At 35.8% G+C, this 72,089-nt stretch overlaps 1 protein-coding gene across 1 annotated transcript; it reads right to left on the bottom strand.

Moving 5' to 3' along the window:
* Window positions 1-27,127: 27,127 nt before the first annotated feature.
* On the bottom strand, window positions 27,128-56,510 carry slim (scruin like at the midline). The gene is made up of 7 exons (XM_081761648.1): window positions 55,884-56,510; window positions 48,715-48,857; window positions 47,312-47,554; window positions 41,542-41,684; window positions 36,638-36,849; window positions 31,806-31,945; window positions 27,128-30,151 (listed from the first exon to the last, which is right to left on the bottom strand). The coding sequence occupies exons 1-7, from the start codon at window positions 55,942-55,944 to the stop codon at window positions 29,930-29,932; spliced, it is 1,164 nt and encodes a 387-aa protein (XP_081617774.1). The 5' UTR covers window positions 55,945-56,510; the 3' UTR covers window positions 27,128-29,929.
* Between the last annotated feature and the right edge of the window lie 15,579 nt (window positions 56,511-72,089).

Genomic DNA, 72,089 nt, shown 5'->3' with positions numbered 1-72,089 from the left:
ATTCTCTTTAAATTCCCTTGTAACAGTGTTCACAGTTGAAGAAATTTAGGCCATATTTAAGTTTACCTTTAGTTTATGCTATTATTGAGCAAAAATATTCAAAATAAATGGTAAGTATTGCTTCCTCTTATTGAAACCTTCACACATTTAGAATATATAAAGAAAACAGAGGTATATTTGGTAAAACATTATTTAAGGATACGCGACTTTTTTTTAACACATGACTAGCTGAACCTGCGCTCTCTAAACCGTGCATCATTCACATATGAGTATCAATCTCCTTGTCATTCCTCACAACATCTGTACATGTTCCTTTACAGACACAAGTGAAAGTCATCTTGATAAAAGTCGGTAAGGGGTACCATAAAGGGGAGATTTTTTTTCAATTATTTTTTCAATATCTCGCACCGTTTGCAAGATTTGAGCCTATCCGGTTGGAGTTTCTAATTCATGTATGACCAGTTTTCTTTCTTCTTGCATTCAGTATGTAATAAACAAATACACTATATACACAATGAATTATGTCAGTGCTATATGGCGTTCATTGGGCAAAACACTCCATATAATAAAGATTCATCTTAACCTGGAGAAATGGTTATCCTTAGTTTTTCATTATCATTCGGACAAGACAAAAACGCCTGAAAGATATACAACCACTATATACAACTAAGTGGTATTGGAATGTGTAACTCACAGGATATGATGCTGTACTTTTTTAAAATTTCAACAATTCCAGTGTACCACTAAAAAAGTAATCAAGAAATGACGGCCACGTTTTTTAAATGTTCAATTAGAGCTGGAGAATCTACACAAAATTTGGAATCGACCAGCAGAAACGGCACGTTTCTAGTACTTGTGGTTTTCGAGATCTCATTGTCGAAAAGATTGGAGACAAACATATAAACTTAGCATTATAATATATAGATTAATTGTACCTATACGTAAAACAAAGGGGAAGTACAACCATGTACCACTAGGCGAAGCAAAATCTTTAACAGAGACGTTTTGGGCCGGGAGACGAGGGTGAATACAAAACATGTACCCTGGGCGAAGAGACGTATACCTAAAATTTTAACAGACGCATGTTGGTTTGACGTTGTCAAGGACCATGTACTCTTGGGCTGAGAGGTGACGTACATGCATCTACTTTTGGGCCATCCAAATGTTTTCTTGTCCTAGGGAATGAATCCCTAACACTTTAGACAGGGATTCCTTGGCCAGCGTGTGCGCCAATTACCGGATTTGTGGTTAATTAACGTCATTTTAGGCAGGCTTGGTCCAGCACTACTTCACCTTAATTTACCTGAAAATTTACGTTATTTCTTTCTCAGCGTACCTAAGTAATCAAAACAGAAACCAGCTGAAGTATTTTGGGTGCCAAATAATAAATAACACTGGTCGACATTTTTCCAAAAGTTGAGCGATGTTTTGAAATAGAAACTTCGAATGGATTTTTAATGCTGATTTCAAAAATAAAATCAGTTTCTCTCTATCACGTCACATTTTAGCATCAGCAGGTGTATTGTTTTATTACTAAGCCTATAAGGGACTTAACGAAATGTATTACATATTAAGATCAGGCATTTCTCACAATTTTTGTACAGTTCTTAAATGTATGCGACATGCCACAAGAATGTAAAATTAATGTTAATGATAATGTAAATGTACATTTTCATTTACACCTACATACAAAATCACAAATACATTACGTCACTTAGCATCAAACTTCATTCGCTTCGATTTCCTGACATCGCTGACGCTCGACACGGGAACATCCTTTTTCAACATCCAGCAATAATCTGCCATTATGTTAACGTTCCATCTCCCATAGTATCTCCTTTCCATCTCTGCTATGTCTTTATGAAATCTCTCCTCATGCTCCTCACTGTAGTCTCCGAGATTACGTGGAAAGAAATCAAGATGGGAGTTGAGGAAATGTAACTTTAGGCTCATTTTGCTTCAAAGTTTACATAAATTTTTCAAAAGGTTTTTCACGTAATGTTCAAAGATCTTATGTTTTTCATTTCCCAGAAAATAGGCAACTACCAGTTTGAAACCAACCCAGGCCTCCCTTTCAGTTTCTGTCATTATTTGCTCAAATTCACGGTCAAGCATCAACTTTCTTATTTGAGGGCCAACAGAAATGCCTTCTTTCAATTTCCCATCACTGATTGCTGGAAATTTACTTGCAATGTATTTAAAACATTCCCCATCCGTGTTTAATGCTTTAACGAACTGCTTCATGATTCCTAACTTAACATGCAATGGAGAGAGTAGTATTTTAGACGATGGCACCAATTGCTGCTGTATCACATTCTTCCTTCCTGGAGAGAGAGACTTTCTACGTGGCCACATTTTCACTTTCCAATGATTCTCCCTGTCCCGACTGTCCCATTCACACAAAAACCAGGAAAACTTTGTGTTTCCGGATGGGAGACCTAACAACAATGCTATCACTTTAAAATCGCCACATACTGACCAACCATGTTCTTCATATTTCACTTTTACGAGCATAAGTCTCAACGTTTCATATGTTTCCTTCAAGAACACAGAATATGCTATGGGAGTCGATGGTAATACATTACCGTTCCCCAACAAAACAGCTTTCAAGCTGGCCTTCGATGCTTCAATAAAGAATCTCTATTCTGTTGCATTGTATGCAATACCATAGAATTCTATCACTTTTCTTATGTTGTTGCAATACACTAAATTTTCTTCTTTAGTGAAGTATGGTAGAAGTTCTTTCTCTCGGTGCCTGTACCATGAAAAATGTGTTTCAGGAGACAGGAGACAAGTTTTATTCAACCGGGAACCAAGAAGTTGGGCTCTCTCTTTTAGTAAATTTAAATCTCTCACAAGATCATTAAGTTCATGTTGTGTAAGTGGCTTTGGAGTGCTAGTACTCGTACTAGGATACAATGCATCATCATCACGCTGTTCTAATTCTACCTCAACTTCACTGTCACTAGAACAACTTTCGACAATAGTAGGTACACATGGTACAGGTATATCTGGCCCATGAGCTACAGGTCTGATAGCTGATTGTATGTTGTTTGGATAGTTCACCTTACTTTTGTTCTTAGCAGTAAAACCACTAACGTTAACAGCACAGAAATAGCAGTCTTCAACATGATTTTTTTGGTTCACGCCAGACCATTGGGATTCCAAACGACAGGGCTTTCTTCTTGCCACATGTCCACAATCGCAAAGCCTCCACACAAGTCTTGCAAACTGTATGTGGGGCCCACTTTTTGTCCTGGTCACCTAATTTCATTTCAAAATATGCATTGTATGCATCCTTCACAAATTTTGTTACACGTTGTCTTTGTCTCTTCACTACATAACATCCGCAAATTTAACAAAAAATGTCTGGAGAGTTCACACACTTTCTAGATGACATTGTTTCACTGTTTCAAAGCAACAAACCGCAGAGAAACTTGATCAAAACAACGCATCCTAGAGCTGTGTATACATAAATTGTTTGCGTGACACTTACCGTGATTTCTTACATCAAGTAATATGATACATGAAAAAATTGCACTTTATTATATTGCACGTATTTCATTCGGCTACTTTTAAGAATTTACAACAAAACTTTGAATGTCTAAATTATCCATTATTGTAATATTATGCGCCCTGCCATCTACCGGGTAAAAATAGAAAATTGTGGGTGATGGGAACAAAAGAAACATAGTTTTGGGATCAGTATCAAAATAGTTGTTCAAAATAGCAATCAGTTTCCAGACATCAAAACCCATGTCGACCAGTGTAATCCAATCAAACTATACTTCTCAGAAAAATAAACACTTCTCAGCTCTGTAGGTCATATTAACCAGAAACACAAGTACATAAATTACATTTTATTCCGCACCATACAACGTACAGAAACATTCTTTTAAAAATGCTTGCTTAACACAAAATATCACAACACTTCAATTGAAAAATGAAATGAAATGAAATCTTTGAGTTTTACGTCCCATGGTTATGCCGGTTAGACTAAAGGAGAACAATTGAGCGTTTACCTCCGGATATTAAAACAGTATGAACGACATCACACTCGTTCATACAACTTATATCAAAACCTCAAGATATCTGAAACACAAAAATTTGCGAAAGAATAATGTTGACTTTTGTTCAGATCACTAGCACCACGTTATGCCAGTGAAAATACAATTAAGTCAAATTGTGAAGTGTTAAGACCTAATAAGACTTAACCTTGCATTCTTAACTTAAGAAGTATCTTAAGTACGAAAATAATTATTTAGATTTTGGATTAATGTAAACAGTTGTCTATTAGACTAAATTGTGTGTTTTATTATTTTATGTATTAAATATATGCATACCATTTATGTACGCTTATGTTCTGACTTGGGATATCGTCAAAAAAAATCGTGGTAAACTAAACGCACTGCGAACCGCAAAAAGGGAGCTCTACCGTATAATGTTTATGTACTCCCATGCGCAAAAAAAAAGAAAGAAAAAATGCGCGTATACTGTAACTCACGATTTTTCTCAATTATTTCATTGGGGGGCGCGGTGGCTCAGTGGTAGAGCGTTCACCTCCGGTGCTTGGGGTCCCTGGTTCGATCCCAGCTCGCGCCGTGTGGACTTCGTGGTGGACAAACACCGTGCTCGTGGGTTTTCTCAGGGTTCTCCTGTTTCCTCCCACTTTCTTCATTCCACCATTTCATTCATTTCTCATCATCACCGTCTCCTTTAGCCTAACCGGCATAACCGTTTGACGTAAAACTAAAGATTTCATTTCATTTCAATTATTTCATTTTCCATATGTTTATGGGTAAAATTCAGTTATTAGTAAGTGGAGATAATAGAAAGCAATCCATCTGAGGGGATATTTCCAAAAACTATAATAAAATAATAAAAATATAAGCAAATAACAAAAATTATGTTCGGTTTCGTGTATTCTGGTAATAATGTTTTCGAGGGAATCTTTGGAGTAGCACAGCACGATTATAGAGGGAATAACAAGATTGGTAGGGGGAAAGTTGAATCAAGGAACTGGAAAGTGGAGTACAATATTGCATTTATTGGCTTAAATCTAGGGTGTAAATTGTCTGCCAAATATAAATTAGCTTCTGTAACCAAGATGTTGTACGGAAATATATAAACAAAGAGAAAAACTGTTGTCTTAAGTTTGGAAGTGACATGCTCTATAGCCATGAGCATTTATTTCTTAAGAAAAAGATTGGCAACGGAAGAAAGTCTGTGTGGTCAAGTGGGTAGAGTGACGGACTAGCGATTCTTATACTGTTTTGACCCCAGATCGAATCTCATCCAATCCCGTTCTTTTTTTACAAAACATTGTAGAAAGTGTTTAATTTTTATGTTAATGCTTTCAGTTTATGCTGTTGTGTAGCTTCCTTTATCATTCTCTTTTCTTGAAAAAAAAAACAAATTTGTCTCGAATAAAGTATGAAACATATATATATAGTCAGAAACAGACATCTTAGTATCAAACGTGATTTATCGTGATGAAATAAACAAGTTTCCCGTTATTAAAAAAGAAAACTATAGAAAATCATTGAATTTGGTCTTTAGCTTTTTAGCATACTATATATATTCTTTATAAGACTATACTTTATAAGGCAAGATGTGCGATCATACCCACAAATTTAGCTACTGAGTTGAAAGATGTTTTCGGCACAAATATTTTACAGGTTTAGGTGCATGAAACACCAATACGCCATGGTCTTGACCTTCGTTTATTTCACATTATTATCCTACATATCATAGCAGGTAAAAAGCAGCATCAATCGGCAAGAAGAACTGCAAGTTGTGGTCTTAGTCTGTTTCTGATGCTCCGGACTCGATCGCCTAGCACGCCCGTCTATACCTTGACTCATACGTCCATCATTCAGTGCAGGCACATATTCAGCTTTTCTTTTCGGAGGAGGCCCGACACGAATCCTCGTAAGCACGTACTTCTAATGTTTCAAAAATATCAATAATAATAATAATAATAATAATAATAATAATAATAATAATAATAATGATAATAATGCAACAGTTCTGTATTTCTCTTAAACGTTTCTTACTTGTCATTTATGAACCGGTCAAACTAAATTCTAACACACACGAAATCAAAAAATATTTTCTAGAGACATGTAAGGAAAACTGTCTGCTACGTATATCACATAACAAAAATAGCAAATGGCAATGAGTGTATCGTTCTAATACAGTAATGTTATAAACAGAACGGAAACGAAATTGTAATCCCATTTAAAAGTGTTCTTTAATTCCACCTGGTATCAATGGCATTACGGTATATTCTTACAAGTAACACTTCCCAAGTGTAACTTTGATTTTGATAAAATTTGACAGGCAGATACTACACATAAAATAAACGAATTCATGTTTTTTTTTATTTTCTGCGGAAAAACGGTTTTAGGAGGCGAAAGCACTCACCCAAAATTTTGAAAGTTGACGCCCGAAAGACAAAAACAAGTGGACCAAAGTGAACGAAATTGTGCACAGATATGGCAGACGTAAAATGAAGGAATACGTGTTTTGTATTTTCCTGGAAAAAGCGGTTAGGTGGGGCACAGACCCCTCCAAACCTTTGATCATGAAATATCAAAAGTGCTAGTAACAATATGTCTGATGTGTGTAAACTACGAAGAATTCCAACGACATTTTGTGTATGGACAAAACGCAAAAACTAAACGAATACCTGTTTTTTTTTATTTTCTGCGGAAAAATGGTTTTAGGAGACAAAAGCCCCATCCAAAATTTTGAAAGTTGACGCCCGAAAGGCAAGAAGATGTGAACCGAAATGAATGAAATTGTGCACAGATATTGTAAACGAAAAATGAGGGAATACGGGTTCCGTATTTTCCTGAAAAAAAAGAAAAACGTTTCGGTGGGACACAGACCCCTCCAAAACTTTGATCGTGAAATATCAAAAGTGCTAATAACAGTATGTCAGAAGTGCTTAAAGGACATGAAGAATTGGAACGACACATTGTGTAGGGACAATACGCAAAAAAAGAAACGAATACGGGTTTATTTTCTGCGAAAAATGGTTTTAGGGGTCAGAATTCCCCACCCAAAATTTTGAAATCGTGCACAGATATTCTAGACGTCAATTGAGGTAATTGTGTTTCGTATTTTCCTGGAAAAAAGCGGTTGAGTGGGGCACGGACTTTCTAAGCTGTTGATTAGGAAATATCAAAAGTGCAAATAAGTATACATCAGAAGTTCCTAAAGAGTATGGGGAATTTCAACGAAACTTCGTATAGGGACAATTTGCAAAACAATAAATGAAATGCGTTTTAATTTGTACGAAAAAAACAGAGCCCCTCCAAAAAAAAAGTAAATATTACCATAAAAGTGCAGGAAGGAGTGGACCGAAGCAAATGAAATTGTGTGTTGATATTGTATAGACTGTATGTAAAATAAGGACTTTCGTGTTTTTAAGATGTCCCTATCAATTTTGGCACATCAACAGCAAACAGGAAATTAATCGGCACGTGTTTTTGTTTATGCGGAAAAACATTGTAAGGGTTAAAGTTGCCTCGTGAAATACTACAAAATACGCTATACTGTTTGTGCTTGTTGTTGATCTGCCAAATTTGAAGAAATCTGATGGAGACACTTGTGAAACACGAGTGGCTTTATTTTTCATATCCAATATCTACAGACAATTTCATTCGCTTCGGTCCACTCCTTCCGACACTCAACACCTCGGTCCACTCAACAGTTTTTTTTTTTCTTTTCAGGAAAATACGAAGCACGTATTCCCTCATCTTACCTCTACAACATTTGTGAACAATTTCATTCAGTTCGGTACATTTTTTCTTGCCTTTCTTGCGTCAAATTTCAAAATTCTGGGTGGGACCTTTTGCCCCCTAAAACCGTATTTTCGCAGGAAATAAAAAAGCCGTATTTCTTTATTTTTTGCTTATTGTCCTAACACAAAGTTTTGTTCCAATTCTTCATGTAAATTTAGGCACTTCTGACATACTGTTATTAGCACTTTTGATATTTCATGATCAAGGGTTTGGAGGGGTCTGTGCTCCACCTAACCGTTTTTTCCAGGAAAATACAAAACACGGATTCCCTAATTTTATGTCCGCAATATCTGTTCACAATTTCGTTCACTTTGATCCACTTGTTTCTGCCTTTGGGCGTCAACTTTCAAAATTTTGGGTGAGGGCTTTTGCCCCCTAAAACCGTTTTTCAGCAAAAAATAAAAAAAGCACTTGTTTATTTTATGTGTAGTATCTACCTGCCAAATTTTATCAAAATCGGAGTGTTATACTTGGGAAGTGTTACTTGTTAGAATTATAACAACAACGCATTGTCCATAGTTTGGACACTGACTCAAAGTAATCTGACATAAAAGAACCTCAAAAGGGAAAAAGTAGGTTTATTAAAAAGTGCTTGAGGTTTGGTAAGGGACAGCTTCCAGGACCTCATGCTGGATACGTCACTGAGTCAATACATTATATTTGTTTCTTGCAAAACATGATAATTAGATACGTAATATGTAAAATTATATCATAGTTTGACATTTAATAGGTCTTTCCTTAACACATCCATATTATCCGGCGTTCTGCGTGCCTGTTTTATGTCGGATAAGCGAAACTCTACTGTATTTTCAAAGATAGCATATACACAGAGGCTAGAGGTCTGCACGGACCGGAATTTTTAGAACGGACTCGGCCCGTCCCCTTTAATTTATAATCTATAGGCATTAGCGGATTAAAGGCGGAGCCAATGGAGCCCAGGCTTCGGGGCCCCAAGCTCAGGAGGCCCTTTAAAATCCCTCTGTTTAATACTAAAATATAGTAATCAACTTATTATATTATAGGCTTCAGACCGATGTTATTTTTTTTTTTTTTTTTTTTTTTTTTGCCGTTCGTTACGCTCGCGGTATCGCTAGATTTAAGTCTTTGCATCAGCAGCGTTTACCTGTTAATAATGAATGCAATTATTTAATTGTTAATAATGAATTTAACTAAATTAATTATTGTACACTTGGAGCACATTCAAATACTACAGTTGGGGGGCGCGGTGGTTCAGTGCACGTTCGTGAGACTTCGTGCTAGTAACATCGTCTCTCGCTCGCTGACCGTTTGTGTTGTAACACAGGACAAGTTGCGAAATTAGTTTGTGTACTGTGTTAATTCTCAGTGAGATACTTAAGTTTGTGTTAGTGTTTTGGATCTGCATATCCATATATATATATATTTTTTTCTTTTCGAAGTGATTTTTGTGGTCGTGTTTCGACGGAAAATTCACCATGAGTTGTTTGCGTGAGAATACCTTACGTATTAATTTTGGTCAAGTAAGTCAAAAGCCTACTTCAATTTTTATCCATGAATGGATACGAAATACATTCAAGTTAACAATTGATCAACTCCATAGTATAGAACTAGACTACATAAGGAAACAACTGTATATTAAACTAGTCAACAAGGTGCTGTGTGAACGAATTCTCGCTTCAACTAATGGTGAAGTCAAATACACCGATAGTGAAAAGGAACATTTACTTCCTATTGATCTTGCTGACAACAGCTTTACAGTCGTTAAAGTATCTTTGTGCCCCATGGAACTTAGTAACCAACAGTTAACTCGGGTTTTTTCCCATTATGGTGAAATACAGTCAATCATAGACGAACAGTATTCTGCGAACCATGTGTATGTCACCCGTACTGGACGTAAATTAATTAAGATGAAGGTTAAACAAAATATTCCTTCATTTATTACAGTGTGTGGTTTAAGGCTATTTTGTAGTTACTCAGGACAAATCCAAACTTGCGCGTTGTGCAATTCACAGGACCATTTTGTGCAAGAGTGCCCCCGCAAAAAAGTTCCGCAACTCAAAGTTAATCCGCAAGTTAGAAGCTTCCAACCGCCACCGCTCCGTATACCTCATAATCTTCCACACGAAAAAGATGCTTTGCATACTGATAACTACACGGAATTTCCTCTGCTTGCTTCTGCTCGCCCTGGTGCTGCAAGTCAAGATGTTCCAGCAGTTGAAACATCCCCCGATCCAGACATTCTCCCCGATCCACCTATGGAAGGAGTTCGTTCTACTGACCCGGAAGTTCTTGCTCCTTCGGAGCCTACTGCAGTACCCTCAACTAATTCTGATCCCAAGGCTCAGGAAATTATCCAAGAAGGACAACTTGCTCAGGTAGGTGACCAACCGTCAGTTCAGGATATAAAAGTTGTTCCGAGTGCTCCCATGGACCATGATAATCAATCTGCCGTGCACTTGGGAGCAGACTCAAACATCACTCTCGATAGGAATGTACAACCCCTTACCAGTGACTCTGCTAGTGAATCTGATCTCAGTGCCCCTGTATACGAAAAACGTAAACTTTCCAAACTAAAGACAACTGTTAGTGGCGTTTCGAAAAATTCTAAAGGAAGCCGTACTTCCGATGTTACCCAAGTTTCAGGTGCCCGAACCCGGGCCACTTTGAAAAAGTTGAAAGCTGGTATCCCCGTTGGGGACGACTTATAATTATTTTCCTTGTTCTATTGTGGTCTATATTACAGCCATTTATGCAGTGTTTAACATTTCGCTTCACTCTATTTTTGTTTATGTTTATCTTTATGTATAGTTTTAGTTTTGCAACCATTAACTTAAATGCTTTTACTTCTCCTGTTAAACAAGAAGCATTAAGAGACTTTATCTACAAAGCAGACATTGATGTGTTGTTCGCTCAAGAAGTAGCCCTTCAAGAGTATAGTTATCTTTCACATCATACATGCTATTCTCGTTTTACGGAGAATGGGCTAGGTACAGCTATCATCTACCGTAATGATCTAGAGTTTAAGGCCGTTAATGATCACCCAAATGAACGAATCTCCATTGGAATGCTTGACCGCATCAAATTATGGAATATTTACGTGCCATCTGGGTCTCACAAAAGGCGAGAGAGACAGGATTTCTTCAACACTGATCTTGCGCAGGCTTTATTTAATGGTGCCAACCCTTGTATTTTAGGTGGAGATTTTAATTCCGTTTTACAACCTATTGACCAGACTCCCAACTTTAATTTCTCTCCTGAACTCCAGCGAATAGTAGACACCTATAATCTAGTTGATGTGTGGCGTCACTTTCGACCCACTGACCCAGGTCACTCATTTCATACTTCAAAATCATCCAGTCGCTTGGACCGTTTTTACGTAAGTCGCTCACTAGTAGCACAAGTACGAGATGTTACCCTTGAACCTGTCTGTTTTAGCGATCATTATCCTCTTGTTATGAGAATAAACCTACCAGTGTCAAAATTTTTGAGAAGTAGTCCTCTTTGGTATTTTAACACTTCCATACTTATGGACCCTGAATATCAGCATTTAATTCGAGAGGAATGGAGAATCTTGTCTCCATTAATATCACGCTATCAGGGCAAACTTATGTATTTTTGGGATAAGCGAGTTAAACCTAGATTTCGATCCATAAGTAAGCAATATTGTATCCAAAGGAACCAAGCATATAATACTCAATATAACTATTACTCGCGCCTACTCAAGGAATACATGCAAGAACAATTGCGAGGCCGCCTGGTCAGGCCTCAAATACAAGAAATCAAAGCCCATCTATTGTCATTGCATAACAAACGAATGCGTGGTTTTTTTGTTCGCAGCAAAATTGCCCCGGCCGCTGACATGGAACAGGCTAGTATTGTACAAATTCAAAAAGAACGACACAGAGGCAAACAAAAGTTGATTTCATCCATTAGGGGCAAGGATGGCCAAATTTATGAAGGTTTGCAGGTACTTCCCCAATTTGTTCCGTATTATAAACAATTGTATGCCAAACCTAATGTAAATAATGAAGATGAATCTCTTTTGGACTATATCCCTTCAATCCTAGATGTTAATGCTCAAGAGTATCTAAACAGTCCTTTTACCATCGATGAAGTTGAGACCTCCATTAGATTAGGAAAACGTGGCAAATCTACTGGAATTGACTCTCTTCCTTTAGAATTTTATCTTAGTTTCATTGATATTCTTGCCCCCTTTCTCACGGATCTCTTCAATGAATATCGAGGAAATTTTACTTTAGGAGAATCTCTCTCTACGGGTATTACTGTTTTAATACCTAAAAAGTCTAACTCTACGTCTATTGATCATTACCGCCCGATCAGTCTTTTATGTGCCGATTTAAAAATCTTAACACGATGTCTAGCGCTTCGTATGAACCATTATATAGGAGAGTTGCTTAGTTCCTGTCAATACGGTCATGGACACCATGCGTTACTTTATGAAGCTTTAGCTAACATAAGAGATTTTATAGCCTATCATGAGACTGCCGCCCCCACTCCTGTGGCCATTCTATCTACTGATTTTTCACAAGCTTTTGATAGGGTATCACATGACTATCTCTTTAAAGTCCTACACAAATTTGGTTTTAATGGCACTTTTCTGTCCATGCTTCAGGGAGTGTATCACCACAGAATTACGAAATTGAAACTTAATGGTGGTTTAAGCTCCGCTATCCCCTTGTGTACTGGAATTCTTCAAGGTGACACCATGTCCAGTATTCTATTTAGTCTCTCAATCGCACCTCTAATATACGCGGCGCAGACCAAACTCAATGGCATCAAAATTTACCACGCCTCTATTTCAGTCGCGAGTTACTTAGATGATGTCCACTTCTATGTGAACAGTATTTCCACCTTCGAAAATATTCAGAATCTTATAGACGCGTATCAAAGCATTTCAGGAGCAAGCTTAAATAAACAAAAAACAAAGCTCCTATGTATTCATCCAAAATATCAGGATCAATATAGTGCGTACTACACGGCAGTTAATTCCGTCAAAATCCTGGGTATTGAGTGGTTCAATACCATCAAACAAACCATTACTTTCAATTATGATATCATAGCACACAAAATACGTGGTCTTCTAATACGACATAAACCCCGCAATATGGACATGATCAGTAGAAATTTCTTTCTCAAACAAAAAACGTTCAGCCTTCTGTGGTTTGTTTGCTCCATTTTTCCTCTCCCCCTACAAACATACAAATTCCTCACGAGTCACGCTTTGTTCTTTCTGTGGCATAATAAAGTGCTTCGCGTTTCACGTGAACAACTCGTGTTACCTCCGGCACAAGGTGGCATAGGATTTCAAAACATATTGCTCCAAGGTCAGGCACTACTATTGAAACGAACCATCGACGTGTTCACGAATGATAAGAACAGTGTATCTAGTAACGTTATCTCTGCTTGTTTAGCTTGTGTCGACCTTCAAACACCTATTAATATTTTTCCTTGGGGCCATAAATTCCCACACCTGCGAGAACCAGTTCTTGATATAGCCTATGGGCTGATTGCCCGAAGCAACTTAGACCTCATGCCTGTTAGAGCAATTTATCGCCGTTTTGTGCATACACAACACTTCGTCACGCCTCATATTCAATTGAAAGAGCCACAACTTCACTGGCCTTATATTTGGCGAAATATCAACGCTCCTTTCTTAACTACTCAGCAAAAATCGCTCTGGTATTTCATTGTCAACAACAAATACGAAACGCTAGACCGCCTCTTTAACTTAGGAATGGTGGATCACAATATGTGTTTTCACTGCAATAACAAAGATACTCTTGAGCATCGCTTACAATTTTCTACAGAGATTCAAAATATCTGGCACCATTTTAGCCTACTTATAAGTAAGATTTGTCGCTCGTCTCCCCACTACATTACGGCTAACAATATTCTTATTTATCCTGATTTTCATTATTTCCCTAATGCAAAAAATAACAGTGTAATTTGGCTCGCTGCATATACTCTTCTATATGTGCTTACCACACATCGACCGTATCATGTCGATGTGTTCGTCTTATCTGCGACACCATTTGCAGAAACTTCCTGTGCAATATAAACGAAAACATTTTGCCAATTATTTGGTTGTCTTAGTTTCATAATCTAGTATGTACTTTTCTTACCTGTGAATTGTTATATATCTTTTAATCACCATGTTTTGTCTCGCCTGAATAACAGCCTAATGTGATGACTATAAACTCTTTGCAATAATTTGGTAGTCTTACTTTCATAACACTTATGTTTACTGTTCATAATTGTCAATTGTTCCTTCTTTATTTTTTTTAATTTTTTTATTATTTTTAATTTTATTTTTTTTCTTTTAATTTATTCCAATTTACATTTCTATATAGTTTTTTTTTCGGCACATTGTTTCTGGATTACTTCTGTAACTGCCTAATGTAACTGTAATTAAATTGTGAATAAAGTCTTTTAAAAAAAAGTGGTAGAGCGTTCACCTCTGGTGCTTGGGGTCCCGGGTTCGATCCCAGCCCCCGCCAAGTGAACTTTGTGGTGGACAAACACCGTGCTCGTGGATTTTCTCGGGGTTCTCCCGTTTCCTCCCACTTTCTTCATTCCACCATTTCATTCATATCTCATCATCACCGTCTCCTTTAGCCTAACCGGCATAACCGTGGGACGTAAAACTTAAAGATTTCATTTCATTTTTTTTCAAATACTACAACATAGTTCTCGGCAGTTCCATAATCCTATGAGGCTGTGGAAGGCAGCAAAGAAAATTTATGCACTGGAACTATTCTTAACATAGGGCCCCCTTAAAATAGTCGGCTCTAGGTTCCCAAAAACCTTAATCCGCCCATGTTTATAAGCAATATTTCACGAAAAGCTGGTATTTTTTATCAAATGTGTTCGTCATCAAGTTTTCATAAAGAAGTCCCTATCTCCTTTAAGTAATTTCAGAGACCACGGTGTTTCAGTGGTAGAGCGTTCACCTTTGGTGCATGGAGCAGAGATGGAGTGGGTCGGTGGGTCAAGTTTTCTGAGTGGGTCAGTGGGTCGTGGGTCAACACCATGTTATCCACTGTGACCCACCACCCACCATGACCCACTGCGACCCACCGACTCAGTATGATCTACCGACCCTCTCTGCTCACTGCATTGAAGACAGTATCTTCTGAAGACTGGTAAATTTGTCTTCGTTTTACTTTCAAGATCTTCATTTCCCTTCCTTTTCCACTTGTTTCTGTCTACTTACCTGAGGTGAGTATATCTAACCAAGTGAAAAAAGAACTTCAGGACTTTTGGATATTGACATTTTAAATTGTAATAATAGCAATAGGACTTCTACTACTACTTGGCTTTCGAGATCTGTGAGTTTTTAGAGGAGCTAACTACTGGAAAAAAAAAATTTGAATCACTGTAATATATAAATTATTATATAAAAAATTGAATGTAACTATGTGTGCCTGATCATTACGGTCAAATTGCAAAGTCAAATGAAATTACTTTTGGTATATAGTTAGGCCTAAATCCAAACTGGGATGTTATATTCATTTTATTATAGTGCATAATATCCTAAAGAGATAGAGGAGATCCGAATTTTTGCGGAAAAAAAAACGAGTATCTCGCAAACCATTAAACTTACGGAGCTGAAATTCAGTGTATTAACTCTTTATTGAAAATAAACAGAATGTGTCCTAGCATTTTTTAAAATTCTCCTTTATGTGTGTGTGGGGGGAGGGGGCACTTTCTATATATGGAAAATTGGTAGTGAGTTGCTTTGTAAAAATTATCGAAAACGATCGGTGTTATTAAAAAAAATCAGAAACAAAAAATACAGTGTTTGGCTTCATATGTCCATTGCTTTCTACTATAATAATTGCTGAAGCTTATGTTTATTATATGGAGGGCTTACAGCACAGGGCAATCAACCCAAAAACTTGTGACTAAAATAGGCATTAAATTTGTACTGTAAGCTTAATTACACGGAAATTTTTAATTTGGATTATATGCGAAATTGTATGGAAAATTTTACACTTTTCCCCTTTACGTTGGTCTACTTACCTTGATTTGGAACTTTCAAATTTCATCCTTTTTTCCACTGAAAAGTATTGATAATTCAACAAGGAAGTAATTATACTATGATAATTTAATTGAAATTCATCGTAATTTGGCACATGGCAAACAGCAGTGTGGTAATTGAAGGGGAAGAAGGAAGGAAATTCCCATTCACCTCTGAACACTCCAGGAACCTCGTTCCCTTTTGCTTTCTTGAGGGGGGAGGGAACTTGGTAATGGCATCAAACCTTCATGTGTAATTGCAAAAATTAAATTTATAAACAAATAAGAAATCATCAGTTTATCAGGCTTTAATTGATAATTTATTCACAAGATTCCCTATCGAAGGCGTGGTAGATGAAGTTTCTGTTCTCCATCAGCCGACATTGCCAACTGACATGGTCGATATGGAAAAGATGTTGTATGGTGATAGGGAGATGATACTTCTTGCTGAGTATTTCAAAACTGACTAAGAAAAATCGTTATCAGACTTAAGTTTAACAAGCAGATTGTCGATGAGGAGTTGCAGAAATCGGGTAGAAGTATTATCAATTTCCACGACAGAGCGCGAACGGGGATTTCCCCTTATGAATTTGCAGATGACTGATATTAGAAATAGATTAAGTGCTCAAACATTGTCTAACTTATTGTTCATCAATGTTAATGGCCCACCGCTAGACAAGCTCAAAGTAGACGAGCTAGTTATTTCTTGGCTGAAGGATGGACATCATTCCGCTGCGGATGATTTACCACGAAGAAGTTACCAACAGGAAATAAACCCGATTTCAGGTTTGTTTTAAGGTGGAAAATTACGAATTACACTAGTTAACAAATTTAAACTTTTTGTTTGTTACATGAGAAAAATCACCTGATCTTAAAGGAACTTTTTGCGCTGAATTCGAATATGCACTCGGTTTCTCTCCATCACGTACAGTTTTCCCTAACAGAGGGATTTTCGGGAAATTCCCTCAAAAATTTCCCTTTTTCAGATATTTTATTCCCCTAGCTCCTGTCCCCTTACATATAGTAACATAGAAATTATACCTAAGTATACCTTGATTTATATTTAATAAACCCTAAAAGTTTCGTAAAAATCGCTTTGTTCTTTCTAGAGAAATAAATATATTTGTATGTATACTGTGTGCACTGTTTATTGCACCTGATAGTAATGCTTTCAGATCTCCTGAGTTGGGGTAAAAACGATTTGCTTTATTACTACAAACACAGACATAAAAATGAATATTTACAATAGTCAACAACACACTTGTATTGCTCTCTGTAAATTAGAAACGTGTATAAAAATAGAATGTACTTCCAACTTATATATTTTTTTAAACGTACAGTATATGTATATCTTAATACATATATATACAATTCTCCAAGTTTTTTCGTTTTGTTCATGAAATGGTTATCAATATTTGTTATCAAATGTAACAGAATGCAAAAGAAAGAAAGAATGAAATACATACTCATTGTTGACAACAATGAACTAATGCAGTCTGAATTTTCCACTACGGTATCGTTTCCCCCCTCCCCCCGCGCATTTCTTTCTTTCTTGTGTTCTTGACACCTGGTGAGGGAGTTTTGTACATTTTTATATTGACGTGTGGTTTAACACTACTTCACTTTCAAAGTTGTCTTTGCTGCTAAGAGTGCTTTCATGTTTGATCTTAACGGCATTATACCCAACTAAGACCAGAAGTTTAGTTTGTGATCAGTACAATGGCGTCAAGAGGACGGCGTTCGTGTGTTAACTCACCAAATAGATTTTGTTATGTGTGTGGCCAGTTTGTAGTTAAAGGACAGTGTAGATCCATTACGCCATCGGTGAAACTAGCATATTATATATATTTCGGATGTCGTGTGGGAGATCAGGACAAAACTTGGGCACCCAACATAATTTGTGCGTCGTGCTACGTCACTTTACTTGCATGGGCCAAAGCGAAACGGAGGTTCATGAAATTTGCTGTACCAATGGTGTGGAGAGAACCCACCAACCATCTGGATGATTGTTATTTTTGTCTCACAGTAGTTAAGGGACATTCTAAAAAAAGCAAATACACAATAAATTATCCCAACGTTAAATCCGCAATTAGACCTATTCCGCACGGGGATGAACTTCCACTTCCCGAGCCCCCTACCAACTGGGAAGAGATATGGCCAAAAGACTCTGATGATGATCATGACCTTGATGAACCATCGACATCAACATGTACATCCAAGGATCCAACGTTTGTCCCTGACTGTGTTCGCGAGCCACATTTCATCCGGCAATGTGAACTTAATGACCTAGTCCGTGATTTGCACCTGACAAAACAAGAGGCGGAACTTCTGGGATCAAGGCTCCAGCAGTAGAACTTATTGGATGCAGAAACGAACATATCAGTGTACAGGAAAAGGCATGTTCAATTTTCAAGCTATTTCTCAATGCAAGATAATGTGTGCGTATGTACGGATATAAATGGGTTGATGGCGGAGCTAGGAATTCCTTACGTTCCAGAAGAATGGAGGTTATTTATCGACGCGTCAAAGGTCAGCCTTAAAGCTGTCCTTTTACATAATGGAAATAAAAAACCTTCTATACCACTTGCGCACTCAGTGAAGATTAAGGAATCCTATGACACCATGTCAACTTTGCTAAATCTTATAAATTACAAGGACCATTGTTGGCAAATATGTTGTGATCTCAAGGTAGTTGGTATTTTATTAGGACTGCAGTGCGGTTACACGAAGTACCAATGTTTTTTATGTTTATGGGATAGCCGAGCTGATGACAAACATTATGAAGTGAAGGAATGGGAACCTAGAGTGAATTACGTACCTGGAGAATGCAACGTCAAATACGCTCCTTTGGTAGATCCTAATAAGATATTACTACCGCCACTTCATATCAAGTTAGGACTTATGAAAAACTTTGTCAAAGCCATGGACACATTTGGTGAAGGTTTCAAGTATTTGCGAGATAAGTTCCCTAACCTGAGTGATGCTAAGATTTCAGCGGGAGTGTATATTGGTCCCCAAATTAGGAAATTAATGCTTGATGATAGCTTTGACAGCAAGTTAAACAGTGCTGAGCTAGCTGCCTGGACAGCATTTAAGTGTGTTATGCGCAACTTTCTGGGCAATAACAAAGCTGAGAGTTACACAGAAATCGTACAGGACATGATACAGAAATACAAAGAGTTGGGTTGTAGGATGTCTTTAAAAATCCACTTTTTGCACTCCCACCTCAGCTTCTTTCCTGCTAACCTAGGTGCTCTCAGCGACGAACAAGGGGAAAGATTCCACCAAGATATAATGGCAATGGAGAAAAGGTACCAGGAACGATGGGATCCTTCAATGATGGAGGACTATTGTTGGGGTCTTGTTAGAGAATGCAACATTTCTTACAAAAGAAGGAAGTAGTGTACGTTTTTGTAACCCAATGGAAGTTTCATATATTGTGATAGTTTTGATTGTCTTTTCATGACCTTTTGGTACATTTGTATTATTGTTTATTGTAAATTGTCACACTTGTAAATTATATTGTATTATATTTTATATATGTGTTTGTGGTAATAAAGCAAAACGTTTTACCTCAACTTAAGAGATCTGAAAGCATTACTATAAGGTGCAATAAACAGTACACACAGTATACATACAAACATATTTATTTCTCTAGAAAGAATAAAGCGATTATTACGAAACTTGGAGGATTTGTTAAATATGAATCAAAGTATACTTACGTATAATTTCTATGTTAGTATATGCAAGGGGACAAGATCTTGGGGTGTAGAATAAACGAAAAGGGAAATTTTTGATTGATTTTCCCGAAAATCCCTCTGTTAGGGAAAATCGTACGTGATGGAGAAAAACCGAGTGCATATTCGAATTCAGCGCAAAAAGTTCCTTTAAGAACAGGTATTTCCTTTTATGTAACAAAACCTTTGTTAACTAGTGTTATAGAAAATGTATACTTGTATTAATAATGGCTTATTTGTGTTATTCAACTTTGTACCTATATTTTAGTAAGTCTCTTCTATGCTTTAGGTAAACTACTTTGAATAAATATTCATAATAATTGTAATTATGCATATTTGTAACTTATATTTTACGGTTGTGTTTTACTGATTACACAAATTACAATTATGAGCATACTTTATGGAGATGCTCTCACATAGGGTACCCAAGCACCTTTATAAACTATGAAATACTGATTTTTCAAGTTTTTTTTGTGAAAAAAAAAAATACTGTGAACTGAGAAACCATAACATTTTCCATATTGTTCAGGGGTATTTTCCTGCGAATATAAGTTTCTTTTGGAATGCGTTCAGAAATTAACACTTGCAAGAATACTCTCTTAGTACAAGTATATTTTAGGCACACACTAATTTCCCCCCACCTCGAACTGTTTCAATTTCCTCACTGACAAACACTTTACCATTTTATATCATAAAATTCAGATCCACCGTTATTCTAACAGAGTGGTGCTTGAGCGATTGACTAGAAATTCAAACTCCGATTAGTGACAATTTCACAGTCTTGTTTTATTACAAGTGTAAACTCTTTTAGTCAGTACAGAAGAGGCCATGGATCGTGTTCAGAGTTGATGACGATGGATTTTGATTAGTCACAATAAGTCACAGTGGATGAGAGTGGTTCATGGTGGGTCAGAGTGGGTCATCGTGGGTGGTGGGTCGTGGGTCAAGTTTTCATTGACCCACGCCAACTCTGGCATGGAGTCCTTGGTTCGATCTATGCTCGCGCCAATTGAACCTTGTGCTGGACAAACACTGTGTGCGTGGGTTTTCTCGAGGTTCTCCCGTTTTATCCCACTTTTTCATTCCACCATTTCATTCATTTCTTATCATCACTGTCTCCTTTAGCCTATCCGGCATAACGTGGGACGTTAAACTTAAAAATTTCATTTCAAATCATTTCAATCAAAAAACAGTTGCAGGAAGTATGTAATTTCGAATAAAACAAACTACTATATACAATTCTGAGTATATTATTCTTTTATGAAATTCTCGCGAACCTTATTTCTAAATTGAAGGGTAAGAAGACTAAATTCATTCTCTTATTGTTATAGATCCATTTCAATTGAAGCAGTTGGAATAGTTGGAAAAAAATAAAAAAAAAACATACCCTATATTCCAGTGTGCCACAATCGGTATAACGCGCCACACTGGTGTGTCCAGCAAAGTGAATAGTGTGACGCAAACTTTTCCCTATTATTTACAAGAATATTTGTCGTGTTTCTGTTATTTATTATTATTATTATTAACGATTTTTGCATGGATCAGCTGTCTGTATACGGTTAAGCAACCACAAGTATCACATTGAAGGAATGAGTGTAATTATTTACTTTAATAGTAATACAAAAGTCTATTTGCTTTTATATTCTACCGGGAATAACTGCATCCGTCTAGAAAGCTAGGACTAACAACAAAGGGATCCGATGTTCTGACCACACACCGCCCCAAATCGTGAGTGCCACAAGTTCTCTTCTACGCCTTAGAACAATAAGGGGTGTTGCGTTCAGGGAGAGAGAGAAACAATTCCATTGCAGTTATATGCTTATTAAATGTTAACTTATATTTATAAATTATGTAAGTGATCGTATCATTTTCTGTTTATTATTATTATTAATAATAATAATAATAATAATTCTTATTATTATACATTTCTTAATATGTTGATTGCCATGTGTATGGAATTCCATACACACGGCTGTCCTGTACAGTAGAGCATGATTATTTTCCATACGCAAACAATGTAGATATTCCAAGTTTGTTGTGTTCGTTCTATAGGTGTGTATGTAATTAGATACATATGGCGTAGAAATCAAAATTTAATGTCCATGCCACGTATATGCAAAACCATACACAAAGACATTTATGAACAAAGACATTGAGTTTGAGTTTAACGTCTCGCTCAGCAACGAAGCTATATGAGACGTCGGCCTACTGATTAACGTGGACTCCGAACCACGTGAGCTCTCGCCGGGTCTTCCACGCCAAAGGCGCGTACGCTAACCGCTTAGCCACTAAGGAGCTCATGAACAGAGACATTTATGAGCTAAAACAAAGGCGAAAACAAAGATGTGTAATATGATTTTGAGTTGATCGTCCCTTTCAGCAGCGAGGTTATATGAGACGTGGACCTACTGATTAACGTGGAATCCGAACCACATGAGCTCCCGCCGGACGAAAACAAAGACCTTTGGAATTGACAATCATCGTTTGGACATTTCAGTCGTACCTACCTAATATTAACAACGTTTCTACGATAATTTCGTAACATTGCATTATTTCTTTTGTTGATTAACTTGGTTAGGCTTATTTAAACACTTTCTTCTTTGCACCGACGTGTCACATCTCTTGGATCAAAATACACTAGCTCTCACTGGAAATCAAATCCAGAACCAATGCACTTGAACCATTTGATCACAACAAGGCACATTTAAAAAGAAGTTTCGATTTTGTTCGGAAAATTGTGATTAGGTGTAACATTTAAAAATATATTTAAGAAAGGGTACGGAGCAAACGCACTGTACTTTCTCGCTCGATTTTTTTACACTGACTTATGTTAGGCTGCAACTATTATTGAAACATTTATTTGGGAAATTGCGAATAAAATAATGTTTTGGAAAACTTTGCTAGAAGAAACATCAGGCCCAAAAGTAAAGTACCCATGGTCATATTTCCGTTAGAAATAACTTGATCCATATATTAGAATTATAAAGGATATAATTGTATGTGAACTATAAGCAAAAGCGTCTGAGTAATTTCTGAGAAAATCATGCAAAAAGTCACCCCCAAGAATAAATTATCCCTTGTGGATCTTTTCATGACAAACGAGCTATGCTATATTGTTAGTGTTTTCATAAAACATTTATTTATGAAATACGAACACAATCGCCTGAGTCGTTCTTCAGAAAATCGCAGGGTAAAACTTACTGTCAAAAGTAATATACCATTTCTAGATTTTCCGGATGAGGGAATTATACCATATAGCTAGGTTATTTATGTAACATGTATTTATAAAATATGAACAAACATCTCCTGAGTTGTTTTTAGAAAGGTCATCGGGAAAAGCTTACCCCCAAAGGTAAACTCTTCTATCTGTAATTTTGACAGTATATCGAGTAATTTTTAAGCAAATCGTCGGGAAAAATTTCACTGTCAAAGTAAACTATCTCGTTTGGATTTTTCTTTTCGGAACAAGCGAGTTATACCATATTGTAAGATTATTACAGAAAATATTTTTACTGAAATTAGAACAAATTTGTCTGTTATTACTGAGAAAATTGTCCAAAAAATTCAAACTTGAGAAAACCACTTATTTTGTATGTTATCGGAATAAACGATTTATGCTGTATGTTAGTTTATTAATGAAATATTTCTTTACGAAATATAAACAAAATTGCCTGAGGCGTTAATGGGAAAACCATCGGGGAAAAGCTCACCTAAGATTAAGCTACTCCTTCGAACGAGTTGTCATATTGTTAGGTTATTAATGATACGTTTATTTATGAAATGTGGTTTAGAAAATTGTGCAAAAAGAACGCATACCATACAGTAAATTAAACCATATATATTTTTTCAGAAAAATTATTCATATGCGGTGGAGATTCGTTAATAAAATATATATTTATAAAAAGTAAATAAAATCGTCACAGCTTTTTTTACTTGAGAATATTGAATTGTTTTAAATTTTAATCCTTCAGTAAATTACCCTTGCTTTTAGGTGTCGAAGAACATAAGATTCGAAAGATATTATGTTATTACAACGTTATGTCTAGAATTCGGTGCAGATACATTGAACAGTATCGCCTCTATTTAAGTGCGTGTAAAAGCGTGACGAACCGAGAGACAAATAGATGGACAGACATCGAAAAATCATTTTTTTTCGATATGTAGGAGCTATGTATCTTGAATTTATTGAAATCTGGTATTCGGTTTTTATAACTATCACCACACTTTCTTCTTTCGTCGCTCGAATGTGAAAACGAATAGGCCTACACCGACACGTAATGTGATAATTGTAATCCCAAAAATTTAATTTGTTATGTTTAATGTGTGGTCACGCTAGAAAAAAAAAGCTTATGCATATTACATCATTTTATTATCAGTTTTTCACGCTACTGTATAATTCGGTTGATTATAGTTGATATTCATGGCATCTTTTGGAAGCATTCGTGTTCCTCACAAAGAGAGCTGTAAAATTTAGTTTTGTTTAAAGAAAGCACTCTTGATTTTTTTTTTTTTTACACAGACTTGCATTTGTTGCACTTGTGGATGTGAAACAAAAGGGGGTGAGGGAGGGGGAAAGAGAGAGAGAGAGAGAGAGAGAGAGAGAGTGAGTCAATACTCTAAAAAGAAACACACAAAGAAACACTAGAACAGTAATTTAACATCAGCTTTTTTTTTCTTCATGACAACGAGCTATCGCTGTGACTGTGTTCGTCACGCTGTGTGTAAAGCTGCAGGTTGCGCTTGTTTTGTTCTTTACTGTTCCTGACTCACAGACACACTCGCAGTGAGTTGAAGCTGTGTAAAACGGAGAGGGAACGATTAAGCATACCATACCATAAACTAAAAACAATCGCTATTAGTAATAAATAGTAAGCTAATTCTGAATAAATACATCATCAGAAAAACAAAAGGTTATTTCACTATTATATTGTATCGGTTCTTATTAACATAAAAATTATACACTTTCTACAATGTTTTGTAAAGAAAAGAAATGAACAGGACCGGATGGGATTCGATCTGGTGTCAAAACAGAATAAGAATTACTAGTCCGTCACTCTACCCACTTGACCACACAGACTTTCTTCCGTTGCCAATCTTTTTCTTAAGAAATAAATGCTCATGGCTATAGAGCATGTCACTTCCAAACTTAAGACAACAGTTTTTCTCTTTGTTTATATATTTCCGTACATCTTGGTTACAGAAGCTAATTTATATTTGGCAGACAATTTACACCCTAGATTTAAGCCAATAAATGCAATATTGTACTCCACTTTCCAGTTCCTTGATTCAACTTTCCCCCCACCAATCTTGTTATTCCCTCTATAATCGTGCTGTGCTACTCCAAAAATTCATTCGAAAACATTATTGCCAGTATATACAAAACCGAACATAATTTTGTTTTTTGCTTATATTTTTATTATTTTATTATATTTTTTTGGAAATCTCTCCTTAGATGGATTGCTTTCAATTATCTCCACGTACTAATAACTGAATTTTACCCATAAACATATGGAAAATGGAATAATTGCGAAAAATCGTGAGTTACAGTATACGCGCAAAATTTTTTCGCATGAGGGTACATTAATAACCAGGAAGATACTTTGCATTCTATCATTAGTTTAATATTTGTGCGAAATTTACCTGAAGAAATCAAATAAAATATTAAAGATAAATCGAGTAAACATAAGATTTATTTTTCAATTTCTATGAAAATATTACATTCAGCATTTCTTTGCACCTCAAATCTAAAATGGTGACACGAAACTAACTACATACATAATTTGACCATTCTATACTAGCTTTCTGAACAAAAGTCTCTCACAGCCTTTTAAAAATTAAACTAAATAATATGTATTTTTAACATATAACTGCATGACGTACAATAGTTCTGAGTGTTCTAGTGTCAAACACAGGTATTCAAAATAAAAAGCCCAAATATCTTAAATTCTAGTAATATTCTACTGTAAAATTATATTAATCTCTTTGAGATTAAAACAGTCTTAAAAACACAGCCAAACGGACCATTTTATCTGTAAGAATGGAGAATGCGAGACCACAATTCTGGATTATTTCAACTGAGTAAAACCAGAATTAATTAAATCTTCATTCTACTTCAGCCCAACTGAAAATGCAGTTGAACTGGTAACTGAAACACGGACAAAATAACTGGTTTCCGTCCAACGTTAAAAACATTGTAATGTAAATTACTTGAGAAGCAATCTTATCAAGAATATTCAAAAGTATTAATTTTTGCTTCTCGAATTGCTTACAGATCATTCAGAAAAATACTAAACGTCGAATATTCACTGGCAACTGTCAGCATTTTCAAAACTTAGATAAGAACAATATTTTGGTCGGGATAGGAAGCATGGAAATTAAATGTTTACACGCAACGAAATGACTTTACTTAATAATGGAAACACTGAATTTTCCGTACTTCCCATTCTTACCATAATACTGTTCCTTCCCTAAGCATTGAAAATGCTGCGAGTTCTCAGCGAAAATTCAATATTTAAGATAATTTTTTGCACAATCTTTAAGAATGCGGAAGAGCAAAAGTGAGTACCTTTGTGTTTATTGTTACAAGCTTTCTTTCAATCCAGAATATATTGTACAGACATAAGTAAATAGATACCTTGCACTACAATGGAATGTAAAGATTTGAATGACATTAATGGTTGTAATTTGTTATTACAGACGTGGACAGCGTAAAGATTCCACAAGAGAAAACAACGATGTGTGACCCAAAGAGTTCAGTGATTTTGATTGAGGTCGAATAGTGGAATAATGCGACATCGATGCAAACCAAAGACAAATTTCCCTTTAGATTCCATTATCCACCATCAATAGGGTTATTAAACAGTTTCAAAGACATCAAAATGGAAGTGTGAGTCCACGTTCTGGCCGACCAAGCCCTATACAACCCAAGTTGAGGGCTACAAAACGTATGTGGAACTAAATCCGAAGTGCAAGGCTGAAGACGTGGCAGATATTCTCAAAGTGAGCCAGATTACAACTGTCACACATCTGCATCAGTCTGTATCCTTTGGTTTTTTCTATCAAGTGGGTACAGTTCAATAAAACAAGAAGTTTTAAATAGAGGTATCTATTTACTTATGATATGTCTCCTTACAGTATATTATGTAGCGAGTGTAAGGCACTAGATGTTTGTGAAAAAAATCAAGAACTCATTTTACACTTACACATACATACATACACACACACTAAAGCGTAATTATGAAATAACACATAACTATCTGAACGCTGACTGGAGAGGACTCAAAAACGCTGATCTCCCGTTTTTATCAATTGAGCTACCAGCAACACGATCAGCTTTTTTGTGTCTTGGTGCTTTATTCCTCAAACCCCTGGTTTTTGTATTTCAACATGATGAATATTGAAGCTTAGGATGCTTTAGTTTGTATTTTCATAATTGAGATGATTTTTTTTCTTTTTACGTTCCACATATTTGGAAATACAAGTGATTATAAAATGAAATAAATACTTTATATATATATATATATATATATCTATATATCTATATATATATATATATATATATACAAATAAATTCATCTTTCCCATCTTGTGGCATTCCGAATTAAATTCTTAAATCTCACTAACGAAGTATATACTACTTTCATTCTTTAACAATACTTTCTGCTAAGTATGAGCAACAAATTTCTTAAATTTTTCACTCACACCCAAAGACAGAAATAGGAAATGACTAGATTACATGAATAGTCTCTTCAGTTTGACTGCTTAAAAACTACACTGAACTGAATAAATTGCTATTCACTTTGAATTTCCTGCTTCAGGAGCCAGTTTAATTTACATTAGTGAATCTACACTTAACAGAGATTCAAACCTTAAATAAAGATATACAGAGATGAAAATACACAATAGTTACCACGATTGTAGACAATGCTTCTTCTGCTGTAACAATTCGATTTTTGCTACCTCATTTATTCAAACTTGGAGATGTACAAACCCTATTATAGTATACAGCTACTACAGAAAATTGCACTGTTCACAAAATACATTTAAATACCTTCTCTGAGATAATACACATTCACAGTATATGCTATAGATAGATAAAATTATAAAATTTAATATTTATATGGCTTAATGTATTGATATCTTAGTATGGTACTGTATATATCTGATTCAGCCTGCCAAATTGCAATCCCTGAAACGATCTTCCTATTTAAAGCCACAGATAAAATACATACAACAGTAATGCAAGTACATACTAAAAATAAAATTATACACTGTTTTAGATAAATGTTCCTTTTTTCGACTATGACACTATTAACGTTCTGCTATTATTTCAAAAATAAGGTTAATAAGGGATATGTCACACTGAAACATTCTGTAGAAATAAACATGAGAGAAATTTTACTGAGATAACCCATGAGATTCAATCTGACTTTCTGCTTTATCATCTTCAATCACCCTCTTGCCAAACAAATACCGGTTATACAATATTATTTCCCGAAACTTTAATAATACATAAATTGTATTACGTTTGTTAAATAGATAGAAATAATAACCTCTCACTTATCCCACATTATCTCGCTCCGCCTTCCCGTGGTGGTCCTGTTGCACCACGGTTTGTAAAACTCCCGCGGAATGTTATGGGACTTAAAAAGTTAAGAGAAGCTATGTCAGGCCCAACAAGCTGGTAGTAAATAAATCAAAAACAAACAAGGCCTCGGAAAGAACGGAACCAAAGAGAGACGGGCAGACAAGTTCAAGGGTTTACGATTAGGAATTGTAAACATAACGCTAAGTGGGAAGCTAGAGGAGATAACGGGCAAGACGGAGAAAAGGACACCATAGGGATTACGGAGAAAAAAAAACTTACTGGAAAAGAAGAAATATCAATACGGATACGAATGTTATATTAGTCTGGCAAAAAGAAGGAAAACTGAAACAGTGTGGGAATACTCACAAATGGATAGACTACATTGAGGAAACAATTTAACTCGGACAGATGCTTGGAAATTGTGCTCAGAACGAAAATGTAAAAATTAAGAATCAATACAAACAGGGCTGCACAGTGAAGAAGAAAGAAGAATTTGACAAAAAAGAAATCTTTATGTTTTACATCCCACGATTATGCCGGCTAGGCTAGAGACGGTGATGATGAAAAATGAATGAAATGGTGGAATAAAGAAAGTGGGAGGAAATGGGAAAACTTCGAAAAAACCGATGAACATGGTGTTTGCCCACCACAAAGCTCACTTGGCGCGAGCTGGATCGAACCAAGGATCCAATGTACCAGAATTGAACGCTCTTCCATTGAGCCACCGCGGCCCCAGAGTTTGAAAAAGAATGTGAACATAAGCTACAGAACGCAAGTACAGTGATTGGAACGCAAAAATCGGGGAAGAAAGAAGACGGTACGAGAGAACGTTATGATCACATGGCTATGGGGAAGAGAAATGAAAAACGAGAAAGACTGCTGGATATTGTGAAAGGAACGGGATGAAGTTTCTGTGAGAAAAGGGATGCTGGGACGAAAGAATGCTGAGTAAGTGAGAGTGAATGACCAGTAAGAAAAATTCATTCCTACATCAATAGCACATTAAAATAACATACTCGAATGTTATGTACAGTAATTTCATCTTCTTAAAGCAACAAAGGAAAAAAACAAAACCATAATATCGCTATACATAAAGTTGATTGATTTACACAAACATGTTTTAAACAGGAACACCGCATCAGCGTTTCGTTCTTCGAAGAAAAATGTGAACATATACTTGTTAAACAAGCAGTTAGTAACTAAAAATACTCTTTTACACGACATTATAAATAATAAGTTCATATTTGCATCCATATCAGCCTTTGAAATGTTCAGAAAATTATAACTGTATGTAATCAACGAATTTTACATATTTTCAAAAACATGTGAGCAAGGAATAACTATTTTTTTATACCTCGTTATATTCTGTAATATGGAAATCCTATATAATACTCCTTGTAAGAAACAATTCATTGAAAGAGTTTTTGGAAGAAAATTCATTGACTTTTCTTAGTAATTTGTTTCGTTTTAAATATTATAAGATCATAACACAAAAGTTATATAGTTTTATATATGTATATATATATATCACTATAACATTTTAATATGTATATCAACATTCAGGTACTGGAGTAGATAAAATTTCTGTCACTGACAGATAAGTGCATACTCATATTTTATGTCTCAATAATTAAAAAAGAAAAATACAGAAAAATCTGTGTTGTGCACCACCATTAACACATCACACACATACACACACCACTTCCTGGAAACGACAAAATCCTCCTTACACATCCTTTCAGCAGTCGTATCCACAGTACATTTATTGAAGCACCTTAGGAAACCAATTTTGGTTTAACACGTTGGATCAAATCCTGAGGTATTCCCATTCGTAATAATTGCTCTTCGGACAGGTTGGTTAAGCTGCATCTTGAAAGAACTGCTTCCCAACACATTTCCCTCAATTTAGGTACTTTAACCCATACACAATAAACATTTGATGTTCTTGCATTACTAACAGCGTTCGTAACGCCCCCGCACAAATACATACAGCCAGCCTGAAAGAAAAGAGGAAGAAAAAATTGAGAAAATAAGTGCTAATTACACGTACACAATATTTCACGTTAGAACTAAACGAATCGTGACACGCCTTACGATGGTAAAAATCTACCTTAACATCATGCGTACGAGCTTTCCATATGAAAAACTTATGACTGTGTACGTTCAAATGTTTGAGCTTTATCAAGTATTCAAAACCTGCGAACTAGTTATTTTGAATCACACTTTCAAATAAATTTTAACTGGATATATATATATATAAAGAATTTAAATATGTATTTACATCTGCAGAGCTAACCCTTGTGTTGTTTGACTGAACACTTCATTGGAAGCTGAAACGTTTTAATTACTTGTATACCTTAGACTATTCCATTTCTTCTTTGTTCCTGTGATTAAAGCTACATTATGCAATTTTTTACTTTTTTCTTTTCTTTATATTCTGTAGATGAACATTGAAGCTTTGCATGAAATATACTGAAGACCACATGTCAGTGAAATTTTAATATTTTAAGTCGCTTTATTTTTCTGGCTTTGTAATTTGTATCATCATTTATCGTATTCATGTGATGAACCTGGAAGCAAATCAGAGTGCCTTCTATCGGAGGAATATCAACTAACAAACGCAAATGAATGTCTGTGTAATGACGCTGTATTCACTTAGTTCTTGTACTATGTGGTATTCATAACTCTACCTCTCTCAACTTATGCCTTCACTTCAACTCTATACTCTTTATAATAACATGGGAAAAGAACTGCCATCTTATTCATATTCTTACATATTTAGTGACCCTGCCTAGCCAGTTAGGTAAATATGGTGGTACGTGCTTTCGGAACACACTGAACAAGAAGAAAACAATACATTACAAAGTCAGTAAGACCACTTCATTTGGTTTTCGTTCCAGCAACTATTATTCTTCACTCATCTTGATACTCATATTTCTAACACTTCCAGTAGTTTTTGACGCATTGCTAGGCACGGTTTTCAAAAGTAGCCGGTACACAATGATTACATTTAATAAATGAGACATTTTATAATGATCACTTTTTACAATAATCTCGTTTCGATTAATTTATTACAGTTTTGCCAATCAATATATCTATTTATTATGCTCTGGAACATCAAGTAAAGTTTTTTGAAAGTACAGTGGGAAGTCGAAAATCCAAACTAATTGGGACCGCAGGTAGTTCGGATTTTCAAATTGTTCGGATTTTTGAAAATGACCAAGAAAATGCAATGTATGCTTAAATATACTGTACGGTATGCTCTTTTATCGATACAGTGGTTATACAATACATACAGTAATGCCAATACCGTACGTTAGTCTACTTACATTTAGTGTTTCTGAAGAACCAGCTCGTACACTAAATTACACTGTTCTTCACACTTAAAATTTAACTTATAGGCCTAAGGGAAAATTAAAATATGAATGGCAAACGGCGTTCGGATTATCGACGTCCTACTGTATTTTAGAAATAAATGATTGGTCTCATAAAGGTGATGGTACATAGTGCCGTTGCCTATCACTAGAAACAGACATTAGTTAAAGGTATTATTATCCTCTTTAAAGATCGAATACATATAACAGTCAATAACAGGATCGTGTTAAATCAGTAAAAATTAAGAAGTAGTTTACTAAATCGATTTCAACTTACCCGTGTGACTGTAGCTGCGTGGAAATACAACGGCTGAGGTAGATCAGTTGGTAATTTGTACCATTCTAACGTGTTTAAATTTAATTTCCAAATATCTGTAAAGACGCGACGACCACTGATGCCTCCAGAGATGACAACAACTAAAAAAAAAGTCGAAAAAAGTTCACGATTATCGTATGATGAAAGAAATTATTGTTAATTTACACCCTTACATTAAAATAATATCCTAAAAAAATACGGACTAATTTAAATTACGCTTTGAGATATATTTAAAAATGCTACAAACTGAAGTACTACAATGATACGTAGTTTTATTTAGCACCAAGTTTACTAACAAAACACCCTATTTTAAAACCATATATAAGTATGAATAAATTTAGCTTATTTATGAAATATGAAGAAATTCAAAGTAGTTTTTGAGAAAATCCTTCGAAAAAAGCTTATCCAATTCTAAACTATCTATTATGAATTTCTTCAAGATAAATTACACATTCCATATTACAGCGTTGCTAATATTTTTGTGAATCATTTCAGAGAAAATAGTTTTAAAAAATCACCAAAGAGTAAATTACCCTTTTATTTTATTTTATTTATTTTTCAAAAGAGAAAAGAGTTATACCGTACTAAAAGGCTGTTAACAAAATATTGGTTTAAAAATATAACAAATTTATAAATATATAACAAATATAAAAATATAAATATAAATTGATTTTGATGTTTAACGCGGCAGTTTTTTTTTTTTTTTTTCTCTATTTGAAGAGAAGGAAGAAAGTAAATACAAGGCGTGTCCTGAAAGCAAGTTTCCCTAGGGTGTTAAGCATAAAGAATACATAGTTATCTTGAAACATTTGTCACTGATACAGCACAGATGGCATTACTTTCCAATATATTCATAATCGGAATTCAAATTTTTCATACTGTGGGATAAACTTTTATATTAATATGTCGTAAAAATGGGCCGTCTGGGAGTGGAAACATTGTTAGTTGCTTCGGCACCTGACACAATTTCTTGAAATCCAGATGTGTTGTGACAATTTCGTACAACAGAGGTCGGAAGATCTGTGAGAACTGGCTACTGATTTGCTAAGTGAGCGGCCCTCTCTCATGACAGAAGACCTTGTAAATCTGGTGCGGCACCGCGTTGTGAAGAATCGTCACGATAACTGAACTCATACTTCCCCCTCCCTCCCTAGGGAAACTTATTTTCTGAGCTGACTGACTGATTTGTATTAAGCGATAACTTGTTAGCCTTTGAATTACAATAACATTTTACTTTGAACCTATTTTCCTGGATGGAATTCTGCTTTCAAGTGTCTAGAAGTAATTTTGGTGATAGTTGTATTAGACTCAATTTGCACGAACGAGCTATGTACTATCTTTAAGCCGAAAAAAAAAAAAAAAAACTGAAATCATAGTTACTTGCAATAAGCTAAATTCAGTCTAGTTTAACCTGTTCTTAAATTCCATATTACAATTAAATATATAAAAGGATCACAAAATATAAAGCCCAATTTAATCTTTTAAAATAAGCTTGATTTGTCAGCTAAATTGAGTTCTGCAAACTTGTTGTATGTAACTGAAGGTTGTCAATTGTTCTGACGAATGATAATACTTTTAAATCATTTGTCATTCATTTAAGAAATCATCGTATATCTAACCATATTGTCTGTTTTCCAGAGAGTTCCATTATAGGCAAGCATTTTAAACGGGGTTGTTCTTTACCCATATAAAATTGCAAATTCAATTACAGTAGTGTGTTACACAGATTTGGTTCCTCAAGAGATAAGGCGGACTCAAGACGTAGGGTGAGTCGCCCTGCACTTTTTTATTCTTATGAGTGGAGAGAAAAGAGAGAAGGAACCGGGTCAAGAGAGACATTAATTGTATTAACAATCGAACGTCTCCCTGACGCCGAACTACACGCATGTAATAGTGGTATGACCCTGGCTTTGATTTACCCAAATCACAGAGCTGGGCTAGTGCTTTAATATAAGTAGGCATCACTTAGGTCACATAGGCTGCCTTGAACGAATACAAACAATATTTATTTAAACAAAAACTCAAAGTAAAAATGTATTAATAAAAAAAAAAGAAAAGAAAAAAGAAAATGCATCTTCCCCAGCGTAATGGGTTGAGCTGAGTTGACTGAGTTTAACGTCCCGTTGAGCAGCGCGGCCATGAGACGTGGACCTACTTATTAACGTGGAATCCGAACCACACAAGCTCCCGCCGAGAATTGAACCCGGACCTCCCACGCCAAAGCCCAGCGTAATGGGGGGAAAGTCATAGAAACTAGAAGTCGCGGCCAGTATTGGGCATGCGCATCGAAAATCCTCTAAGGTTCGTGTAGCTCGTTACGTCAGCTCGCGAGCTGCGTCAGAAAGTATGAGAAATGCGTGGGACGAACTCGTTATATAAGCGACGAACATCCCTGAGCTCGGGTCTTTCTACGTCATTTGTCACAGTGTTCAGTGGGAACCCGTGTCGTCGGCGTTTTCAAAGTTGAGGTATGTAACTTACTTCCATTGGCGAAGATGATCAGAGCACTTAGGAGTTTGTTCACACGAAGGATTCAGCCATACATCGATATGAAAGTATACACTAATCGGAATAGTCCTTCTTACTCCCCCAATGCAAGTTATTGGTCTGCAGATTCAAAGGTACTACAACTTCTTAAGTGTGGGATAACTTCGCGTTCTTCTAGCAGCCCATAGTCTGAAGCGGGGTTGTGCCTGTACACGTCAAGAGTTATGTTTAACATCTTGAACTTGTACGTCCGTAGTTTATCAATGAATATTTCCTTTTGTTTTTTTTTTCTTCTTTTTGTTTTGTTTTGTTTTCTTTCTTTCTATTTTCATTAATAAAACTAAAGATGAAAATGGCTTCTTTAATTTAGCAATGCAATCCCTCTGTAGTTTAAGTCAAAATGCAGTCATCATATATTACCTGGTATTCGATCCTCAATACATACTCTTTTTCTGAGATACAATGTTCCCCTACTATTGAGACTATTAGTATACTTTCTCATCATTTTTGAACCAGTAAAGCTAAAGACGTACTTAGTACCGAGGCTTAAATGAAGTTGGACTATTATTAGTACCAGGTTTAACACACTGGGTGAAGAGGAAAAACAATAGTCACAAAAACACGAACACAAGTTTACACACACATCAGTGTAACAAGTGTGTGTGTTGTCTGCAAGTCGATATTTGGTTTCTTTTCAGATGGGGAGGCAGGGCGCCATCTACATTAATCGCTTTTGAAGACTCGAACAAATTCCAAAATAATTATGCTTCTCAAGTCAGCAGGTTGGTGAAAGTTACAATCTCAGACTGCCACTGTGTTAGTTGTACAGAGAATAACAGTATCCAATCTGATGACATTATCGAAGACGAGAAATTATGTACGAAACCAAGCCTAAGACAGAATTGAAGAGGACTGTCACAAAGAACCGTAACGCTGATGCGGCACAAAAGACAGCAGAACCTAATCAGTACCTCGAGCTACTTGTTTTTACAATTACGGTACGAAGACAGTTGAATAACCTTAACATCCGGGGTGTGGTTATGATCTCAAACTTCTGATTACTGCGCAAACGCAGTGGCAAGAGAAACATGGACCCCGATGATTAGAACACAGCAATATGGTTTGATTAATAATATTTCTCCTTGTTTTAAACAACAGATTGAATTTATGTATAGGGACCGACCAAGGAGTCGTATGCTCCGCACTGCTAAGTTGGTACCGTTGAAGATGACTGCGTTATCTGTGCTAGTGCGGACCACAATTTCATGGAATTCCCTTGGTCCTATTATTAATCTCAAAGACTGTCAGTAATTATGAGGACATTTTAGGTGATCAGGTGCATCTTATGATACAGTTTTCACAACAACGATATCAATGCGCCAACACATTCACTGAGACCTGCTCAAGTGTAGTTTGAGTAAAACCAAGATGAACCTCAACACCTTCCATAGCCCACTCAATGCCTCGATCTGAACATTACTCAATATCCGTAGTTAGTTTTACAGCAACGAGTTCAGCACAGATTTCCTGCTCTATCATCGATGACGGAAGTGAGTGTATTGCACACAGCATAGTCTATACTATTACTCTGAAGAGAATCTACGACTTAACCAAAATTTCCGAAGTGTACAAGATGTACTAGAAATAAACATGGTCCAATACCATGTTAATCAGGTAAATCGAATTTTGTTAAGGTGTTTGTTTTTTGATAACTATTTGTATATACACATAATCACACTTTAGAACTTCATATAGTTCCAAAAATACTTCAATTTTCATGCATCAAATGTGTGAACACTAATATTTGCCCTCACAGTAACAAAGTATTATATATCAACGGTTTTAAATGACTGAATCTGAGTTGAGTTGATTTTGAGTTTAACGTCCCTTTCAGCAGCGAGGATATATGAAACGTGGACCTACTGATTAACGTGGAATCCGAACCACATGAGTTTCCGCCGGGAATCGAACCCGGGATGCCTGAATCTGTACAGTAAGTTCTAACAAAAAGCTTTCAAACAAGTGTATACGAAAATAGTACCTTTCGAAGCTCGTTCACATCATCAATCTCGGTTGCAACAATATTGTCAAAATTTACACAAAAAATACTCATCTTTTAGTAACTCTTCTCGGGCTACCAGCCAGGTGAATCTATTGACAGGGTCTGAAGATGAATGTGATGTCTGCATTCGAAACGTCAGATGTCAATACCTTCACCTGGCTGATAGCCTGAGTAAGAGTTACTAAAATCACGCCAGGAAAAATTCAATTCTTTAAAATACTCCTCATTTGTCATTTGAACTTACACTCATCAAACTGCACGCAGCTGTGACATCGTCTACGTCGCGGATGTTGATTTCCCACCGGCTGATTGGGATCACCCACAGTCTTATGGTACTCCCAGCTTCTGGTGTTTATATTGAATACTGGAAGCGGATCAAGCGGGAAGGCCTCAAATGATGTTCCACCTCCAAGAACAAAAAGCTTGTTGTCCCAATAACCGACTTCATGGCGGTACCTGGAAAAACAAACGCACACTACTAATAGAATGGGCTTCAAATATACTTTCAATTAATACAAGTCTTAACCAAAATATGCAATACGTACGTAAGGTTAAATTTCTCTGTCAACTTTTATCAAGGGTAACTTATTTCTATAGTAATAAATAATATTTTTAAATTGTTACATAGGTTCGTCGTGTTTTTTTCAATACGCATTTTTTTAATCCTCGTTTAAAATGAACAGCCACATTTCATGAATTGCGTCGTAAGGTGCCAGTGTTGTTGGCAATTAATGTCAGTTGTGATGCTACCATTCTTTCGAAGTCAATTATAAAAGAATAATGGGATTAAAAGAGTTATGAAATTCAGAAAAAAATTAATAATCAACGCAATGCAGTACCACATATGTGTTTACTGAAAGGATCTGTGTTGTCGAAACATTCAGTTGGATAGTCTTGGGAGCTTTTCGTGTATTTGTTTTAATGGAAATCTGTTACTTTCTCTCTCACTAGGGGTCAGGATGGCTCAATGGTAGAGCACTTACCTCTAGTGCGTGGGGTCCCTGGTTCGACCCCCAGCCAAGTAAGTTTTTGGTGGACAACACCGTTCTCGTCGGTTTTCTCGGGGTACTCCCGTTTCCTCCCACTTTCTCATTCCATCAATTCTACCATCATTCATTTGCTTTAATCATCGTCTCCCTTAGCGTAAAGGGCATAATCGTGGGATATTGAACTCAATTTCATTTATTTTCTCTCTCTCTCTCTCACTAGATGCATATCTTCTGTGGAGGGACACTAACTTTTCGTATGGGGAGTTCCTTTTTACCTAGTTGATGTTGACACAGACATTTCTTGTCATCGGTTTCAATCCTGGACAGGAATGATCGATACTGCCCAAAGACTAACCGATAATGAGCAAGCAAACAATCACAAATGGTCACCTGATTTCTAATGTTTTCAGTTAAAATGTGAAGTATCTACACACTCAATTTTTGAATCTTGCTGATAGAATGCAAATGATGCAGTATGATTGGTCGCATCTTGCCAATTCTCAGATTGACTGACGTGAATCCTCGTGAATTGTAGTGTCATCAAAGCCCGATGGCCTTCCTGAACATGGAGAATCACTCACGGTAAAATTGACTTCCTTCAAACAACCAAAACATTTTCTTGCCGTACTTCCCGATGACATTCTCCCTGTACATGGCATAAATATTTCGAGCCACCTCCGCTGCATTTGCTTTTGTTAATTTTTTTAAAAATAAATAAATCAATCAAAGCTTTTATTTTATCTTCTGGTATTGCTCTTCAGCCTATAAACAGCACGAAGTTCTTTTAAATCTGGAAAATTCACGGCGTATTGGTAAGCATAACACAATGCCACCAGAAATGTGAAAATTGAAATTTGGACATGGAAACTTGTGTTCTTCAAATACAAATGTCTCACGCACTTGCATGAAATCAACAGTAGGGACGAGATGGCGAGGTGAAACGCAAAATCCAGGATACGATGAAACGCAGGAGAATTGGCTAGCTACTAAAAATGAATTCGTGCAGTTATTTTTGACATTCTAGGTACATATCAGTCCCCTTTTCTTATCTGCTTTTCCCCATAAAGTAATCTTAATCCAAATTAAAGTTCCCATCGTGGTATCACCGAGTATTACTAAAGATTGCTTCCACTTCAACGGAAAACAAACGAAAACATCAAATAAGAATGATTTAAAATAATTGGTTCGAAATTTCACTAATCTGTAGTGAAAACGGTACATTTTTCAGCAGAGGAAATCACTACATAAAATGCGCTGTTTGGCGAAAAGCACACGCTAATTTTAGAAAAGATGACAGTAATTTAAATATGTTGTACTTCTTCTGTCTACTTAATCATGAAAAAGTTCTATGCAGTGTTGAGTCAAAACTACATGAATATCCTAAACCAGGGTGTCAACACTAAAAGAATAAGAGATTATGTATAGACCTCTAAGTAAGACGAATTGTATTCGTCTTCTCTTTAACTCAGATATGAATCACCATGAAATATGCCTAAATTTAACACTATTTTATAATACAATGTGCATGCTACTGGAGACCGACCTCCGATTGAACTCGAACTCGAACTGGAACTCATGAACACGCATGTCTACTAATTCATTCTGCATCTTGAAAGCAGAGACCTACATTTGATAATATTCTCCTTTATTCTGTTCCATGTATTATATATTCATGACTTTCCGGACATATTGTAGTATAAACTAGCCTATGTATAAAGTACGCTGGTGACAACGTTAGGCGATTTAAAGAATGTTTCAGACTCCGGAAAAGAGATTTCAGTTCCTCTAATCACTAGAAACTTACACTTATTCAAAAGAAAAGTATTACAGGGTTGGCCATAATTTGTGAAGGGGTTACCACACGTAATATTTTTCACAAGAATAACATTAATAAGAATGTTTCTTGTGATCACCGTAGTAGAAGTATGGAGAACATGTTCTAACCAACATTTTCCTCTTATTTTGTAGGTTGCATGAAATAGAGGGAGTGCGAGATGGAAAAATTCAATTGCGCAGAGAACGAAAATTGAACTTCATTTTGAAAACCAGAGGTCAATTGCCTTAACTCAAAGAACATATCGCCACCAGTTTCGTGTCAGGGATTCACCTTCCGAATCAATGATTAGTCGTTTGTTTGGACGTTTCAGAGAGCATGGATCGGTAGTTGATTTGCCACAATCGCGGATACAACGCTCGGCAAAAACAGCAATTGAAGAGGTTTGGAGGAGTGTTGAAGCACCGGAATGTTTCAACAAGAAAACAGGCTGACCACATGAGATTAAGTCGAACGACATCAGGCCGCATTTTAAAACGATTTGTCGCCTTTGGCGTGGAAGACCCGGGTTCGATCCCCGGTGGGAGCTCATGTTGTTCGGATTCCAAGTTAATCAGTAGGTCCCGTCTCATAGCCTCACTGCTGAAAAGGACGTTAAACCCATAATCAACTCAAAACATGATTTGCACCTCTATCTCTACAACGTGCAACTGGTGCAGCAATTGCAACAGATTATAGGCAACGCCTGAGATTTGCTACGCGCATTGAGCAGCTTGTTTGTGAGAACCACATTTTGATTACGAGTGGCGAAGCACACTTTATGGATACGTAAACAAACAAAACTGCAGGTTTTGAGATATCGAGAATCGTCCACCATACCATATGAAGTGTATGGTATGATGTGGTATTGTCCCGAAGTATCATTAAGATTTATTTCTTCGAAGATGGCAATGGCCATGCAGTGACCGTCACCAGTGCTCGACAATGGCGGACGATTCAAGAAGTTTTGCGCCCTGCAGTGAAGAACATGCCAGAAGTTTGTTTCCAGCAAGATGGCGCCACAGCGCACACATACAGATACAATAATCATACTTCTGCCAAAAATTTCTGGTATTGAATCATTTCATTAAATGGAGACATCTTTGGCCACCACGATCACCAGATTTTACAGCAACCTCAATAAACTTTTTTTTACCTTCGAGGCCACCTCAAAGAACGAGTATATGTCAATATATCTCAAACAATACAGCAGTTCAAGGAGGTTATCCTCGTGAAAATCTAAGCGATAAGTCCAGCAGCTCTGAGAAGTATACTGACGAATGCTGTGGCAAGAGTTTATGCGTGCGAACTGCATCATGGTGGAAATCTACGTGAAATTGTTTTTCACGCGACAGAAATTCCCCACATATAATGTATGTTATACGATCATTTCAACATATATTGCTGACATACGCGAAGAGTTATGCTGCTTTGAAACACTTTCGTGTCTTATTGCCCACCTTATATTTCTAATATTCAAGTGTTAATTTGAAGTCAGAGTCAGTCATAAGACAGACTACTATACAAGAAGTATATTTAAAATATGAATGCCAGTACCATAAGACACTATTTATGTTGCCATTATAACTTAAACTAGAAATAAAAATCACTGTACAGAACAACGTTTATTTAAAAATAATTAACTGCATAACACTTTCGCCAGTTAACTGAACATATTGGCTTCATCAAACACTGTGTCTGACGACAGTGTCTGATGAAGTCAGTATGTTTGGTCAGTTGGAGAAATGTTATACAGTTAATTATTTTTAAATAAACGTTGTTTTGTACAGTGATTTCTAATTCTTGTTTAAGTTATTTAAGATAGCAAAGCTAGTACAAACTAGTTTGCCATTATAAGCTTAAGTTTGAGAACTGTACATACTTCAACATTTCTTACGATTGCTACCTATCGGTATACATTCTCGAGCCATACCATTCTAAAATGACCCTGGTGTATCATTTTCCTCCAATCTGACAAGACTGAGGATAAACCTTAAGATGGGTGTCGGACTGGGATCTTCAAATTCTGAGTAACCGCATCAACTTTCCTTAGAGATGTCGCCAACAAGACAACACAAAATATTTCATAGGCTTCCAAGTACCAAATGGTTCGCATTTACACCAGGTACAAATGATCTAACGGTTCAATTCAGAGCGGATGGTTCCATCTCCGTTAGCTTAGGATAAAACAGAGAGGTTAAACCTAAAACAATGAAAAAATACTGTTCATTGCAGCCGAGCATTCTATAATAGTTTTGTAATAAGTTGAAGTACGTATAGATTTTGTATTGAACCTTATATATATATCTTAGAGCTTAGAAAAATATTAGTTTTCTTTTTACTTACCGCGTGTTTGGCTCTTCGTTCATACTCACATGAAGTTCTTCCCATACCTTAGTATACATATTTAAACGGTGGACGTCTAGAGAGTACTGGAAACCTGTTGTCCCTCCGACAGTGTACAAATAGTTATCTTGTTTAGTCACAGCCTATGAATAAAAATAATAATACATTAATAATAACAAGTCTCAAACAAATATTATCAGAAGTGAACTTTTAAAATAGACATACGCTAAGCATACCCTGACTCATATGAATATTTAGCATACTCATTAGATGTTAAATATACTTGTGTTCTACTATAAAATGCATTTTCCCTCAATCTTCTATATGCTTCAATCTACAAACATTGGTAGATACAAGTTTACACGAATGTTAAGACGTTTCCTTCCTCGCTTTATCCATTATCATTTACAATTACGCATAACTAAAACTTAAATTAGTAATATGTTTTAGGAGCTAAAGACATATTGTATGTGGGAAGCAAGCATATATACTCACAGAGGCTTATCAATTTAATGGAAACACTTGAGAGAAGTGTAACTTACCATATTATTATGGCGTTACACCACCTTTCGTCCTCAGAACAGTTCTGATACAACATGAAATGCAATCACAGTTGCCGTGAATGGTAGCAAGTGGAATTCATGAGAGAGAAGAAGCGGAAATCTACACCAGATTTTTGTCTCCGAAACGGACTACATATGTTTAATATGTTCAGGTATATGTTTCTTTCGGGTCAGGAAAGATATTAAACTTCATCCTCAAACCATAACGCAACAGCTCCAGCTGTGTAAATGGGGACATTCTCATCCCGGAATATGGTTACTGCCCGCAGTTACATCTGGCCCATAGGATGCACATGGTCTCCTAAAAACACGACATAATCACGGGCAGTAACGCGACCGGTAAGCGTTAGCACAGGGCTCACTAAAACCACGATATTGTGGTGCACAGCATCACAGACCCGCGGTTATGTTTCACAGTGAATGGAGACTATGAATCATACGCTTCCTTGCGCGTCCGCCATACCATATGTTATAGTCTGATATATCATGTTTCCAGTCATCAGTAGTCCACGTTGCATGTTCGCAACACCATTGGCATCGTGGTAAAGCGCTATGTTCCCTCATCAGTGGTTTTGTTCGTACAACCCGACCCTGTATGTTCATTGTTATGTTAACTCGAGGCACATTGTGATTGTTGACACAGACTGTGGGAAATGTTGCTTCATTTCCTCCGTCACTTGCACCGTAGTCACACGACGGTTCTGGGTGACAATCGGCTTTAATGCTCAGCGGGACCTATCACTGAGAGTCTTCTTCCGACGACTGTCCCTCTTTGGCAATATGGTTTCGCTGAGAGTTTTATAGGACGTCATCACCTTGTGAGCTTTCCTCGCTTCACACTCAACACACTTGCCACTTTCACCGCGCCCCCACAACATAGTTGAATGCCAACAATTTAAACTCCTTGGAAATCAAGAAGTTTGGCCATTTTACGCTACCACTGTCCGCTCAGTTAACTGCATAGTGCCGTTTTACTGCTCCTGACATAGCAAGTACTTTTTCCTAACACAGCATTACCAACAGCCCAGAGTTGCGGTAGCCACCTAACTGTTGACCTAAGACATCTGACGTGTTTCCAATTTCAGCTGTTCTATGAAAATGAAAAGCGTCTGTATAGCATTTATAGAGTACGTTGAAATTGTAGATGAAAGGCACTAGAAGTTACCTATTTCAAACATATTGACACGGTATATAGTAAAGAAAGAACTTCTGCGTATAGTTAACATTTACTAACATAATGTGCCCAAAAGGCCGTTCATCGCTTAAATTTGCGAACTGAATTTATATTAGGTTTTTTAACAGAATATCTGAAACTCAAAGTGCTTCCCTGAAACTAAGGTGAACACTTAATTTTATACCGAAGCAAAAATGGTTTTGTATCTACCCCAGTGTTGATGATTGTTTTGTATTTTCTTGAATGTCAGTTCGAATTTAGGCTACCCAAAACACCGTCGCGACAAGATGTATAACTTTCAGGCATTGATAAGATGGTTTGGCAACCAAAATAACACCAGTGACATGGTCAGTTGCGTAACTTACGCGGAAGCACACAATGTAATGTAAGTATGAAAATCAATCAAAATAGCCTTGGATTGAATATAGGACATAAATACTGTATGCTCTAACGGCAGTTTCGTAGTTGTTGAATCCACTAAAGAAAAACAAAGGTGGTACTCTAATACGAAAACCATTTAAAAAAAGCTATAATTTCCCATATTCATCCTCCTCCCCCCTTTCCATAATAAAGAGGCGGCCTTTTTTTATTTTTGGGTTCCATCCTTCACAAGCCTGGAGTTTCGTTAAGTTGTTAATGAAAAATCAATTAATAAAAGACATTTTCTGAAGAAATAATGGAGAGTACGATGAAATCATTAGGTGAAGACATGTAGAAAGCAAAGAGGAAAGACATTCTTAGAAATGAAATGATACGAAATTTTTAGTCTTTCCTCCTACAGTTACGTCCTTTAGGCTAAAGGTGATGGATGATTAAGGAAAGCGAATGATAATAAAATGATTGATGGAATTAAAATGTAGAAAATGGAAAAACCTCGAGAAAATCCACAGACACAATGGTGTCCAGGATAAACTCACTTGGTTTGGGATCGAACCAGGAAGCCCTCAATACTATGCGGTGAGCGCTCTACTACTCTGTATTCTCAAGACACTATTAGAGAAGTAGAGCTCTTTTTTTTATAAAGGTCTCTTTCACGCCCTTCTCAAGACATTTATAGCTGAAATACAACTGTTGAAATTGGATGATACGTAGTGATAAAAAAGGAAGGAAGCAAATATTATGGAGGAAACCAAGTATGGATTTTAAAGTATATACGTGATCTTTAGCATAATCCACACTTAAGTCACAATGAAGTAGAAAAACGAACTACTTCTGATAATCAATCCCCTTACTAGAGACAATAAGTCATAGCGTCACTAGCAACTGTTATTAGTGATATAAACCACACAAATGGATAACAAAAAGTGACGTTACAATTAAACTGTATATAGTTCTGTACACTTCTAAATAACGACATTATGTGGACCATATCCCATACACAACATTTCCTTATAAATTACCACCGAAACACACACACAACATAAAAGTAACTACCAAACCATGTGAGGATAGCAAAAATAATTATGATTACAGTAGATACGAACGTTATGTTGCCCCGCAAATATGCTTGAAGTACTGATTTTCATACTATCCCTTCTAAATGGTTGGTTGATTAGTTTGGAGTTTAGCGTCCCTTTCCGCACCCACGTTATGTGAGACGTAAACCTACACTTTAACGTAGTAAGCGAGCCACATGAGCTTCCACCGGGAATCATATCTGGATCCCCCATGTCGAAAGCTTGTGCGCTAACTATATAGCCTTGAGATAGCCCCATTCCAAATTGTGTTACCCCATTTGTGTCCAGAAATTCACCGACTGATTCTGTTCAATTTTATTCATTTACTTTTTGCATTTCATTATAACTCATATATTTCATATTTTGCACAAGATAAAACTGACTATTCTTGTTTTTAGCTCGTAAAATTGCGTAGGTCAGTAACTACTTCTGTGGAAACTTTATATACACGATAAACACGCAGCAGCAGATCTAGGTAAGATAACGATGATCATACTCCCTATCCCTAAAATACCAAGTTTACATAGGTTAAACTGAATTTTTAATATCACAAATTATTCCTCTACTCGAAATATTTCCCTAAGTACGACCACGCAATAGCTATGTTATATGGAAATTCAGATGCTGGTGTTCCAAACTACTCATCATAACGAGAATTCCTGTCGCTTTAATAATTCCCTTGAAACTTAGTCTAATGTTGTATGTATTCACATGAATATATATATATATCTCAAGGTATCTAATTTTTACTGTGGACACTGTACCTGTGAATTTTCTCGGATTTCTCCCGTTTCTTCGTACACTGTCTTCCGTAAATTCTTCCAAAAGAAAAAAATCCTCACTTGCGCGCATCATTCATACATGCAACGAAATCGAATTTTAACGAATGATTCCATTTCACTTCAATGATTATTGTATGACACAATTTCGGTATATTCAACAAGCTGAGAATAATTGTTTTTTTCTGTGAGTGATCTTATAAAAAATCATTCTTGTCCTGAAAGAACATGAAATTGATTTCTTGAACCCCCCCCCCCCCTTGATGATATACCACTGCAATGGTGAGTTCACACCATTTCATAGAACTGAATGAGACACTCAAAATAAACCTATTAACATTTGTTGCCAAACTCCGTACATTTCTTCCTACACATTACTTATCTCTTAAGTTGTTTTATTACTCGTCGCAAATAAACTTCTCTACTTATCTTTGAAAACTCTCTTGGTTCAGGAATTACAAGTTTACTAGTAATTTTTATTATTATGATTGATCTGTAACTACTAATCACAATTATGTTCCCAAAGACTCTTGTAGATGCGTTTTGCCTCGAGTTCATGCCAGAGACTATATATTTAGCATGACCTAAGGTTTTATGTGGAATCCGGACATGTATTCTTGTCGGTAATCGAACCCGGTTCTCTCGTATCAATGACGAGTTCGCTAGCCATTTGACTATGAGATAGCTCTTTTTTATTTATTGTTTAGTGTTTTTTAGGTTTCTTGCTTTCTTCGTCGTCTCTTTCTGATATTCTTTCTTTTCATACAGAAACCTTGAAAAGGCGTGTTGATATTTCGACCACAACTGTGTATTAGTTGATTGGTTTATTCCTTTGTGTGCACAATCAAGGCTCGAGAAACCCAGGTTGACCGGAAACACAAGTCTGGCGCCTATAGTACTCGCGCCGAGTCGTGAAGCTTGACCTAGATCTACCGATTTCACCACCCAATAGAACGCGAGAGTGTGTTCCCTCGTCAACCCCCACCCATCAAATTTTGTCAATGTCTTCTCTCGTGCTACACGGAAAACATCTTCCGAGATTACAGTATTGTCGGATTGACGTCAAGTTCCGTTTTGTTAATTCTTTTTTGTTGCGTTATGTTTTCGTTGTTACTATTTGTGCTATTGTTACTATTTTAGAATAGTTGTTACAGTAGTTATTGTTGTGCAGTGTTATTATTGGTAATATTTAAAGGCTTATTTTATATACTCGTTTACTATGTCTTCAAAGTTTGACAACATAGTTGGTGAATTTCAGCTGTTTGACGTTTCCCCAAGTGTGCGCTTGGGAAGCGGCTCCACGAATTATACCGAAGTTTTCCGATGTGTTGGAGTTCAAGCAAAATATTACCATGACTGGTTTAGAGCCCAAGCTTCACGACTCGGCGCGAGTACTATAGCCTTTCTGAGGTTGGTATTCCCAATGAGGATTCAATCAATTGAACTTTATAAAGAACAATCTTAAGGTTATAAATGGTGTTGGACAACCTTAATTTAATACTTTTTAACATGAATGGATCAGAGGATTTTGATCCATTCAGAACACTAGTATTTCAGTTCTCAAACTTCAAGACCTGTATATGGATATAACGCACACAATTGCTTTGCAAAACTTCACTTATATTGGCTTCAATTGCTGCTATCTGCGAGGGGATACACTAAGATAAACCTGCAGTATGTATACCAGTAACTATAATTTAAAGCCAGAACATGTAGATTTACGTATGAAATTGGATATGCATTATTGTGGCGCCTAGGTGAGGGGAAAATTGTGAAATGCCTTTAGTTAAAACTCACCTGCCCATATAATTTGTTAGGTAATTTTCCCGTGACTTCTACCTTCCTCCAGCATCCAGTGCGTAAATCACAACAATATAATTTATTGCTACTGGCATGTCCAAACGGAGTTCCAGTTCCACCATAACACAACATTAAGTTATCACCCACCATTACTGCACTATGAGACGCAAGCTCCGATGGAATCTCGCCGTCTATTGTCAGTTTAGTCCACGTTTTACAGGCGAAGCTAAACTGCCACAACTAAAAGAAAGAAAACTGCACATTACACTTTAATTTCTAAATACATCTTCCACGTATTATGAGCAAAATTTTTGTAGTACGCCTTTCTAAATTAAATGAGTTAAAATAATTCTCACTCCCTTGCCACTAGAAATTTACTTCGGGGATGAGCTTAGACAAGTAGTAGTTTCAGCTTAAATAATACCATATTTTTGGGTTTGTGTGTAATTAATATCAAATACTTCTAATAACTAGTGCTCACAAAAGCATTCATTTTGTTACTCTTCACCGTAGACATTTCAGCGACGGGCTTGTTTTCTTCAGTACGACTAAGAAATTTTACATTGCTTGTAAAATCAAGTTACTCTTCCTTTTTCTGTTTTTACTTTATATATATTACTTTTAAAAGAACACACTGAAGGGTTAATGATATAATGATCCTACTCAAGATAAGTTAAGAAGATACCACTAATAATTGATTCTACAGTGCAGGAGTGTTACCAGTACTGTGATTCTTCAAGCAACGTAAACTACTACTGAAGAAAGTGACAAGCCCGCCATTGAAAAGCATGAAGTCAAGATTTACAAAACGGTTGCTTAACTGAACATCATTAAATATTCGATATTCATTCCACCAGATAATGGAGCGATTTCAAACAATTCTACAATTCCAGCTAATAAGCGTCTTATAGGAGGGCCAACAAGAAATGGTCTCTGGAGTTTCTTACGACATGCGGAGGGAAATTGGAGCCTCTACTTTGGTGCTAGTGTTACCAACCATGGTTACTCTATCTTACTTCATTAATTAAATTGCCATTATAAATGTACCGAAAAAACCCTTGACACGTGAATAGTGGCAAAGCCATTGCGAACTGTCAGAGGCCTTCTCTTGCTGACTCTTCTATAAAACATGCCACGTTACGCTTTTTCTGAAAATAGTGAGAAGCCAATTATTATTATTATTTCCAATTTAGAGAAACATTCTCCCATAAACCAAAATAAACTACTTCCAATTTGTAGATACAATTGTTTGATTCAATAAATACTACACATCTCACTTTTCTTGTCTCATATGTGGGCCTTCACCTTAGTCTGAAATGGCTTCACCTTCCACTTACAGGAGTCTGGGGAACTACTGATTACTTTATAACCTATTCTGTAGCTTTAGAATTAGTTATTACCTCCTTCATTAGCGGTCGAGTTTGCAGCCAGAAAATGTCATCTAAATCTCCTTCAATATTGGGATTATACCCACCAAACATGAACATATGGGTATCATTGCATACTAATCGATGACCGCTTCTTGGTGCAGGTATATAAGGATCTGAAACAAAGCATAATAATTAATTCAAAAGCTTCTTGTTCAGTCACAAGCTTCAAAAGCAGATTTCACTGATACACTAGTAAAAGTAGTTCGGAATGCAAAATTTCTGTTAACCCTTCCCAGCTTTTCAACATGACAATAATGACTTCAGAGTAGGTTATGTTTGGTGTGGTTTCGTTCACTTCTTTAATCCATTGGTTTGACACGGCAGGGTTTATCAGAAGTTAACCAGTTTAGAATCAAGTTTATGGTATCTATCGTTATTTTATATTTGGATACATACCGTTAACCTTTACGCACTTAGTGCGTACATACTAAAAGAGTTATGAATGAATTTGCACACTACACTGAAGAAGACAGGTGCTTTTAACAGTTTGGCACCTGAATTCTCAATTTATACGATTGAATCCTTTGCTTCAATATTCTTGCTCTTCTTTCATTCTAATTTAAGAAGAGCACCTGTAGTCATAGTTTGCATTATATGGTTGTTTCTAGATAAGCCTTCGAAGCCATGGCTAGCCTCACTTAGAAGGGAAGTTCGGGAGAAAGCATTCGCCTAAAGAGAAACTCAGCATGCCATTTCAAAGGCCAATTCATGCTGATTACAATAAGCTAATAAAATTCCTGTATGGTTGAGAACTTTTCGAGAAGGAAGCAGAAGTATATAACCGAAGTATTCTCTCCCATGGCAAAAATGATGGTTTCAACTTGCTACTGCTTGATCAATGTGGTCTATTCATAGACAAATTGTCCATTGCAGGTTGGATGACGGATGACAAAGACGTAATGGTTGAGAATATACCAAAGAACTGCACACGATTTGTAGAACCATTTGATGTGTTTGGATTCCGACCAATCACAGATTATGGCAGGAGATTTGTATATAGTATGGAACTTCATCCGGACGTTATGATGTACCAACGAAACAATCAAATAACGTTTGGGTTAAAGTTACCGACCGATACTTCCCGTTTGGGAAGGAGGAGAAACGCCATACTTTTTAGGAATTATTGATTGACTATCTAGGATATTACAAAGTCGGTAACAAAGTTCGTTGGAATTAGTTAGTAAGCCATTGAAAAAGAAAAAGCGTACCTGGATTCCCTGCTGTTTCACCGGTCTGTTTGTTTTGACGAGTAGCGCGTTTCAAATGTTTGATGCGACGCGAGTAGTACCTGGTCAAGCGTCATTCCATAGCGGTTTTTGTGGACAGAAAGCAAAGTTTGCGGCAGCAAAGTGAGTAGGTCCGCGTGTAGGCCGTTGCCGTACCCGAAAGTTGCTAAGACCATTCAGTCGTGATAGTGAAGATTGCTTGTCAAAAAGGCAGTTCGGATGAATTGCGGAAATTTCCGTGCGGGTCCAATGACGTCTAGCAATTAGAGCCACAGGTTCGGTCTTCGCGGAGCTGCCATTGCTACTGAATAGTGTCGTCGGATGCAACTTGTAGATGGGTCTGCGCACATTGATGTAGGTGGCGACAGCAGTTACTAAGACAAAATGGCAGGATGTGTGGTGGTGATGGCACACGTGGGTTTTTTGGAAGTTATCAGGTTGGTTCAGGGAATGTATTCATGTGTGTCGTGAAGAACAAAAGTGCTGAAGAGCTGTTGAGCGTTCTTCAGCAGTGGGTGAAACCTGGTGCAATCATTCATAGCGACTGCTGGAAGTCATATGATAGGATGGCTGAGGTGGGGTTTCAGCACTTCACAGTGAATCACAGCCTGAATTTTGTAGAAAAATGGCACCTCCACGTAGGCGGAACCTCTGCCTACAACTGCAGGACGTTATAGGGCCCACAAGAAAATTCCCGAAAATGCAAATTACCAGTAAGTGAAAGTAAGCAAAAAAAAAAAAAAATCCGCGTTGCGTTCAGCTCACTAAAACCTCTACGTAATGACCCCAAACCTTCACGCAATCCTTTACGGAACAACCCTTCAAAACCAGTAATTAATCACGGTAGACCTGCTACTACTGCATACAACCCTCAAACAGTTGAAGAGAGTTCGCCGTCGATCATAACAAATAAGGAGTACGATCACAAATGTAAAATACGTATCTTGTTTTTTATATTCGTATCACCACGAAACTGAACGACACTAGCTTCGTTACCCATTTTTAAGTTCCTTGTTCAATGAATAATCTGTAAAAGACTGCACTTCGTGCGTCCTCGGGAAGTGACGAGGACTGACGTATACTATATCCGTATCAACACATGTTACATCCCATACAAGACTTTGGCCCATTTTCCAAAGGATTAAAGTTACTCCGTCCGGTCTTTTACCATCATTTCGATACAATACATTATTGCATTATTGTTATACAATTGCAATCAAAGAGAAATTCTAAATATTGTTTCGTTTTAATAATATTTACTATCAAAACATATCGAAATGTCACTTTTTGTTTTGTATTGGAGGGGGTTTCATGCAAACCACATGAGAAGCATTTATTGAAATTAGATGTACCTTTGGTATCTATTTATGTATAAATGGGTCAGAGCCAAAGTGGACTCAAATAACTCGTATCTTTATCCACTTTTCTTACTAATATGCAAATTAAGTCGTATTTCTTTAACTTGGACTAATAAAAGTCGAAGTGAACAAACTTGGTCTAAATTAGTTCTCCTGTACTACTCTGCAGCATTTTAAAACTGTCCATATGTAATTCTGTATAATCAGTGGTCGAAGTGGGACGGTATGCCATACCGCCTCTGGTTTTTCAGTGATGAAGGTATACCGTCTCTGGTTTTTCAATGATTAAAACATACCGTCACTGGAAAGTAGATGCTACATACCTTTAATAAATCCATTTTTATACACAGTAATTGACGAATAGCTTTTGCATATAAAAATATTTAATTTCTTATCTAGAAATAATTTCTAAGTTGACAACATCGATATTTTTTAAAATCTTTTTCCTACTATTTGATTTTTAAATTTGGTGCCTTTAAAGAAGTTCATCAAGTTTATATTTTGATGTGTCATACTGAATAGTTTCTTCTTTATGTATGTGTGTCTTGTCGCCTTAATGCAACTAAATATTTAAATGCCATGTTTTGAGCATGTGCGGATTTAGAGGTTGTCTGCCGTGGGGAGGACCTTCCGGGGGTTTGCAATACCTTACTGTCCAGTGGAAGGACCGAGTTTTTTCCGCAGGAATTTGTTAATATCTTCATTCGATTTCTCAGCATTTTCGTGCATAATTCTCTATAATACAACATAAGAGGATTTTTTTTTTTTTCCAGAAAGTTGTTGGTGGAGGATCAGTCTCTCCATATCCGCCCCCTCTTTATTACAGAGAACCTCTCCAATGGTTTTCAGTCATTATGTATATAGAAATGCACTCTTTTAGGCAATGGCAAGTCTTTACTTTGACTCAAACAGTGACTTTAATCGGTTTAAATAAGTTCAGTCACTTCCTGGACCTGTTTTCGCGTGAGTCACTTGTTGGTACTGTTCATGCCTTTGGTGTGACGTCCTTAGTTCAGTGATTGGTGGTAGTTCATATTTTTCCCACTAGGTGTCCTCGTACAGTCATATGGTAGTTTGTTACTGTGAAGTCACACGTTTTGTGTGCTTGTACGTGTGTGTTGTTGCTGGTGGCATGCGGGAAGCGCGTAATTGAATTTTCGTATCATAGCGACGATCGAGTTAGCAAATGCGATTGAGAAACCGTTTCATGAATTTAATACAAAGAATTTGAACTTGTCGTTTTAAAGTAAGTTTGTATTAGAATCAGATATTAACTGATATCGCTTTGCAGAACTTTCTGGTTTTGGTTTAATAGAGTTAGAGAAAACCTATCATGGTTGTGGTCTAAGGCTGAAGATATTTCCGACGTATGGTAAAAGTGGGCGTTTATTGATCTTTCTTGTTTGTAATAATAGCAAGTGTGCTCGCTTTAATAAATCGACTTGTGTGCGGAAAGGAACATTTTTCAGTAATGTGAAATTGAGTATTGGGCATGTGTCCTTGCTATCTTATTTTATCGTGTGTGCAATCAGCAATTATGAGTTGATTATTCATAAGTGTTCTCCTATGCCGAAACGGTGAGTGTTTTCATTTTTTAATTGATATTATTTTTATTCTTATTTGTTGTGCATTTGAGTATTTGGCAAAGTATTTGGTTTGCTGCTGGTTGTTCTATTGTCTTGCTGAGATGTAATTTATTTTTGTGATGCTGCACAGATTTATAATTAGTGATGAGTGTTTTCCTTTTTTTTTTTTTAAGCTTTTCCCTTCTTACGTTAGCTTTATAGTAGTGGTTTGATTATTTATTGTTTTGGACGTTTTATGGTACTTGAGCGGGGCTTTGTGGGGCATTGGCCCCCCATTTAGACCTCAAAATTGATAGTCACCGGTTCACCTGAATTGATTTCTCGGAAAACTTTAGGAATGGTGTTTAGTAACATTTTGGCCCTTGTCCTTATAGTATAATTCTTAACATTGTGCATTACTTTGACTCGGATAGTAACTGTAACCGGTTCATCTGATCCGGTTCCGGGAGCAGTTTAGGAATGTTCCTAAACTGCTCTGGGAATCGGATGAGATGAATCGGTCGCAGTCACTGTTTGAGTCAAAGCAAAGATTTACCTAAGCAACATACCCTCACTGTATTTCAACATTTACACAGCCGGTATGTTGAGTCAAAATCGCAATAAAACATATCGCCTCTGATTTTTTTTTTTCGGATATAGTATACAACAGGTCCTCATCATTTCCCGAGGACTCACGAAGTTCAGTTTTTTACGGATTATTCATTGAGGATCTAGGAACTTGAAAATGGGATAACAAAGCGACTTTCATTTACTTATCGACTGAAATTTGTACATGACATACCACCACTTCTGTACGTGGTGCAAGAGTTTCAACTATCCTCGAGTACGGTGCACTTTATGTGCGCCTCTGTAGTGCCCTTGTACTTTATATTTCACTATGTGTGTGTGTGGGGGGGGGGAGGGACTTGAACGCATACTGCATGTCTTGTGCTCGTGGATAGTTCTTACTGTTGCATTACGTACTAACGTGATGGTATTTCATGTAGAAGTTGTAATAGCACACATAAGAAACAGGGTTGGCTGGTTTAAACCAAAGTGGTTTAAACCAAGGTTTAAACCAGCTGGTTTTTTCAAAAAAAACAACTGGTTTAAACCAAAAAACAAAAAATGTTCGTAAAAGTGTAAGTGTTTGTAAAATCTTGATGAACACACATTTGTGGGTTATCACGTTTCACTCCCGTATATTATTCGTATTATATTCAGACCTAAATTCCCCATTCATTACTCAAAAAGATTATACTACAAAAGCAACTTTTTTTTAAATAAGTTTATAAACGTTTATTTTGTGATTTTTTTGTAGTTATTATTATTATGTAATTGCAATCGAAGAAAAATTCTAAATATTGTTTTGTTTCAATGTTTACTATTGATAAAATACATCGAAAATGCCGTACTTTTTGTGTGTGGGGGGTCATACAGACCTCACGAGAGGCATTTAGTGAAATAAGTATCTTTGGTATCTATTTATGTATAAATGAGTCTGAGCCAAAGTGGACTCAAATAATTCGTATCTTTATTCACTTTTCTTATTGATATGCAGATTAAGTCGGTGTATTTCTTTAATTTGGACCAATAAAAGTCGTTATTAACTAACTTGAACTAAATTAGTTCTTCTGTACTTCGTAGTACTTTGAAATTGTTCATGTGTAATTCTGTGTAATGGTTTCAGTTGTGTAACTGTTTATCTTTTTGTCCTTCTGAAATGACTCTTGACAGAGATCAGTACAACGTTTTTTTTTTTTTTTTTTATCAGGATTCCTTCGTGAGTGAGTCGGCAGACGTATCGCATTTGTGGCCAATTAGTCCTGGTTCCGAGTTCAAATGGAGGACAATTTCTCTCGGATGTAACTCGAGAAGCGGTTTTTATTCCGCTTTAAGCTTATGTGACCCCTTCCAGCATAACTCGGTTGTCGCATAATAACATCAAGGCGAAACAAACTTATTTCTGTCCATATATGATATGAATATATAGAGCAAATTATTTAAACCATAAAAACCTGGTTTAAACCAAAAAAACCGGTTTATTTGGTTTTTTTAATAAAAACCATGGTTTTTGCCAACCCTGATAAGAAACGCAGATCAGTGTACTCATACTGCATATTCCAGTGTGAGTACAACATGATCTGGGTTTCTTATGTGTTCTATTACCACTTGTACATGACATACTACCATTTCTGTACGTGGTGCAAGAGTAAGAACTATCCTCGAGTACGGAACAAGATGAGGAGCTGCTGTATACTATTACCTTTTTTTCCCCCCACTTCGAACACTGTGTATCATGGTTTCACTTGTGCAACTATTTATCTTTTTGTTCTTCTGAAATTACTCTTAACAATTATATTAACAAGTATATTAAGATCAATACAACGTATTTTTATCATAAGTTCTTTGTGAGTGAGTCGGCAGACGTATCGCATTTGTGGCCAATTAGTTCCGGTTTCGAGTCAAAATGCAGGACAATTTCTCTCGAATGCAAGCCGAGAAGGGGTTTCGATTCCACTTTTAGCTTACGTGACCCCTCCCAGCATAAACTGATTATTGCATAATAACACCAAGGCGAAACAAAATTATTTCAGTCCGCATGTGATACAAATAGATAGGGCAAATTGTTTAAACAAAAAAAAAAAGGGGGGGCTTTTTTGTTTTTTCAATAAAGACCATGGTTTTTGCCAACTCTGCTTCAAATACATTTAAAATACTTAGTAAAACAAAGACAGCAGAAACAACCACGATTCCTAACACGACTCAGTTTCGGATGAACTGATTCCTCAGAGCATTCAAGTAACTGTTGCGAGGAATCGGTTCCTTTGGAATCTGATTCATTGCACGAATCAAAAATGAATGACTTTCCTGAAGGAAAAATTTGCAGTTTTCGATACTTAGAAAACATTAGCAAAACACTAACTGAAAAATATAGGCGTCTTCACTTAACAAATATTCATATGAAGTTCCATCATAGAAATACTTACTAGGCCGAGGACTGATTTGGGTACATTGATATGGAGTAAAACTGTAGGACTCTGCACCCATTTTAAATAAACGCTCAGCAAAGAAAAATCTTCGTTAAACACTATACGCTCTGGATAAACGTATGAATACTTTTATTTTCACACTTAGGCTACATGTTTCGTACCGAACTTCACTGCTGAGGAAGACCTCACACAACTGTGGATGCAAAAGCCTTAGAACAAGGATAGTAAAACGTGTACAGAGCAAAGAAATGATTAGTAGAAGAATGTAAAAGTAAGAAATATAGGAAAAAGTAATAGAGTAAAAAGAGATACAGTAAAGAACGTGATAAGTAAAATGTCACAATCGGAAAAACAACAAAGTCGGAAGATTTCAGACAATGGAAGAGGACTTATTAGCCCGGTGAACAGGGATAGAACGGTGGGGAAAAGTATGATGAAAAAGGAAAGAGGGTAAAGGAAGGTAATGGATGTAACAACTGGTAAATGTACGAAGAAAATACATGTAAGGGTAGAATATGTGTGAAATATATCGCACTTGAACGCCTTCCTCTACCAACTACCGCGTAACCACGACGTACACTCTCTTGCTGTCATAGACGAAAGGTTTCGTTACATCTCCGTGTTTCTTCTTCTTCATCTTCTTCAAAACCACTGATGGTTTAAAAAGGGCCTCGCACATAATACATGTAGGCTACAAATATATATATATATATATATATATATATATATATATATATATATATATATATATATATATATATCACTAAGATGATATTTTAAATGAAAGCAATATTGTCCACGTGTGCGGAGTTTCTAGATCTGGTAGCCATGATGGAGGACACAAAACCCAAGTAAATTACAATCATGAAAAGGAAATGGCAAAATCAATAAAAGGTCAAAAATCGGGAGAGAAATTCAGACAGTGAACGCGGAGTAAGTACCAAGATAGACAAGACTAAAAAGGTGGAAGAAAATGAGAAATACATAATAAAAAAAAAAGAAGAAATGGAATATGAACTAGTATATATACACAAAAAAAAAGAGATGTAAGTGTAGCGTATATGTGAAGAAAATCCCACTGCACCCTTTCCTCTACACAGCACCGCGGGGATAAGATGGGCATTCGAAGGCTGTTACTGACCAACTCTCCCCCCCCCCCGTGTTTACACATTATGCAAGGTTACCGCAAAACAGAATTGTTGAGGCAGATCCCTCTGGCACATTTAAAGATAGCGGGAGGGGTGACATAGAAATGATCGGATACGACCGACATTAGTTTCGAATTCATAGCTTTCAGAGACTCTGCGGTGAATTGTGACACATCCCGATGCCGTTTAAATTCAATTTTTTTGCCAATTAGCGCCCGTAGGCGAAATTGTGACGCACTGAAAAAATCGAAAAGACAGATGCCGAAACAACAGTTTTCAACGTTGCTAATTGGTGGCAGCTCTGGTGCGGTTTAAATCCAAGTTTGGCTGGTACTCCTAGTGTAGTAGGATGGTGAGACAAATAAAAATGATAGAAAAGAGACAATATTAGTATCGAATCCATAGTTTTCGAGGTCGGTACATAAATGATGACACTCTAAATGCCATTTATGTCCAATATCCTCCCCATTAACACCCTGGAGTGAAATTGTGACATTTAAAAATATGGGAGAAGCTGGTAGCTGTGGACAATCTTTGAAATAATATTTCGAAAACTCTGGCAACAATAGCGAGACGATGCGGAAGATACTGTTGTACACTGGGAAAATTTATAAATCTCCCCATATCTGCCCAGAATAGTAAATGTACTATGGGCAACAACGGTTGGTTGAGTTGATCTTTTGTCCTCTCCGACTCATGCCCAGCACACAAGTCTGTACAATCTTCGAATTCAGACAAATATAAAGCAGAGGCCAAGGATGTTATAACATCCTTGCCAGAGGCGCAGGTAATTTTTGTTTGTTTGTTTGTTTTCAAACATGAAAGGCTTCATACATTCGTAATGTTAGTTACAAATATTTTTAACAAAGTCGCAAAGAAAATGCATATGTCTCTTTGTGACTTCCATGTGAGACAGGTAGGGGTGCTCACAAGGGGGAACATGACGCCACTGGCGTTATTAACTTTTGAGGGGATTTTTTAATGTAAAATAATTGAAATTGCTTCATTTCACGCAGAGAGAAAAAAGTCGTAAATACTAGTTACTCAGTCTATTACTACATAATTATACCTTCCTGCTTCCCCTTCTTTCCCCGCCAGCATAATACATAACCATTTTAATGAATGTTTTTCTCTCTTGTAATCTGATTTTTTCCCATAAAACTCTGAACGATACAACAACTATAATCACACTTCCCTTTCCCCAGAATTTAGAATTTTCTAATCTACCAAACATTCTTGCCAGTACGGGTACACGTACATAACGAAAATTCAGTTAATACTCATTTATATAGAAATGAAAAAATAATTTTGTAAACAGGAAAACAGAACTATTCGTATACTGCTTGTAGACGATCCAAGAAAGCTTGAACAAGACTCTTGTTCAAGACCATTCAAGACTATTTGATGAAAAAGACGTCAGCACTGACGCCATTTTTGTCTTGAATTCAATAGTTTCGTTCAAGAAATTTCGTTTCGGTCCTGTTCTAGACAATCCAATTCAAGAGCATTCAATAGCCAATCAGCGCTCGAGTTGAGTGCAGGAAAATACAAAACAAGTATGATGGCGTCGTGAGACAGAGCTGCAGTTGAATAAATATATTTTCGTTACTCTTTTCCGTGAATATCTAATATTCCAAGTATGCATTGTAATAATGAAGAAAAGCTAATATTTGCGCCGGGAGATATTGTTAGTATTTTTTGTTGATAACATACACGATTTATATAGTTACAATGTTTGCATGCCCATAACTTTTGTTAAATTTTGAGGCAATGAGAAATATAAGTATTAATTTGAGAATTTAATATATAAGAATACCTGGTGTAGATTAAGAAAGATGAGACCATTAAACAAAAATATATAACTGACTTTTCTTGATTTAATAAGACATTTTGTACTGTTATTAATCTCTGATGATATCAATTAATTGCGTACAGATTGCCAATATGCTCGCAAACTGAAATATCCTGGAAATGATTACATGTTATCCTATTGTAATCTAATTATTTTATCACGAAATCCACACGTAGTATTTCAGAAGTTATTTCTTAAGGTAGAGGTTGCTTTCACGCGTGCAGATTAATTTTACCAGTGCTTTCTCGTAAGGTACAATTGTGCATCCTATCATATGCTACATACAAGACAGTGCAAAAAAAAATATTAATAAATTAATAAAATCGAGAATGCTATTTAACAGTGTCGGGGCAGGAGCATTGAAGGGGGTCCAAGGGAGAGTAGGTCCGTACGGACCAGGCGCGTCATCGACGGAGGTTATAGTGCAAGAATAAGAATCATGTATAAATGAGAATAGTGCAACAAACCCTTGACTTGGTATTCACTCATTTGAACTGAACTATAGCCCTTGTCATGATTTGATATTGGTAACATTAAACTTCTAAACATAAAATACTGGTTTCCTACGTTATACAGGCATGTACTGACAGTGGAAAATATTATGGTATCTCAGATGGGGTATAATTCTCCTTCATACACACTCACACATTTTAATAGTAAAATTACTATTTGTTTGACGGGTTATTATTAACCAGTACCAAATCAGGGAGAGATTTGTTAGTAAAGTCTGATTCAGATATGGGCGGTAAGTCCAGTAGCTGAAAAAATATTATCATTGCTTCGTTTGGTTTTCTGTAATTTCAGCCTTTTCTTTAAAGAGTCCTCGATGCCATACCATAAATAAAATCAAATGTCTCGTGGTACCACAATTTTAGGAAACAGTTCGATTTTTCTTGTTAACTGTGGTTCTGTCATCAGCACGCCATTTGAAGAATCAGATTTTTTTTTAAAAAAAAAAGCTTAGTATAGGGAACGATTTTATACCTAAGCAGCACTTTACTTTTTTTAACGTTAGCTAACTTAACTCGCGTTTAATGTAAAAGGGGCACACTACTTCGTGAAAATTCGATGGGATTGCTGGAAAATCAATTGACCTGTTTTCTAAATTATTTAATATAATCTATTAAATTACAAATACCTGCAGAAAGTTACGAAAAATATGCTAATATTATAGCTATTCATGCACAGGTCTGAACTATTGTCAGTACGCAGTTTCGCTTTCATTTGTTTTCATAGTTACAGTCACTTGTTTTGAACTGCCATCTATTAATAAGAATATAAAACAGATTCAATACCTCTATGATCGTGTAAAAGTTGTTTCAAGTCCATTCGAGACTCTTGTTTAAGTGTCTTGTACAATACTCCTTTGAACGTGTAAATTTGAGGTATTGAATCGTCTTGTTCAAGCTTTCTTGGATCGTCCTACTGAAAACAAAAGACTAATCGTTTATGTTATTTGACCGTTCATAGCGGAAGCGGCCAGTGAAAGCGGTAAATTTCAAATCTATTGTTATCACACACAATAGATAAACAAGATGGCAGAAAGTGTTCTGCCACATGCAGCTAAAGCTGAAGAAGATGTATCTAATAATGAAGAAATAACTTGAGGTAGGTGTAATGGAATATCAAGAAATGGAATTCAGTGTTCAATCTGTAAGAAACATTTTGATTTTGGTAAAAACATCGGAGTAAGTAATGAAAAACAGTCTCAAATTTGGAGTTGCGTTTGGTGTATAAATGAAACAAAAGACAATCAGCGTAACACTGGAATTGTTGATTCGATGTGCTTGGAGATTTCTAAACTACATAAAGAAATTGAAACACTCCGTGAAATTGTGATGTTATTAAAGGAAGATATGTGTACACTAATGAACAAAGACCAGAAGTGCCTGAAATCAACAGTGTGTGAAAAGCAACATCAAACTACTTGGAGTGACGTTGTCAGAAAGTGCACGAACACAAACAGTATTAAAAATAATCATCCGCCGCTAGTCAAATCATCGCCTCAAGATAATCGGGAAAGAGAGAGTAAACCAGCTCGTGTAGAGAAACCGCCCGGGAACCAGAAGGTAATCCAGTGTGCGACAGAAGAAATATTTCTACTCAACAAGAATGTTGTACAGTAGTGCAAGGTTTAAACAATAAGTGGACTACAGTCAGATCAAAAACCTCAACTAATAAATCTTAATACCTCTGAACAGAAAATTGCTTATCAACAGTATCAAGTAAGTACCCAAAACAGATTTAGTGTATTGAATTCTGATGAGTTGAATGCATCAGTTAAGCATTCGGATACTACATTAACCAAATCTCAGTGCAAGGTGCAGGGGAACAGTTTAGGTAGGTACAAGGGAACTCAAAAGAAAAACTTTAGGTTAAAATCCTGTACGCCTGGTAAAACTATTATTGTAGCTGGCAGTCATGGTCGTGGTGTAGCTTCATATTTAAATGAAGAGTTAACCAATGTAACAGGGTTTGTGAAACCAAATGCCAAGCTGAATGAGGTAGCAGCCTCCTATATTGAAAGTAGTAAAGAAATGACGTACAAGGATACAATGGTAGTGATTTGTGGTACTAATGATGTGGCAAGAAATGAAGCGGAAGATGTAACTAGAACATTGCGTGAAATCCTTCCGATGTTATTACATACAGATGTTATTGTAGTCACAATACCCTTTAGGCCATGATCTGAACAATCTGTCTTGTGTAAATTTAGCAGTAAACGATACTAATAGTAATATATTTAACTGTAAACATTTCCATAATGTAAAAGTTTTGGATATTCAGAATATTCCTAGAAGTTATCATACAAAACATGGGCTACATTTAAATGGTTCAGGGAAAGAGTATTTGTGTAGTAAGTTAAAGGAAATGGTAACTGCTAATGTAGCTTATAGTTAAAATTCCAATGCAATTCCGCTTTCATATAAAATAGATGATCTAACCAATGTGCAAAGTAATGTAGACAATGTAGTGTACATAGGTGCCGAAGGTAATGTAAACCGTTATGATGAAAGACTCAACTATGTGGACAGAATTCGTTTAATACAGAAGACAGATCATAAGGTAGATCACAAAGCTGAAGATTCTAATAATGACGTTTTAGTGCAAGGGTAAATTAGCAGTAATGTTAGTAATATGTATTATCCAGTAATAGAACTAACTGAAAAAACGAAGGTTGATACATATAAGATACGTACTGTAAATAATAGTGAAATACCATGTCCAATACGACAATCAAACAGAATTAGAAATCCTCCTTCTAAACTCAGAAATGGTGATCTTTTATGTGTAACATTGCACAAATACATGGTAAATATCAGAATCAAGGTACGAATTCGAACAAATTAAAACTTAATTTGAACACTAAAAATCAACAAAACACGTCAATATGTGAAAATATGGATCAGCCTCCAAAGAAATACGATAATAAAATTCCTACTAATCAAAATAACCCACTTACACTCTTCCATCAAAATACACAAGGTTTTAATATAGATAAACAACTCCAATTAACAGTACAGTTACATGATTTGCACAGAGATGTTGATATTATATGTATAAAAGAACATTGGCATAAAGATGACGAGATTGACTATATTGCAATTCCAAACTTTACCTGTGCAGCAAGATATTGTAGAACTAATTTATCAAGAGGTGGATCATGTATTTTTGTTAAGAATGAAATGAAAGTAAAAAAGTGTATTATGTTTGAAAAACTTAATGATGAAAAACAGTTTGAATGTTGTATAATAGAGATACCTTTGCAAAAAAAAATATGTATTATTTTTGTGTATAGGACGCCCGAGAGTAGCATTGAAATATTTATCAATCAGATGGATAAAATTTTGGCGTATTTTCATGTTAGAAAATACTTTCCAATTATTGTAGGTGATTTGAATGTAAATTTTCTAAGTGAAAAACTCAATGGAAGCTTTGAATCTTTACTTCAAACATACAACTTAAATCCCACAATTAAGTTACCTACAAGAATAACAAAAACTCAGTATCTAACATTGACCAGATTTTAGTAAATCCATTAGTCATGAATTATGCTCAGAAGTTATAAATACAGGGTTTTCAGATCATGAAGCACAAATTGTAAAAGTAAACATTTTAAAACAAACACCTGAAACTATAGAGAAACCCAAAGAAACACCTATAATATCGAGATGTTTTAGTTCAAATAATATTAGTTATTTTGTTTATTTGCTTAGCTTGGAGACGTGGGATGATATTTATGAACTAACCGACGTGAATGACGTATATGAGAAAATATATGATACTGTAAAACATAATTTTGAAGTAGCATTCCAATAAAAAATAATTTTAGTAAAATAAAGAAGAAAAATAAAATGGATTACACCTGAAATCTTAAAAGCAAACATGGTAAACATACAACTAAATAAAACTAGGAAGTGTTGCCCTACCGGGATGAATAAATTAATTTACAGACAACACAAAACTAGTTATAAAAAATTGTTGAAGATAGCGAAACAAAATTATAACAGCAGGAAGATTCTTCAGTCACACAATAAAACAAAGGCAATGTGGAAAATAATTAAAGAAGAGCTCAACATGCAAATACGTAGTACCCATATAAATAGCATAATTTATGAGGGCGTGAACATGACACATCCAAAGGACATAGCAACGTCTTTTAATAAATATTTCACAAATGTAGGGCAAACTCTTATTAAAAGCAAAGGAACTAGTAAAACTAACTTAACGGAACTTAAAATTAAAAAATGTGATAAATCTATATTCTTGAAGCCAGTAACAGAGAGTGAAATAATCATCATAATAAAACAAATGAAAAATTCGAATTCGGCTGGGTCGGACGAATTATCTAACCATTTAGTAAAAAGTTGTTACAAATATTTAGTTAAACCATTATGTTATCTCTCAAATATTTCAATCGCCACAGGAACCTTTCCTCATAAACTAAAGATTGCTAAAGTTAAACCTTTGCACAAAAAAGGTAAACTCAATGAAATAGAAAACTATAGACCGATATCACTGCTACCGATTATAGGTAAAATTCTGGAAAAAATAATGTTCAATCGGGTTATGGATTTCATTAATAAATATTCTATTATATCCAACACACAACATGGTTTCTTGAAAGGTAAATCTACTGAGACTTTTTCATTTTCTAGAAAACTGCAGAAAGTTACTGGATGAGAAAAAATTATCTATAGGAATATTTTTAGATCTAACAAAAGCCTTCGATTTAGTAAATCATCATATATTGCTAGAAAAACTTAATTACTATGGTATTAGAGGCTTAGCAAATAAATGGTTTGAATCATACCTTAAAGATCGGAAATAAGTAACTGGAATCACAGGAATAGTTAATAATAAAATCCAAAAATGTGTGTCAAGTGAAGAAATTATTAATCGTGGAGTACCACAAGGATCAATTCTAGGACCACTTCTCTTTCTTCTTTATATAAATGATCTTCCTGGAAGTATTAGTAGTTCATGTGTGACTTTATATGCAGATGATACAAACATAATAGTTAGTGGGAAAGATGAATGCGAATTAGCTTCAAACTACCAAACGGCAATGAACCAACTTTCAAGTTGCATGAATAAAAATGACCTAATTATTAATAAAAATAAAACATGTGCCTTAAATTTTAACAATGGTAAATGTAATCAAGCCAACGCAATAATAAAAATAAATAATAAAACAGTTAAATATGTAGAAACTGCTACCTTTCTCGGAGTTAAAATATCTAGTAATTTCAACTGGGAACCGCATATAGAACATGTAAGAAGTAAGCTAAGCATACTATGTTATGCAATTAGATGTGTAAGAGATAAAATTAATGTAAAAACAGTTAAGTGTATATATTACTCAAATTTTCATTCTACAATAAAATATGTCTTGATGTTCTGGGGAAATGCACCTAAAAGTATTGCTATCTTTAGGCTACAGAAGAAAGTAGAAATAATACTTGCAGGAGTAAAATGGAACTCTTCTTGCAGAAATATTTTTAAGGAACTTGGAATAATGACTCTTCCCTCAATCTATTTGTTCGAAATATTAATGTATTTGAAAAAACATAGTAGTGAATTTATTATTAACAGAGACATTCACAGTTATAACACAAGAAGTAAAGACGACATTCACCTGCATGCACACAGGACAAATATATACAATAAATCAGTTACGCACAAAGGTACTCTATTATTCAATCTACTTTCATCATGTATAAAAAATCAGGTCTCTGTCAATAGCTTTAGATCCAAATTTAAAAGGTACTTGATATAACATTGCTTTTACTCGGTTGAAGAATACGTAGAAAATAATTCGTATACGTAAAATTAAATGTATAGTAAGTAAATTAGTGAAACCATAAGAATCTATATGTAATAATAGTATGTATGTTTATGTATAGGGAACCGGTCAAAACCCTCACAGCCAAAATACCCGCACTCAAGAAATGTCAAAACGCCCACACAAACGGTCATAACCCCCACACAAATGGACAAATCTCCCAAATACACGAACGGTCATAACCCCCACAGCCAACTGGTATATATATATAAATGACATGTCCAATTTCGTTGTATGACGATGAACGGATGCAATAAATTATGATTATGATTATTACTCCACTGTGCAGATCGTTACGCGAAGACGAGTAGCGTCGGTTTTTACTGTGTATTGGTCTCTGCTCGAAAATAAAAAAGTGATTCTTTGTATATATATATATATATATATATATATATTCTTGTGTGTATATATAGTGTAACATTTTATAGTTTCATAATGCCGAACACTAGCAAGTGCGAGTGTTATAATAATCACTCTACGCTAGGTAGCTTTTACCAGCAAAGACTCTCGTGGCCGCTGTATTAAACAAGCGAAAAATACTTGAAGAATGTGTTACGTACAGGGCTATCAACTATCGTAATCGTAAATATTATTGTTTTTATTTTTCGCAATCGAACGGAAATTCAAATTACTTGGTCAAATATATAAATAAAGGCAGTTATCAGGCCCGGAATACTAAAATAAAGGTTTAAGAGCAATTTTCTTGCATAGGTACTGAGAGTATCCGCTCTACTCACTACCCACAAAATATACCCACATACCCCATAAAGTAAACTTATACAGCACCGAGGGTCCCTCTCATGCGCTACACCCGGACGTATTGTGTTGTGCCAGCATTCTAGAACTGTTCCCAAAAATTGTACAAAGGCCAAACAATACTAATGACAATTAACTCTCATCGTTTCTTTTTTGGTGCTGGTTTACTTTTCACGGACCACAATTTGGAAGATTTACAGGTAAGATTCAATAGTTTGCAATGAAAGACATATTTATAAAGAAAAAATTTCTACAAGCGATAGAATTAAATACAAAGTAATACATCTGTTTTTTATGTCTACAAGTGTATGACTAGTGTAAAATCTTTACAAATGCTTTACTACGGATAAAATAGGTGAGTGCATATAAAATATTTTCCACCGGTTCTGTATTTCTGCACAGAGTACGGAAGTTGTATTTCATGTTTACGAGTAGAACGCTACTAGTGTGAAACCATGACGAATGCTATTGAAACTCGCATCATTACTAAAACCCACTCTTTAAACTACCCTCTCTTATGCGTATACTCACCTTCGCTCCCTATGGATGCTAACGCTCGGGACCTCCAGCTTCGTCCTGTCGTGACTCGTTAGATAGCGTTCGTGCTTTTTAGTGGCCACCTAGCAGAGATTGTTTTGTGTTTTTTGCACTGTAGTTTCTATGCATATATCCGACTGCTGTATTTATACGAAAATCGTAAACGGATTGTAATTTTTCAACAATTGCTTATGATGGCCCCCTTGAATTTTAACTATGCCATATGAGATATTTTTATGTCGCCCAGTGCAAATCATTTAGGAAACAATAAGGAAATTAGTGAAATAATTCTAATTCTTGTATACACGACTACAAAAGTGCATTACCACCTGAAATTCTCCTTTTCCTGCAATAGCAGGCAAACCAAAAAGCTCGGCGCTTGGGTTGGTTGCAAATTCGAAAGGCGTTGGACTAAACCTCAATTTTGTAACAAATATACCAGTGTGGCAAACTGCAAATAAGAGAATAAAACAAAGTGTTAAGAATGACAATTTTAATATTGTGACGGAGTTGGATGACATCAAAAGGTATAAAATGAACTAATTAAGCAGTTCAAACAAGATGAATGGTAAGAAACAGATATAAGAAGAAAGCATTTCTCTTTCCCCCCTCCCCACCCAAAAAAAGAAATTCATAAAAAGAAAAAGTTATATAATATAAAGGTTTCATATAAAAGCCTAACACCACAAAAACAAATAGCTAAACGAAACGAAATATAGACAAACGCAGAATGGGGGACACCAGTGGCGTAGCAGACTTGCGGCCCTTCCATGCAAGACAAAGAAATGGGACCCTAGTTTTAAATCCCATTCTTATATACAACGAGATACTTTGTATAAATTGATAATTCCTTGTATTTTTGGGCAGAAAGTGCTTCTACATAAGCACTATACCAGATATAGTGTTAATTTAAAAATAACAAAAGAAGAATGTTTTTAATATATAAGAAATAGACATTATTATATAGTTGGTTGCTATGTTGTTGTTGATAGATACCTAACTAACATGTACGATTGTAATACAGTCTATGTGCATATTCGTTCAACGAGAATCAACGAATAAAATTGTTTAAAACGTATCATCGTTTTGTAATTTCAATATAAAAGGTGAGAATACTAGTAAATGTAATCACGGAAGATATTTTAATGTGTAAACAATTACTACCACTCAAGATTTACTGATATTATTAGCCGAACCAGGTTGATGACTACCTTTGGTGAGTCGTTATAAAAATTTTGGTTTACCTCACCCGGGATTCTTGTAAATTCATATCCCGAAGTAAAGTAAGGGTGAATTTACTTCTGTAATAAGGTTAATGACTACGAACTTCACAAGACTTAGAAGTGGTAGAATAATCACACGAAAAATGAACGGTGAGGCCATGGAGAAAGAAACCAGTGATTGTGATAACGGTGAACAAAGTACAGCACCAGGAATGACATTAGAAGACCGAATTTTGCTAGCCTTACAGCGGCAAGAACAATGTCAAAAAGATGATTCGGAAGCCATGAAGCGATTAGAACAAAATTTGGTTCAGATGTCCAACGAATCCAGCAGACAATATGAGGAATTAAAGCAGACGATGGAGCAGAAGTTCGAGGAATCCAACAGACGATTGGAGCAGAAGTCAGAAGAGACGAAACAATTTATTATACAGGCGATGAATGACATCACCGCGCAGTTTGATGAAAAGTTAAAAAGAATATCTGAGGATTGCCAGGATAATCAAAACCATCTAATCCAAGAAGTCAGTGGTGTAAAAAGGGATTTGGAAGTAATAGAATCTTCTGTACAGCAACAAAAGATTCAGGTCACGGATAACTCCAACCAGATACGCGCGAATACTCAGTTGATAGCTACCTTACAAGAGAAAATCAGGACACTACAGATCAAGGGTAACACATACCACAACAACATGGTTAATGATCGTGTAGAATTCCCTTGTTCACAAGAGATGACTTCGCCTTCACCCGTATCTGATGAGGACATTATTTTGGAAGAAATTCATCCGAGGAGTACCGATGTGCAGAAAAGAGATGGTGCTACTACACATCACGCCATAGGTAGGAATTGTCACTCAACAAGAACACGGAATGATAAAAGGAAGGTAAAGTTAAGCGTAAAGATGAGTGAAATACGTGCTATGAGTAAGTTCAGTGGTAAATGTAATGAGAATGCTACTTCTTTCCTAGAAAAATTCCAGGACGAGTGCAATATAATGTGTATAGATAAATCACAATATATGAAACTAATCCCTCATTTATTACTCCCACCATGTTCTTTATGGTTTAAAGCAGTGCGAGATCACGTCAGTACGTATGACGAGTTCAAAGCAGCGCTAATCGCAAATTACGAAAATGACTTTTTGCTTGCAAATAGAGATGCCACAATTAGAAATCAACATTTCAATCCTCGTTTGCACAAATCTGTTGTCGAGTTTGTTGTAAATACATACAACGAATTAAAAGTCGTAAATCCATTGCAATCAGAATCTAGAATCATAGCATCAATTCGAAATTTGCTACCGTTTAAGTTACAACAGATCCTGTTTTCTACCCAGTGTATGAGTTTTAACCATTTATTAATGCTTGTTCAATGCTATGAAACTCAATACCATGCCCTGAATCAACAAGCTGGAGTAGGTAAAAGTAAAAATAATTCAGATCATTTTGTACCTGTTCGGAATCTAAATATCCGTAGTGTGAACGATACCGAACACAACCTAAACCGAGTAAATTCAAGCCATCAGAATGAGCAAAATAGGCAAAGCTATGTAGGGAATCCGCCTAACCTAACCAATCGTGACAATAATTATGTCAGATCACTCAACCGAAGTAGGCATAAAAGCAATCGAAATACATGGCAAAATTCTAGAAACGCTACAAATTCTATGTATAGACATAATCGTTGTTCAAGAGATGGCACTTCATATCAAAATCAGAATCACGACGCAATACATGTACAAAATATTGCGGAACCTAATCATGATAGTGCAGTACAATGTACTCTATTAGAATCTTATGCTAGTACAAATTTAAACTGACTCTAGTTAATGAAGTAAGGGTTAAACCCATACCAGCTATAGATTCTTGTGAACATTTATTTTTAAGTTTATGTGTTAATATCAATAATGAAAACAATTCTTATGACTTCGATATACAAGCACTATACTTGATAGGATTAGTTAATGAACTCATAAATATTTTATCACATTTGTTTCAACAAATGATAATTTTCAAATGGTTTTAATTCTTTCTTGTTAATATGAAAGAGTTATAGTTCGATTCATTAAAAGCAAAGGTTATTTATAGTATATTTGATTGTGTGTTGAAACTTAATTGTCAAAGATTATGTTAAGTATATGATTCATTCTATTAAGCTAATTATTCGACGACTGTCTTCATGTACCATCTTATATGTTACTTGAATAAGATTCTTCTATATTCTGACGCCTAATTGATACAATGCATACTGTTGAATATCATCTAAAGTAATTAATATATAATACGCCCTTGATCATGATGACTCATGTTTTAAATGTAATTGCTTCTTACTATTTTGAATTCGTACCCTTCGTTAATTATATAAATAAGCGACGACGTTTTAATAATAAAATATATATATTATTGTAATAAAAGATAAATGGTAATGAAATGAAAGATTTATTATAAATATATTTATATGAATGAAAATAAATAATGTTATATATACATACGAGGGTTGATCAAAATGTATAGAATATAATTAATGGAATATTGTTCTTATAAACGGACCAGTGGTTCTTAAATATAAAAACCAAGCTCCCTTGTAACTTTTATATTCAGTCCCATCGTCGGGCGACATTTTTATACAGCGAGATACTTTGTATAAATTGATAATTACTTGTATTTTTGGGCAGAAAGTGCTTCTACAGAAGCACTATACCAGATATAGTGTTAATTTAAAAATAACAAAAGAAGAATGTTTTAATATATAAGAAATAGACATTATTATATAGTTGGTTGCTATGTTGTTGTTGATAGATACCTAACTAACATGTACGATTGTAATACAGTCTATGTGCATATTCGTTCAACGAGAATCAACGAATAAAATTGTTTAAAACGTATCATCGTTTTGTAATTTCAATATAAAAGGTGAGAATACTAGTAAATGTAATCACGGAAGATATTTTAATGTGTAAACAATTACTACCACTCAAGATTTACTGATATTATTAGCCGAACCAGGTTGATGACTACCTTTGGTGAGTCGTTATATATAATAATAATAATAATAATTACAAATAGGGTCCCATTTCTTTATTATTATTTTTATTATTTTTAAAAAGTCGTTTTCTTTTCAAAATCTCTGACTGTCTAGGAGCATGAATGCATATAGCGATCATGTGTGCACGTTTTGTCAATGAGCAGTTCCAAAGGCCAAAAGGGGTGGAAATCTTCAAGAGAGAGAAATAAAAAACTTTCTTATGGTAAATCCTACTTCAAAGTTCGAAGCACTTGCTGTTGCACGTGATTTTTTGTTTCTTTTTTCAGGGAACACAAAAGTTCTGGTGCCTAAGAAATTATACCATATAATATTGCAAATTTGCAAGTGCATGTATTTACATTGCAATTTGTGGTAATAAAGATATTATGATTAGAAAACAATATTGTAAAAAGTAAGTTTAATTTCATCATCCATCGCAAGTCTTATGGGTCCCTTATACCTAGCCGCCCCCGAATATCGATATCGAAAATTTAGAATGATATATTCATGTCCATATATTCGCGATATCGAAAGTTGATATATAATAATAAAGATATCGACGATAGCGATGTATCGACATATCACAGGCCCAGGTCCGAGAAGTGATGCCTAAAATATACTGGAATCAACAATCAAATTCTAAATAAGTTCTCCATTTCCGTATTCAATGTTGAGGGGGAAGGGTGTGAACCCGAAGAGAAATTTTAAGAAAAACAAATGTTAAGATAAAAGTAGGTTTTCCGTCTCCCCTTGAATACAAAATTTAACAGAAAACTATTACTGTAATTTACCTTTTACTTCTGTTTCTGATTCTTATCACAAATCAGCGACAGTACACATACTTTACATAGTATACCAATACACTCTATAACTTTTCACAACCAAGCAAGCCGGAAGATGAATTTCCTGTGATATTAAAGTGGAATGTTCTACAAAATAGTCCTAATTCATTGGCCATATTTCTGTCAGTACTTTGGTACGGACTAAGAGCTACAAGACTAACAGAACTAGAAATAAGAGATTTCATTCCTTTCTTCTCTCAGATTAAAGGACTTTGCATTTTCCTGAGATTTTCATTTTCTTAATATAAGTCCCCTATTGTGGGCTGATTTTGGCTACCGCGGTTTCGAGGTAATCGGTAAACGAAGGAGTAAACTTTGTCGACTCTCAACTCTCGACAGTTTGTGAGAAGCTATTTCGCAGTTCATGTTGTTATTTCTTCGTTACAGAAAAACTTCTAGTTGAGTCTATTCATTGTAAATTGCTGAACTTAATGAACATTTACAATTATTGAAAAATGGATAGTTATTTTTAAA

This window comes from Thermobia domestica, chromosome 6, assembly GCF_964235325.1.
Source record: "Thermobia domestica chromosome 6, izTheDome1.hap1.1, whole genome shotgun sequence".
Lineage (NCBI taxonomy): Eukaryota > Metazoa > Arthropoda > Insecta > Zygentoma > Lepismatidae > Thermobia > Thermobia domestica.
This window is presented reverse-complemented; position numbering and strand designations above follow the sequence as displayed.

What these genes read in the sequence shown, in the direction of transcription:
- slim (XM_081761648.1), bottom strand. Translation starts at nt 55,944, where the DNA reads ATGGGTGCAGAGTCCTACAGTTTTACTCCATATCAATGTACCCAAATC. An exon ending in AACGAAGAGCCAAACACGCG is followed by an intron (nt 36,850 to 41,541) that starts GTAAGTAAAAAG and finishes TTGTTTTTCCAG; the next exon opens with GTACCGCCATGAAGTCGGTT. An exon ending in CTGCGTGCAGTTTGATGAGT is followed by an intron (nt 31,946 to 36,637) that starts GTAAGTTCAAAT and finishes CTTTTTTTTTAG; the next exon opens with TTGTTGTCATCTCTGGAGGC.